This window comes from Vipera ursinii, assembly GCF_947247035.1.
Source record: "Vipera ursinii genome assembly, chromosome: 7".
Lineage (NCBI taxonomy): Eukaryota > Metazoa > Chordata > Lepidosauria > Squamata > Viperidae > Vipera > Vipera ursinii.
This window is the reverse complement of record NC_139521.1, coordinates 38,916,089-38,983,517: the sequence shown is the minus strand read 5'-3', so window position 1 is coordinate 38,983,517 and position 67,429 is coordinate 38,916,089. Positions and strand designations below refer to the sequence as shown.

The window sequence follows — 67,429 nt, the reverse complement described above, 5'->3', positions numbered from 1 at the left end:
AGAGAGAAGCAACCTAGAATTAAGGAGAAACTTCCTGACAATGAGGACAATCAAGCAGTGGAACAGCTTGTCTCCAGAAATCATGGGTGCTCCATCACTGGAGATTTTTAAGAAGAGACTAGTCACTTGTCTGAGACAGTATAGGTTCTCCCGCTTGAGCATATATATAATGCAATTAAATACATTATAGTCATTAACGTTTATATATATAAAGGTAAAGGTAAAGGTTCCCCCGCACATGTGTGCTAGTCATTTCCAACTCTAGGGGGCGGTGCTCATCTCCGTTTCAAAGCCGAAGAGCCAGCGCTTGTCTGAGGACGTCTCTGTGGTCATGTGGGCGGCATGACTAGACGCCAAAGGCGCACGGATCGCTGTTACCTTCCCACCGTAGTGGTCCCTATTTTTCTACTTGCATTTTTACGTGCTTTTAAACTGCTAGGTTGGCAGAAGCTGGGACGAGTAACAGGCACTCACTCTGTTATGCGGCACTTGGGATTCAACCTGCCAAACTGCCGACCTTCTGATCGACAAGCCCAGCATCCTAACCCACTGAGCCACCGCGTCCCTTTTATATATATACTTATGTCTAATTGACTTTGCGCTCTACCCATTGATCGTGTGATCAAAATGTGGGCAAGGAGATGCGGGACAACTAGAGCAGCTACAGTTAATTAGAATAGGCGGGCCTATCACACGATCAACGGGTAGAATGCGGAGTCAATTAGACTTATAAGTAAACTCCCCACCCCCTAATGCTTACTCTGATGATGCTGGCAGTGGACCAGTGAAAGCTAAGACAGTCGATTTTTAGGTTTTATAAATGGTTGCTTTTATTGTTTTTACTGCTTTTTATCAATAAAAATTATGTTTTTTAATTTTTATTGTTGTGAGCCGCCCTGAGTCCTCAGGGAGAAGGGTGGCATATAAATTTAATCAAATCAAATCAAATCAAATCAATAAACAGCTGTTTTATATTTATCCCAGAGTTCGAGGATTTTACACTATTACACACACACACACACACACACACACGTGTGTGTGTGAAATAAACTTTAATGACTATATTTAATTGCATAATGTTTCTGACATGTTGAATGAATTCAAAAGGGCTAAAACTGTTTTGCTCATGATTTTTATCTGTATTCAGTGTCCGATGTATCTCGCTACAGTGTCAACAATAATCAGCCAGCACTGATGAAATCCAGCTGCCCTGATTTACAAACCTCCCAGCATTAAGGCGACTAACCCATCCCTGCCAACCTGGGCCATCATGGAGTATATATATAGGTGATTTTAATAGTCATCATACTGACCGGGGATATAACAACAATAACAAGAATGGGGAAATAATAGCAAACTGGACAGAGCAGAATGAGCCTCACCTAGCTTCTGATGCCAAAGATTTGAAAACCTTCTGTTCTACAAGGTAGCAAAATGAAACAAACCCAGATCTTTGCCTAGTAACCAGTGGTAGAATTCAGCCAGTTTGCACCAGTTCGGCAGAACCGGTAGCTACTCTTTTGTTGCCCAGGCCCAGAATGGACTTCCGGAACTGGCATCCACACAGAGAACTAGTTGTTCACATATTTGAATACCACCACTGCTAGTAACCATAGTGTCATGGTTCTGATAGACAGAGACAAATAAAGCGGAACTCCGAGGCTTGCAAATTCCTCAAAGAACATGTTTATTGATACAAAGTATTGGCACTTCAAAAGTGAAACCAAGTCTGAAGAGATGCATAACAATTCCCCAATACAAAGTTAAAAAATCCCACCCCTAAGGCTATGCAAGCAACTACGTTTCCCCATTCAGCTTGTTGGAGGGCTTTTTATGATATGCCCAGCCTGCTGTCTCGGGAGCAGCCAATGACCATGGTTCCCATAAGAGAAAGTCCAAGAGAGAAAGTCTGTTTTGTCTAGCGCAACACCTGGCAACCCCCCTCTCTCCGTTCTATGTGTCAACTAGAAATGAGAAGGAAAAAAATGGCTGCAGCCATGCTCATTCTAAAGTTGACACATAGACAACTTGAAAATCCCCCTCCCCCACTGTGCAAGGAAAGTCCAACTGAGATTCTTGAATACTCAACATAGACCAACCATACTTAATTCTGGGACTACAATTACTTCTCATAAGATCAACTCAGATACTGAGGTGGAACTTCAGGAAAGCAAACTGGGAACAATACGCTAAAGAAGTGGACTCCTTCAGTAAAAAACTACCCACAATTTGTGGGAGTCATAATCGTATCAGCAAAACGTAATGTATGGGTACAGAAAAGAATACACTCATTTTTGGAACCACACCATAGAAAATGTATATAATGAATACTGAAGAACAGTCAACCCCAATCTTGGAGAAGAAATACAATACTCCATTAATAACAAGCATAAATATGGATAGAAATAACTGAAAAACTTCACCCATAGATGCTGGAAAGTATAGTCCCTATTATGAAAACTGGGAGCAGCTACTCCAATTCTTACTCAGTAAGCCCAAATGTCATCATCTCAGATAGCTTTATACATAAAGAATCGTGCAGAAAATATTTCTTTAGATCCACACTTTGAAAAAGAGATAAAACAACAAACAAGTAAATTAAATGAACCAACTATAGAAAACTCACTTCTTTCTTTGACATTCTCAGAAGATGAGAATAAAAACCCTCAAAGTATGGAAGGCTACGAGGCCTGATGGGATGTTCCCAGAGTTTATTAATCATTTAGGACCACATGCTAGAAGATGGCTACAATAATTTTATATAGATGTTTTGAACACTGGAAAAATCCTCAGTCAATTCAAGATATCCCAAAATCTTGCCATCATAAAACCCCCACATGATGATCCAGCAAGCTATCATCCTATAGCTTTATTCTAGCATTTGCTATAAACCTCTGGAACAATGACTTCATAACAGAATATATCAACTTGTTGATAGAGTTGTCTCTTCTTTCCAGGCTAGGTTCCACACCAAGAGAAGCTACTGCGAAAAATTTCTGGCTCTTACTTCATTTATCGAAGCTCTTTCCAAAAAGGACTAAAAGCTTCTGTGGTTTTTATTGATTTGACTGCAGTGTATGACACATTGTGGCTTGATGGTTTGATGCTCAAGCTGAAGAAAACTATTCCATGTCTTAAGATAACAAGACTTCTGGAGAACATGTTAAAAAAAACCAAATAATTTAAGATCACTGTAGGAGTCATCACTAATAAATTCTTTTCCATTAACAAAGGCATGCCACAAGGATCAGTTCTATCCCCACTCCTATTTAATCTATATATTAGAGATTTACCAGAAACCAACTATGAAATTTTTTGTTATGCTGATGACATGCATAGCTATCCAAACCAAATATTTTGAGGAAGGAAAGAGGAAGTAAGATTGTAAGCACAGTAGTTGTTTAACAAAAATGCCTGCCCCAATTGTGGTTACTAAATGAGGTCTACATTTACTACAGGACATGGTTTGATTTGCTATCTATTTTACCTACATTCTAAAGCTTTTTAAAAATTTAAAGATTTGTGTTAAAACATGCTGGCTGAGGAATTCTGGTTGTTGAAGTCCAAAAATATTAAAAATGCCAAGGTTGGAGACCCCTAAATTATTGCTTCCCTTTCATTCTATTGTCTGCATTTTATTCTCCAGGAGACTTTCTTAGTGCTCTAGAATGCTTTTAAGTGAATGGAGGACTGTTGGTTTGTTTGAACCAGTCATAGAATTACCTGTTGATATTATGCACAATTGCAAAATCGTTAAAAATTATTGATACTCTCCAGGGGTGGCATTGACAATTCTGGCCATGACGATAGTTGTATCAAGAGACTTTGCAGAAAAAAATGCCCTTCATTTATATCATGATCCCAAACCGTTTATCTAATATAGTTGATTGCTACATAGTGAAGACCTTATCACCTTATCTTATCTGTGATAATATAAGTTGTGAATTGTAACTGAAAGGTACCTAAGTCCAGTCTAACAATTTGAACAGACATCTGAACAGCCCAGGGCCATAAATTTATGTAGCCTAAATATACTCACCAGCATTCATCTCAGATTTGTGGAGTAATGTTAAATTTGCAACAACAAAAAGGGAATTAAGAGGAATTAGAGCCTCTATTCCCACTCTTCTCCAACTATCTACATAGATATTGTTGTTTGCATTTCTAGACTTAGGTTCTAACTCCAAAAATTCTTGAAATATGATTCTTTAAACATGATGCTCAGCTATTCCACTGCTGTTTAGATTAAAATATTAGATAGTAGATCTATGAAATAGGATTATTATGTTGTTATTATGAAATCAGTCTTAAGGTAGGAGGTGGATGGGCTTATGAAAACATGTGTTCATGCAAAGAGTACACTGTTTCTCAGCTCCGTTTGATTGGGTTTCTCCATTAAAATCACTTTTTGCCTTAGACCTATCTCCTACATTTCAGAACAGAAAAGTAAGCCTCACATGATTAGTTAAAGGAAATTATAATCAATTGTTCCCAGAGTATATTGTCTTCCATTTATATATATATATCTTTAGCTTACTCAATGGAGCACCTTCCAAAGAGAACAGATTCTCTTTGGATTAGTGGGGGAAAGTGGCAAGAAGGTGAAAAGCAACAGGGAGAAAGCAGAACTATTTAACTCGTTTTTTGCATCTGTCTTTACACAAAGGGAAAAAACAGTCCAACCTACCAAAAACAGTGCCATAAAAACAGAATAGAAATGCAAGTTAAGATAGGCAAGAAAATGGTAAGTGAGCACCTGTCCAGCCTAGACGAGTTCAAATCACCAGGACCAGATGGATTACACCCCAAGGTTCTCAAGGAACTGGCAGACGTGATCTCAGAACCACTGAACTATATCTTTCAAAGATCCTGGAGCACTAGGGAACTACCAGAGGACTGGAAGAGAGCTGATGTAGTTCCCATCTTCAAAAAAGGGAAAAAAATAGATCCAGGAAACTACAGACCTATCAGCCTGTCCTCAATACCTGGGAAGATTCTGGAAAAGATAATCAAACAACAAATCAGCGAACACCTTGATGCGAACAAAGTTATCACTAAAAGCCAACATGGGTTTGTCAAAAACAGATCATGCCAGACAAATCTTATTGCATTCTTTGACCAAGTGACAAAACTAGTGGACCAGGGGAATGCTGTAGATATAATTTACTTGGCCTTCAGTAAGGCATTTGATAAAGTAGATCACAACCTACTACTTGATAAGATAGAAAAATGTGGATTAGATAGCATCATCACCAGATGGGATTCGTAGCTGGCTGACAGGCCATACTCAGCGTGTGGACCTCAATGGAACCGCATCTACATGGAAGGAAGTGTGTAGTGGGGTGCCCCAGGGCTCTGTTCTGGGCCCAGTGCTCTTCAACATCTTCATCAACGATTTGGATGAGGAGATAGATGGGGAACTCATCAAATTTGCAGACGACACCAAGCTGGAAGGAATAGCCAATACTCCAGAAGATAGGCTTAAGATACAGGAGGATCTGGACAGACTCGAACACTGGGTGCTATCTAACAAAATGAAATTCAATTGTGAAAAAAGTAAGGTTCTACATTTAGGCAGGAAAAATCAAATGCACAGGTATAGTATAGGTGGTACCTTGCTCAATAGTAGCAACTGTGAGAGAGATCTCGGAGTCCTAATGGACAATCACTTCAGCTGCCAAAAAAGCCAACACAGTGCTTTGTTGTTGTTAGTTGCGAAGTTGTGTCCGACCCATCGCGACCCTATGGACAGTGTGCCTCCAGACCTTCCTGTCCTCTACCATCTTCTGGAGTCCATCTAAGCTCACGCCTACTGCTTCAGTGACTCCATCCAGCCACCACATTCTCTGTCGTCCCCTTCTTCTATTGCCCTCAATCTTTCCCAGCATTAGGCTCTTCTCCAGTGAGTGCTAGGCTGCATTAACAGAGGGATAGAATCAAGATCGCGTGAAGTACTAATACCACTTTACAATGCCTTGGTAAGGCCACACCTGGAATACTGCACCCACTTTTGGTCACCACGATGTAAAAGAGATGTTGAGACTCTAGAAAGAGTACAGAGAAGAGCAACAAAGATGATTGGGGGACTGGAGGCTAAAACATATAGGGAACGGTTGCTGGAATTGGGTATGTGTAGTTTAACAAAGAGAAGGGTGAGGGTGACATGATAGCAGTGTTCCAATATCTCAGGGGCTGCCACAAAGAAGAGGGAGTCAAGCTATTCTCCAAAGCACCTGAAAGCAAGACAAGAAGCAACGGATGGAAACTAGTCAAGGAGAGAAGCAACCTAGAACTAAGGATAAACTTCCTGACAGTTAGAACAACTAACCAGTGGAACAACCTGCCTCCGGAAGCGGTGAATGCTCCAACACTGGAAGTTTTTAAGAAGAAACTGGCCAGCCACTTGTCTGAAATGGTATAGGGTTTCCTGCCTGAGCAGGGGGTTGGACTAGATGACCTCCAAGGTCCCTTCCAACTTATTATTATTATTATTATTATTATTATTATTATTATTATTATTATTATTATTATTATTATTTTGTTTAAAAGGAAATGAAGTTGTCCTTGCTTGAGCATAAAAGGAGTAGATTATTATTCTGAAATGTCTAATGAATCTAAAGGTCTGTAGGAGAAGCCAACTGAAAGGCATAAACTCAGATAAGTTAACTACGGTATATACAAATAAGAAAAGCAGAAGTTGCTGGCTAACTGAAACCGCAAGCAGAGGAAATATAGAAATAACTATAGGAGCCAAGCTTTGTTAACAGAAAATTAGATGGTGATAGATAGGATGTGCACAAAGGGGCTTCCTGGACCATGGGAGGGATAATGGTTTTAGGCAGTCTGGATTAGTTATAGGATGATTGGGGAAGGGGCGTTGAGAGCAATAGGGGAGGGGGGAATCTGGCTCAGGGGTAGGATATAAAAATGTGTCAAACAGCTCTTTAAGGTGTGGCTGAACTCACGAAGCCTTTGCAAATACTTCTTTTTGAATAAAACTTTGTTGCTGGAATTCCAATTGAGTTTGTTTTTTTGGGGGGATCTTGAGCCACGTTCCAAACAAGCAGACATCAGGAATAAAAAGCATGAGAAAATGTAACAGTACAGTAGGGTTGCTGCTTAAAATAAGTGTTGCTTCATTTAAACAGAGTACCACTTTTATTTTCATTTCTTCTCCTTACCAGTAATCATCTAAGCTTTTGTTTCTGTTGTCCATCCTATTCAGAGGGGAAAAGAGAACTTAGTAATCACGACTCTACCAAAGAACAGAGGCAATATTTTTAAGAGATAGAATTAAATATAATAGATTTATTCTAATTATATTGAACTGAACACATTGTAGTGATTTAATTTGATAGGGTCACCTGACTATTTGTACTTTAGTCAGCCACATCAGTGTATGAATTGCTTTCAAGATAAGTAAAAATATAAATCACCCCTTCAGAAAGCTTTACTCTAGCCTGGATAGGAAACCTTCTTCAGTTCTACATTTTTTTTTATTGCAATAGCTAACAACCATGGCATTTGATGGCACCTGGAAAGTGGAGAAGAGTGAAAACTATGAAAAGTTCATGGAAGTAATGGGTAAGATCTGCATTTCCTTGATTCTTAAGAAAAATAAATTGCCGATGCAATTCAAGACACTTGCTGGAATTCTTCCTGGAATTCTTCTTTATTGTCCATTATTACCTAATCACTGGACTTTCATTCTAGCTTTTTTTTTTAATTTTCTTTCCCTCAACTGGTAAACCTACATACTTTCAGGTTTGTATATTTCTTTCTGTAATGAACAGAAATATTGACAAATGTTTGTTTCTTCATGACTACGGAAGGGCTTAAAACAAAGTCCACAAGGCATCCCCCTTGTCTTTTTCTGTGTTGACTCTTCAAATCTTGGGGACTTGATTTTCCTTCTTCCAAATACATCCAATTCCAATCCCTACTTTCTTGTACAAGTTGAGTCTATAAAAGTTTGCTTTCTCTCTTTCTTTTTTTCTATATTTAATTTATACGGTCATTCTGCTGTTATAGTCAGAAGTCATTGCTGACTTCTACTTTCTCAAAAACTAGCTTCCTCAGACTCTTAGGATCTGGCTTCCTGAGACTCTCAGAATCTAACCTCAGTGGCTTTGCTTTCTAGAAAATCTAATCTTAAAAAAATCTTGTGATTTCTTAAAGATCACCCAGGGATCGTTGTCAAAAGGTTTAGGATCCTGGCAACATTAGACCATAAAATCAAACAATGAAAGCATTAGTTTATTTACTGAGTTTCAATTATCAGTTCCTGATCACATACCATCTTGCTGGATGCAAGATTCTGGGTAGATTCTGCTCTGGTACCTGGGGAAGATGCTATGCAGCAGATGGAGATCAGAGTCCAAAGTCTTCCAGCAAGATTTTTTATTCCATCCTCTATTAGTAACATTCTCATTACTGTTGTCTCAAATATAATTTCACAGATTCTCCTCTAGGTCCATATTTCCTTTTTAATGGGATTAATTATTATTTATTTTCATATATGCTATTTCCCATTCTAGAAGACTCTAGAATGATTGGTTTTCTATTGTTACTAAATAGTATTTGTGTTCCCTGCAGTTGCACTAATTTCAAGTTTCCTTAGGCTTTTTATTACAAAAGTAGACTAAATACTGTATAACTATGCAGTTTTAATTCTGCATCCAGAGCTTCCTCTTCTTTTTTTGTAATAACATTATTTTCCAGTACAGAAGTATGAGGTCATGTACATTTAGCTGATCTGAGCAATTTGACCTTTGACAATATTCTGGCTTCTCTTTAGATAAAAAGGTTCTGACAATTGTTTAGTGGGGGTTGGACTTATGTGCTTACGCATATATTGCACATATATTATTTGACTTGGGGTTAGTCTGTTTTGTGAACTCAGCCACTGGGAGATATGGAAAAGAGAACATTAGTAGTCTGAGATGTACATCATGTATAATTCCACATTGACTAAACAACCCTAAGAAATCATAAGCAGATCCTGGTAAACTGGTTGTATTTGCCCTTAAAACCAAAGCCTAGACAAACAAGAATTACAGGGGACAGACTCAAATTGTCCAACTCTAGCCACTGTATTTAGACAATTTATCTAAAAATAAGTATTTAAAAATAAAAATCTGTCTGCTGTGCAACTGACTTACATTCATCTTAACTTTCATAGGTATTAATTTAGTGAAGAGGAAGCTTGGAGCCCATGACAACTTGAAGCTCACAATCAAACAAGAGGGAAATAAATTCACCATTCAAGAACACAGCAATTTCCGCAGCATAGAGATAGTGTTCACTTTGGGAGTGAATTTTGACTACAGTTTAGCTGATGGAACTGAACTCAATGTAAGAAAACGTGTTTTTTTCTTAGAATCATAGTTTTGCTGTTGATGTGGGCTTACCATAACCCACCTCAGTTACTGTTCTCAAGGACAAATATTCCCAGTTTCCTCAACCTTTTCTCACAGGAGGTACTTTCTCATCCTCACATCCACTTTAGTTATAACCAGCTACAAATATGGTCAAACACATCAAAAATCTTCCTTCCTCTCTCTTTCCCTTCCTTCCTTGTATGCATGCCGTGTACTGTAGGGGCACTGGGACTTGCAAGGAACCCAATTGATAGGCACATTCAACCGGAAAGATAACGGAAAGAAACTTGATGCACTGCGGGAAATTGTAGGAGATGAAATGATTCAGGTAAGTATATCATAAATATTTTTATATACAGTAATCAACACTGGAAAATCATATTTTCTTAATAGGGAACTGAAAAGATGTAGCAACAAAACAAAAAAGTATTAACTTGCAGTTATAATAGTTGAGAAGCCAGTTATGAGGCTGAAGCAAAAAAAAGAAAAGAAAATCAGATTACAACCTAAGAAAACAATCTCTTCTAAAATTCAAAACATGAAAAACCATTTTTAAAATGTTTGATAATATATTAATCATAAGCGGGGCCTTGCCGTGAACCCTGGCCAGATGTAGCGCTCTTTGCAGGATTCCATTCCACAATCTGGTTTTGCCTATGTTTGCTTATTCCAATAGTCTCATCTCTGCCTGCTTGCTAATATGTGCCCTGCTGCAATAAACAATTTCTAGATCCAGCCATATATGCTTCTTGGGTTTTATTGTAGCTCAGCTTAGGAATGAATTTCTTAACTTCTGACACAATTTAATTAACTATTCCAGGATTGATTTTAATCTATTTATGTCACCTTAAAAAGGGCTGGTTTCTGGAATATAGATTGAAACTATTTCTGGGAAAATAAGCACTGCAAATCCAGAAAAATATTGCAGATATTCTGATCTGTTTTATTTATTTTTTTAAAAAAATATTTTCAGACTTACACCTATGAAGGAGTAGCAGCCAAAAGATTCTTCAAGAAAGCATAAACAACTATTGCTGAAGACTGAACACCAATGGAAGACCGCTTGTGTATTCTTTACATTTTCTTAACCAAATACAAAGTAGCTAAGTACTAACATTCACTTAAAATGTATTTATCTTTTATGCAACATGACTATTTCGCTAAATGGTGTTGCTGAGTACGAATATAAAATTTGCTTTTTATAAATGGAAAAATAAACCTTATTTCTACTCTCTATTCTAGAAGACACTGTCTTTCATTGTTGTTGTGACTAAGTCTGGATAATTGCTTATTTAACTGAATAATTAACATAAATTATCACTCCTTTATAAAACACTTATAAAATTACTAGTCTGATCCAAATACCAAATATGTTAATTTTTTCAAATTCACCTAGTTCTACTTTTTTAATTTGACACATTCCCTCATTAGTTTTTATTTTTGTGATTTCTTAAAAATGTTAACATAACTATTTTTTATGTACATTTTGACAATAAATTTTGTACACACCTTCTCATACACTTTCTCAAAATGTCACCTAATGTAATGTATCCTAATTTCTGTCCTGTATTCTTTCTTCACTTTGATTTGGTACTGAAAAACTAACAAAACACAAATTTCTATTTAAGAAGAAATTCCTCTTTCAAGAAATCCAAATTTAAAAATTACAGAACACTTTAAAATTCACCTATAAGAAACTCTACATCATCTGTATTGAAATTAATTTGGCTGTTCATGAAGTGCTTTTAAAAATGATTCCTATTATGTGTCTGTGAACAATGAAAATTTCCTGGGCTCCAACAGTTGAACAAGCTTCATTTATTTTTCTAAAAAACCCCAAAACATTTTACTGGAACATCTATTAATACACAGATCTAACTCAACAGTATGTAACTAAGTCTATTGCCCCCACATCATTTAACAAATAATATCCAAATTAGAAAATAGAGATTCAATGTTGTATGATTTTCAGTATTTGCCAATGCAAATCCTAATACAAATGATTAGGGGAATTTCAGCTGGGGTCTTGTTGTTCAAGAACTCTTGATTATTTGCTATTATGTTAGTGTCAACTTTTAATGATCACATAGTTAGACCTTCTATAGGATTACAGGTAGTCCTCAACTCATTGGCGACTGTTCAAAGTCACCAGAATTGAAAATATTGACTTATGATCATTTTTCACAGTTAACAACAGTTGCATTGTCATGTGACCAAAATTCGGAAGCTTGGATTTATTTATAATGGTTCTAGCATCCAGGGGTTATGTGATCACAAGCAAAGTCAATGGAGAAGCCAGATACTCAACTTGGTCTTTCAGATCTTTTCACTCTATTGCTGCTATAGCTGAGTCTACCACCTTGCTACTCGCTATCCTGTTTTCTTCCACCTCAAAACATTTTTCATAAATGAGTTAAAATACTTTAATTCCAAAAAATACATGCAAATCTGCTCATATCAATAAAACACAAATCTTAAGGGAAATTGATTATTTTATCTTACTAAAAAGTATGCATCAATTATATTTAATATATTTTAAATATATATTAAAATATGTATTTTGTTTGGACAAACAAAAAATGAAAAGGAAAGCTGAAGGAGAAAGATGGAAGCTGTTTATTTTATTTTATTTTTATTTATTTATTTATTTTTATTACATTTATATCCCGCCCTTCTCCGAAGACTCAGGGTGGCTTACAAGCTTAGCAGTAGCCTTCATTCTATGTATATGCCTGCTTATTAGGGCTTTCACACACACCCCCAAGCGGCATTATTACAAAGTCAGCTTAATTGCCCCCAACAATCTGGGTCCTCATTTTACCTACCTCGGAAGGATGGAAGGCTGAGTCAACCTTGAGCCTGGTGGGATGTGAACCTGCACTAATTGCAGGCAGCTGGTGTTACTTAAGGAGGCATCAGCCCACTGCTCCACCAAGGCTCTTCATGAATATAAATGGGTTGAATGTTCTTCCAAAAATACTTCAATCAAATTTTCTTCCTCAGTCCAAACTATACAAAAACAGAGGAAGAATTACTTGATTCAAATGTACTGACTTGAAAAGTTATTTGGCAAAGGAAGACAGCTAGAGCAAGACTGGAGAAAATAGAGGTTTTGACCTATTAGATGGGATATTATACTATTGGTGGAACAGTGGTCTAATGTCTCCTTAAGTAACACCAGCTGCCTGCAATTAGTGCAGGTTCGAGTCCCACCAGGCTCAAGGTTGACTCAGCCTTCCATCCTTCCAAGGTAGGTAAAATGAGGACCCAGATTGTTGGGGGCAATAAGCTGACTTTGTAATAATGCCGCTTGGGGGGCCCTGAAAGCCCTAATAAGCAGGCATATACATAGAATGAAGGCTATTGCTAAGCACATTGATTTGTGCTTCTTAGATTGTAAGCCGCCCTGAGTCCTCGGAGAAGGGCGGAATATAAATGGGATTAAAAAAATAAATTAAAAAAAATTAAACAGAAGTTTGAATATGGCTAAGAAAATAGATAACCGTTAGAAATAAAAGTATTATTATAATTGGAAGGATAGGATTTGTAACTAGAATATTATATTGTTATGAGATGGAAAATATGAAAACTCTAAAAGGGTTTGAATAAAGGAAGCCTTTGGTTACCCAAATATAATTTATTATGAGAAGGACGCTGAGCTTGTCGATCAGAAGGTCGGCAGTTTGGCCGGTCAAATCCCGAGTGCCGCGTAACAGAGTGAGCACCTGTTACTCGTCCCAGCTTCTGCCAACCTAGCAGTTTGAAAGCACGTAAAAATGCAAGTAGAAAAATAGGGACCACTACGGTGGGAAGGTAACAGCGTTCCGTGCGCCTTTGGTGTCTAAAAATGCCAGCCACATGACCATGGAGATGTCCTCGGACAAACGCTGGCTCTTCGGCTTTGAAACGGAGATGAGCACCGGCCCCTAGAGTCAGAAATGACTAGCATGCATGTGCAGGGGACCTTTACCTTTACTTTACCTTTAAATTATCCTTTGGAACCAACTGTAAAATTCGGTAGGTGTCGTACTATGATTTATTTATTAGATTTTTATCCTGCCTTTACTACTTTATAAGATACTCAAGGCTCTGATTATACATAATACACCTTCTTCTCCCACAATAAACCTGTGAAGTGGGATGGGCTAAAAATGGAATACAGAATAAGAGTTGGAAGACCTTGGAGGTCTCATAGTCCCTGCTCAAGCAGGAGATCCTATACCATTCCAGACAGACAGACTGTCCAATCTTTTCCGAAAAACCTCCAGTGATGGAACTTTTATGTAGTGAGTTACTTCAATAGGAAAGGAGCAACACAGCGTCGTAGCATAGCTTTATTGCAACAGGAACAGAACTTTTTGGAACAACAGGTAATGGCCAGTACTTATACTCTTAAGCCCTCAGGTGTTCACCCAATTACCTGCCAGGAATCTCCCACCCAAATACAAATGTTCCCGTTGAAACGGTTAGGACTGCCTGTCAGGATCCCCTGAGGGCTAGCCTCCGCTTGGCAGGAAATACATGCTTAGCTTCTCCACACTAGGCGGGGGTCAATGGCTTAGCATATTTACAGTACAATACATAACAGGAACACCCACGACTTCTGGACATAAACCATTCCAAGTTTTGTCCTGCCTTCAGATGCTCTGAAGATACACCCGACAGTGATTCCAAGGCACACACACACACACACACACACACACACACACACACACCTGAAGGCTTCTGTAATTGGGGAAAAAAGAAATTGTTTATTGGTATGTTCGATTGTTTGCCACCCAACTGCTGTATTTGATCAATTAAAGCACTGTTTCCTCGAAGCCTCTGTTTGCGTTGCCTGATTAGACTTTTAACAGTATCTGGAACCTTACACAACTTTCATGACTAAGGAGGGACTAGAACTTAAGTGTTCTTGCAGTACCTTAACCATTACACCAAACTGATTCTCCTTCCTCTGTGGCTAGTGTGCCAATGGCCTTTTCCTTTGTCATCCGTTTGAAACCACTAGGTGAGGTCGTCCCTTAGCTGGGAGTCTTGCATCCGTAGTCAGCAGATGGTGGAAATGCTTGATCCCTCCAGCATTCTGTCTGGAGAGCTCTGCTAATTCCACACGTCTTAAAAGTCGCCAACTTTAAAAAAAAAACCTGTTATAAATTAACCTCCACCGCGAGAAAAACGATTGCTTCCGTTTAAGCTTAAATGAAAATAACACAACTCTGCAAGGCACGAAAGCTCCTTATTATCTCTATGCAACGCCATGGGCATCCAGCCCAGATTTCTATGTCAACCAGAGTTTCTTGTACTGTACAGAATCCGCCTTCACGTTGGATGAACCGCAAGCTTCTGCCTTCGCCTAAAACCAGGGGTAGGCAACCTCGGCTCTTTTATGAGTCATGGACTTCAACTCCCAGAATTCCTGAGTCAGCATAGCTGACTCAGGAATTCTGGGAGTTGAAGTCCATGACTCATAAAAGAGCTAAGGTTGCCTACCCCTGGCCTAAACAGACACATAAGAGCCCCACCTCACCGGAAGTCTCGACCGGAAACATCATTTTTTGTGCCTCTCCTTTTCTTTTTGTCTCTATGGTAGTAACTGTCCTGCCTGCGCCGGACGCCGTTCGCGGAACAAATCCTTGCCTTGTGAGGGACGATGGAGGCTGCGGAAGGCGTTGAGGTCCGAGAACGCCGAAAGACTGAGCCTGAACCGGACCGGTTGGCAGCCGAGGTGACCGGAACAACGGGGAACATCGCCTGCGGGCCCGCTCTCTCCGGGACCTCCTATTGGCTGGACCTCTGGCTGATGATCCTCTTCGACCTCGTACTCTTCGTCTTCGTTTATCTGCTACCTTAGCGGCAGTACCAAAAGGGTGAGCCGAAAGGGGCGGCGGCGCAGGGAGACCGGACACGGGGTAAACGACTGGGAAATGCCCAAGGCTAGCGGGGCCTTTTTTTTTAAAATCCCATTTATATCCCGCCCTTCTCCAAAGACTCAGGGCGGCTTACAATCTAAGCACAAATTAAATGTGCTTAGCATTAGCCTTCATTCTATGTACATGCCTGCTTATTAGGGCTTTCACACACACACCCCCAAGCGGCATTATTACAAAGTCAGCTTAATTGCCCCAACAATCTGGGTCCTCATTTTACCTACCTCGGAAGGATGGAAGGCTGAGTCAACCTTGAGCCTGGTGGGACGCGAACCTGCACTAATTGCAGGCAGCTGGTGTTACTTAAGGAGGCATTAGCCCACTGCTCCACCAAGGCTGTTTATTATGCCTAAAGCAGGGGTAGGCAACCTCGGCTCTTTTATGACTCATGGACTTCAACTCCCAGAATTCCTGAGTCAGCATAGCATAGCATAGCTGACTTATGAATTCTGGGAGTTGAAGTCCATGAGTCATAAAAGAGCCGAGGTTACCTACCCCTGGCCTAGAGTGATTACGGGTCCCAAGGGCGAATTCAAGATTTGAAGAGAGATCAGCAGGATTCTGTTTGATTGCTTCGAGTTTTGTAACAGTGTGAAGCCGGCGGTTGGGGATTGTGATGTGCGTTTCCACCCCCCCACCCCCCTTTTCGGTTGTGAGGACACGATTCGCTAGCTGCACTGGGACGCAGTGAGCCCTCTACTTCCGGGATCGCCTCAGGCCATAATGTAATAATGTCATCCTAGACGGGTTTCCACGATGGGTGATGCTCTGGGGTGCTTTGAGATAAAAGCCAAAGTTTCTTGGTCTGTGGCAGGTCACTGAGCAAAACAGAAATCACATCTTGTTCTGTAATTAGAAGAATTGACGTTAAGTCGATGAAGCCTAATAAGTCTTGGAACTGTCAAAACTGTACTGTGGGGTATGAGAAATTGTTATTCACCAAAAAGCTTTAATAAGAAAATAATCAAATGGGAAAATATGAGTTAGAGGAACACGTTGTGTAACACTTAGGCAAATGACTTGGTGGTATTTCTTTAGTTAAGTCCAGAAGGTTTGTATATAATGGGACAATGATATTTATTTTAGTATTTGGCCTCTGTACACCACCACATTGAATTTGAAATGAAACAGTCGAATGAGTGAAGACAGCCAAGTTTATTTCAAGAAGTTTGACAAAAGTGGCCTTAACATTGAGGAATTACAACCATTTTAATACACCCACACCCAGTTTTGGTGGCCCATTAAAGATGGAACAAACTAACATAATTACAAATATAAGCATTGGTTTTAATAGTTGGATGAAAATCCTTTGCAGTCAGTGACTGCCTAAAGTCTGTAATCCACAGACATGACTAAATACTGAGTTTCCTTATTTGAAATGCTTTGCCACACCTTTATTGCAGCTGCTTTTATCTGTTGCTTTTTTGTGGGTCTTGTCATGGTCCCAATGTATACAAACCTGATTATAATTCCCTTTTCCTCAGCTGGAGCAGGTAGTTCCCTTTCCTTTGATACAGATGTTTTCTCTTCTTCAAAATGTTATCCTTCAACACCAGAACCCAGTTTCCTTTCCCTTCCTGCTAAGAAGCAATTTAATTCTTAAGTATAAATATGCTATTAAATAGCTAGCCCTGTTTCTGCAGTATCTGTACCTCAGGGTTAAACTGTGGAGTTCTTGGTGCTCTGTAAGCTTTGTGTTTATTTGCACATTTATTTACATGATTAGGTAATTTCATTAGTGTCTCTGTGGAGCTTCCTTGGTGGTTTCTTGATTGATTGTCTGACGTTAATCCCTGTTTATCTAAAACTTGATTGCTGAAGAGAATGATTTTTAGCCTTTTTGTTTTTTTCTTAGGTTTTCATTGTCTTTTTTGAATAGTGTGTGATCATGATTTATCTCCTTGTGTCTCTCGTCCTTTTTGGAGCTCTAGCATTTTTTTTGGGGGGGGGGGCGGGAGGAATCTGACTTGGTCTAAGACTCTAAGATGCTAATAGTTTTCCAGTTGTGAATTATTCTGCAACTGAATCCAGTTGTGATTATTCTATCCAAGTGTTAGATTAAGGAACTAAAAGCCATATCCCCACATAGACAGCAAACACCACACGTAATCACACTGATGATGTTGCATAATTGGGTAAGGCAGGGGTGTCAAACTCAATTTCATTGAGGGCCGCATCAGCATTGCGGTTGCCCTCGGGGCCAGGTGGGTATTGCCAAGGTGGGCGTGGCCTACTTGGTGGGCGTGGCTAGAGTGCATATGGCCTACTGGGTGGGCGTGGCCAGCTCTACATTGTTCGCATCAAGGGTGCCTGTGGGGGCCTGGGCAAGAGTGGGACAGATCTGAGGGTCTCAGGCAGAAGGAGGGTCTCTGGGCCAGGGCCAAGGCAGTGGGGGCCGTTCCCTCACTGTTTCCAGGATGGCTTCGCGGGCCACATGAAACCACTTCGCGGGCCGGATCCGCCCCCCGGGCCTTGTGTTTGACATGTCTGGGGTAAGGAAATGTCTACAAACACGTTTTCAGTGTACCAAAAGCTCCACCTAAAATTTAAGCAATAGCATGTGGCTCAGGTCCAGCTATATAGTTAATTAAAATAAGGTTCACTGTATTACACAAACCCAGGGCACAGGGTTAAGGAGTAAGCATGTTATACAAATTCAGCTTTATTGTAATATAGGAAGTCAAAATGCTGTGAATTGTGGATTAGTCCAGTGTGGATTAATCCAGCATTGATAGTTTTATTCATGTTTGATTACAAGTAAATCTTGTGAGACTCTTTGGGGAATATTGGTGTCCTCCAAATGTATAGCATTATTACGCCTGTAAGACGACTACTGTAAGAATACTAGAGTCAGTTTGGTCTAGTGCACGCATGTCAAACTGCCGGCCCACGGGCCGGATGCATCGTACTAAAACCGTGCCTACCCCATTGCCGGCAGTGGGGAAAAAGTCATGATATGTTACATGATGTCACGAGTTTGACATGTCTGATCTAGTGGTTAAGGTACCAGACTAGAAACCTGGAGACTATGGATTCTAGTCCTGCTTTAGCCATGAAAGCCAGCTGGGTGATGCTGGGTCAATCACATACTCTCAATTCACATCCCAGGTTTGGATGTCTTAGATGGCATCTAAAATTGCTGAGGCAGACTGGATGAGTGATTTATTATGAAAGTTGGATCTCCAAATATTACTGCCATGCATTTCAGGAGGTTGTGTAGCAAGAAATAATAGTAAACACTGTAGAATAGGTGGGAGATAAATATGTCTAATTCTAAGGAAGTGATATGTTTAAAACTTTTGAACAACTCTATTTATGAAGTACCAAGTTTTCAGAATAGGGTTTTTTTGTGTGTGTTTGAAAAATTCAGTTTTAAATGATTCAAAAGCATGTATATGAAACTTATCTATACTGCATTAATGGCTAGTTTGTTAATCCAGAATTATGGTTTGTAATTCCTTTGAAGTAAGATTTTTAACTAATCAAGTAAATTGTCTTATTTCATTTACTAAAAAAATACAATTCCATTTTGGGGTTAGTGATTGAGACTGTTGGACTAATTCAGAAAACGAAATGATAGAACTCTTTGCAATTAAAAAAATTGAATGCCATTTATATCTTAATGGATATGATTGTTTTTTACCTGTTGCAATCAAGAAGGCTAAGCAAAAATGTAAATCACTTTATGCCACAACGGAAAAAATATTGGCTGTCTGGTTATGTCTTTATTATGGCTCCATAACATTATACAGGTAATCCCCAAGTTTTGAGCGTCCACTTAATGCTCGTTCAAAGTTATGTGATGAGCGCCCTCTAGTGCTTATGAGAAGTCCTGAAGTTACGAATATTGCAGCACCACGGCAGTCGTTCGCCCTTACGAGTGACTGCAGCGGCTCTGCAACATTCACCCTGGTTATTCCCTCCCTTCTCACCCGTGCCCCGGGTCTCCCTAGACACCAGGCCTTCAATACTCACCCTACGAAGATTGAGATCCTTTGCTTTCTTGGCTGCTTCAGGCCTTCGGTGCATTCGCAGAGAATAGAGACCTAAAGTAATGCAAGATCACACGAGATCAGTGGGGTGAGATCTCACACTACTGATTTTGCGTGATCTCATGGTACTTTAGGCCTCGGTTCTCTGCAACAGAGAATAGAACCAAAACTGCAGGATGCTTCCAGGTGCCTCTGGAGGCTGGACTGGGGCTCCGGAGGCCTTTTCCAGGTTGCTACAACCCAGATATGAGGCATGGGGATGCTTCTGCGCCTCCTGCGGCCCAATCCAGGCTCCAGAGGCATTTTCCAGGCCACTGCTGCCCAGATCTGAGGCCAGAGAACGCTTCTGCGTGCCTCCCATGGCCCGATCTGGGTTCTGGAGGCGTTTTCCAGGCCCAATTGGGCTGTGCAGGGGGGGGCGCAGAAGCGTTTGCTGGCCTCAGATGCAGGTGGGAGTGGCCTGGAAAAGCAGGAACCGTGGCAGAGAGGAGACGGATCTTTTACAGATTAGTCCGTGTCAGGAAGGGAAGGGGAAGTATGGGGTATCTTAGTGGGTTGGGGAGTCCTTGGGGGCCTGTTCCATCACTAGGCCCTCCATAGCCTTCCCCACCCTGAGATACTTCATGTTCGCTTAACGAGCCATGTGCATTTTAATAAGCAAGGGAATGATCTCGTTCAAGGTATGAGATTTACAAGTTTTCGAGTTACGAGTGGAATGGGCAGGCTCCACTGCACTCATAACTTGAGGACTACCTGTACAATGCTTGAAAACACAAAATGATGAATTAGTTTATAATTTATAATGTGGTTCAACCAGAAGTATCAGTGGCTATTAAAAATAGCTTTAAAAGTGGATCAACATTCGTGAAATATAGTTTTGCTGACTAACAACTGGAACAAATATATGACTAGAAGCAAAAAATAAATAAAAAGTATGAATAAACAGTTGGCAAGGAGCAACAGAATAAGTTATGTTCTATTTTTAGGTTTATCAGGCAACTGATGATGCTGTACTAGAAGTCTGATGTGACAGGATTATTTTGTGTACAGGTTTTTCCACTGATGGATCTAATTTTTGTTTTCTTTATCCAGCAGACAACCAGACTGCCTTCAAGAAAAACCGGCCAATATTACTCCTTTAGCTGGCTTTGCTTCAGAACCAAAAATAAAAGAACATTGGAAAACTGTTACTTTAGAATTTTTAATAACAACTACTTTTTCTATTTGAACTGTTGAGATATTTTTGCTGGTGAACTTGCTCTGTGAACTGTCATTTTTCACATTATTCTTCAGTAAGTTCAGATTGTGTTTTATGTTAAATATAACAACTGACATTGAAGTGACAGAACATTTTCAATTAAGTCGTTTATTTTCAGCAATCAACTCTGGACTGGAGACAGATATCTCTAACAATAATTTATTATGAACTCCTAGCATAAAATGAGAAAATGTAAACTGATCAATTCTGAGCACTGTTTTAGCTGCTTTTATATGTAAAGAAGTTGCATATATTCTTCTCTTTGGCAAGGAAAGTCATTTGCTGTGTTTGAAGTTTTAAAGTACTTTGTGCCTTCAGCTTTGTGCCTTGAGCAGCAACGTGTGCTTGGACTATGTCAATGGTATTTTTATGGTCGTTTTTATGGTATGTAAACAGACCAACCACCTGAACAAATTTTGCTGTGTCTAATGTGGTCCTGATCCCCATTATGCTTTGGATTTGCCCTTTTGGAGTTTCATGTTCTAAAAGAAGTTGAAAATTAAGTCTGTAGACATTCCTGTTAATTTTCATAATTGAAATAATGTTTTTCTTTCAATCAGTTTTGTGCTCCACTCTCAATAATATATGAATGGAACATTTATTTATATTTATATCCTAGAGGAAATGGATTCTCCCCATTTTTGTCAGGCTGGGACGAAGGGCTTTAAGCATTGAATTAATTACATTCTACTTGGGCTGTATAAATTTGTTGTGTTGAGCACAAGACCTGAAGCATTGGTAGAAGTAGGGTGAAGTTCATTTGATATTGAGATTGAACTTGGGCTTATTTTCATTCAGAAACTTTGGAGGGCCTATGACCGGCCCTGTTGGAATGTCAGGGACAACCCCTTTTTATAAACAATAGGCTGGAACTAATCCAACCAAATTTATTTGCAAAAGCTAAACGAAAAAGTTCAAACAAAAGTTAAACAAATACAGACCAAGACTTTATCAGAAGCTCTTCAAACGGGTGCCTTCAGCAACTAGCACCTCCCACACATTCCCCTTTTAAACAGCAGTCTCAAGGTGTGGCTTCTCATTGCCTTCTCCCGAGTTGCCTCATTGCTTTTCTTTGCTCAGTTCTGCTAGATTGCCTCCTGCTCCTAGCGTCCCTGAACAGAGCCAGCTGTGGATCTTCTTCCACTTTCATGTTCACACAGCTGGGTCTGAGGAGGAACAAGATGGGAGGGGCCTGGCTGAGAGTTCTGCGGTGCATCAGAACCTTCCTTTGACACCAAAGGCTCTCCAAACCCCTCCTCCTCTTCAGAATTGTCCGATTCAGCTGCTGCAACCACAGGCTGATGCTGAATCACAACAGGGGATTCTTGAACTAAAAATGTCAGAAACTTGAAGGCGAGGATTATTTTTAAAGAATTGCTGTTCAACCTATGTAAGTAGATGTGTCACTTCCTCCACAAGAATTTATTGTATAGCCAAGCAGTAAAGTCTGAAGTGATTGAATCAGACATATTAATAAATATTGTAACTTGCATTCTTTGTTCTAAGTTAATATTCTAAAATTGTTCTTCCCTCAACTAATGAAATAAACCTTATGTAAATGTGAATTCTTGTCTGCATTTACAAAATACAGTGATGACAGCAATAGTTTCTTCTCTGACAAACTGAATATTTTGAATGATTTTCTTCTCAAATTCTAAACAAGCAAAGAATAGGATTGTGCCCCAAAATATTAGGTTCTCTCTTAATTTTCTGAGTTAAGAGTCAACCTATTGTAATGCAATACATAGAGTATGAATCGAACTGAATTCACCGTCACTTGTTTCACCGTAGAGTCTAATACAATTCATCAGAATGAATTAACAGTCTTGAAGAAATGGCCGATTCATAGCCATACTCATGAGTAAGAAGACCATCACATATGAATTCAAGTAAAACAATCCATACCTCATGATTTACCGTACTTATATACACATATTAAATATGTGTAGTAAAGTTATTTAGAATCTTTTATTGTGTCAGTATGTCCACCCCTACCCATTTAAAAAATTGGGAGTCTTGGCAAACTTACATAGTGAAATGAAAACTGGCTTATTTAAATGAGTAAGGGTTTAACAAATATTCATTTGGTAGAATCGAACATTTCATCTGCTTTTACAGATCAACTGTAGTTCAGAGTGATACTATGACATGGAGCTGAATGCAAGGGTTACATTTTTTACCAGATGTTTAGTCACTGTATTTGCTAGCAAATATTTACACTCAAACTGAGAACTGTATTCTTAAAACTAACAAATAATGATTTGCTCCTGTTTCACAGAAAAATTATACATCTGTAAACTAAGCAAAGAGATATTGGATATCTTATTTTTGTTTTATCAGCAGGTAAATGCAGGACAATTTTTAAAAGTTTAACAGATATTTCTCTATAACACGTTAAATGTATTTAACATTACAAAAGCCATATAGTCTAAAGGGAACAATTTTAAAAACAAAGTAAAAAAATCAAATATTGTAAGCATATATTAAGACTGTACAGCCAGCTATAAAAAGTTGTCAAAATTCCCATTATTTAATAGCAATAAATTTGTGCAAAAAATGTCTATTAAGACTTATATTTCTTTAAAGCACATATACTCACAAATCCAACATTTCTCATTTATACAGGAAATGAAAATTTGGTTTACATTTTTAAAATACAGTAATATTCTTAACAGAGGTAATTCACATTAGTGTATACATATATTACAAATTCAAATTCAGAAACAGTTTTCAATTGTACACTTTGATTCCAGTACTTATTCTATTTTTACCTATAAAGGTGTTACATTATTACATATTACCTGCATATCAGGAATGAAATGAGACTTTTTTAATTTAAAAAAACTTAAAATATCAAAAATTAATTTGTTACTTTGAGTTCAAGTTACTTCTCTCGGTTTTATTTGTAATCATGAATATGTTAACTATACATGCTTTAAAAAAACCAGTAACTTCTGAAAAAGCACTCAAGTATGATAGATATCAACAAGATTAAAAGCTAAGTCAGCTCCATAAAAAGAAACCAACAATGTGGAGTTACATTCATAGTTAAGATGGAGAGTCAGTCTGATGTGCTGGTTAAAGCACCAGAACAGAAAACGGAACTCTTGTGTTCCAGTTCCATCTTAGGTACAGAACCAGCTGGGTGACTTGGACCAGCTTACTCACTTTTACTCCTAGGAAGGTAATGGCAAACTACTTTCAAATATGTTAAGACAGCAAAGGACTTGTCCAGGCACTTGTCAGGAGTCAAGACTAACTTGAAGATATGGAGAAGAAAATAGGTAAGATATTGTCAATGAAAAAAGATATTCCATCTTTGTTTGTGCCTTCAACTCAATCTTGACTGCAACTTTTGGGGAACAGTTTATGAAATAATTTTGCTAGTGCATTCTTTCTAGGGCTGAGGGAGTAATTGCCTCAGTCACTCAGTTGGTTTTGTATCTTAAGACAGGACAAAAACTCCAGTCTTCTGCCTCTAATCTTACATCTTAGTCACTAGACCTACTGGTAGTCTTCAACTTATAACCATAAATGGGGCTGGGAAATTTGTTAAGCAGGGCAGTTGCTAAGTGAGGCATGTGACCCAGTTTTTATGAGCTTTTTGCTGCTCAGCAAATCACTGCGGTTAAGGGAAATATCATGTGACTGATATTTGTAACTTTCCAGCCGGCTGGAAAGGTCACAAATGGTGATTACAGGATTGCAGGACACTTCAACTGCTGCGTGAGGCAGGGGTCAAACACTCAGATCGCAATCATATGACAGATTTATGTCAGGTTTAAGTGCAAGGAGTGGTCATAAGCCACTTTTTTCAGTGCTGTTGTGACTTCAAAGGCGCATTGAACGAATGGTCGTAAGTCAAGGACTGCCCATATTTTTCAGACATTTGTTCTCTGAAAGTTTAGAGAGCAGGAAGACTCCTTCATTAACATAAATGTGGAACTTTAATGTAATCATTCCTTATTGTAGGGAAGCATGCAAGCATCTCTATTTTTACACTGCTAATAATGTTCTGAGTAGGCTCAACCACCAATTTTAATAGCATTTTCCCCATTTGGACAAAATCACAAATTTGTATTTGCATTTACTCTAATTATAGTGCAAACTTACAATGGAGTGTTCCAAAACACACAGCAGCTATCATGCTGAAAACTAAAACATTTGTTCAGCATCATTTTGTAGCCATTATTTTAATAAAAAATGCTTATACAAAGAATTTTAAAAGGTACTGTGTCATACATTTTTACCTAAAAACTGCTTGTGTATTCCATTTCAATCTTTAAAAAGGAATAATCTTCAAGCTGAACTGGTCAGAATCAGTTTGTGCCTCTTGTTGGTAGTATCAAATAAGACTAAGAAAACCAGAGTACTTTCTATACATGCAATGATATTCTCCACAGCAGCTTTAATATAAAAATATATTTATACAATTTATCACATTTTTGCAGCCCAACAATATACTTAAATATTTTTATTACAAACAACTGCTATGCATAATTTTTGTATTTAAAATACTGCACGATGCAAGAAACTTGCTATTTAAAACTCTAGCTACCATAAAATATACTGTATATTAAAATAAAATCTAAGACTTCATTAAGGCATTATTTCAAATATTTAAAAGATAATAATGCGATCCTGGATAACTGATTCAAGAAAATAGATAAATGGTTAATATTTGTCTACTACAAAAGGTAAATTTTTAATGCTTATGCCATTCTGTGCATATTTCTAATATCAGCATATGCTTCCAGCATTTAATACATTTTTATTAGTCTAACAAGGAGTTTTAAAATAATTCTGTCATAAAATTTCTTATGCTGCTTGTTTCATTTGGCAAAACAGTAGTGTTGACTATTAAATTTCTAATTAAGAGTACCTGATTATAAGGGGAAATGAAAACCCATTTAATGCACTTTTTCACTTTCTTGCAAAAGTTCTAAATATCTCACAAACAGAATTTCTAAGTGTTTCAGAAATACTTTCCAAAACTCTGGCTACTCAGGTCATAAACAAGTACCATGCTCCTCGGGAAGCAAATTTAATACACTTGTAACTGTGTAGAAAATGCAGTATTTCACACTGTGAAAGTTTTGTCCTGGAGCTAATCAGTTCACAGGGAAGTCATAACTACAAAATGACATCAAACACAAAAGCCTGGAAAATTGCTACAACATGCAGCCCATCCATATCAATCCATAAAGCTCTCTATATTTCACTTGAAAGGGAGCATTTCAAAACTGAAGTGTTTGGCACACTTCTGATACACACACACACATTATATATATATATATATATATATATATATATATATATATATATATATATATATATATATATATATATATATATATATATATATATATATATATGTGTGTGTGTGTGTGTGTGTGTGTGTGTGTGTGTGTGTGTGTGTGTGTATACATACACTAAGTATAGTAGATACAGCATGTGTGTGTGTATAAATATATACTGTACACATACTAAAATAATCCCATGTTGTCATACTGAGGTAGTACAGTGTATGTAGACTATATTCAATTTTTACATAGCAAGCTTGAAAGTGCCTTTACATGAAAAAAATGAAGTGCATGTAAACAATTCATATCTCTAAAAATTTCATTTTGTGACAAACTTTACATAAAATTTTCATAAGACGACAAAAACTCTCAAGGCCATTATAAAGATTGTACTACCTTGTTATTGCATTGTATCCTTTGGTGCATAAGAATAATCCTTATATTTAAATCTTGTTTCTTTAATCTAAAGCAGTACAAATTACTGTCTATACTTGTGAAGGTCAACTTATCTGTAAAAGGGCTTATCTGAGAATATATATCATACTCCCCATTTCAAATTCTGTGAAAGATTTTTTTCATGAGAATTCAACATTCAAAATAAGTTTAAACAGTTATGCTTTAAAATGTTCTGTCTTAAATAATATGGAAATTGCAAATGGATACATAATTGAGGTTTTATAACCTACAAAGTGCTATAATTAGTAAGAAATTTAACCGTGTAATCAGATCCAAAACCTATTTTCAAATATAAATATGGGCTTTTGAACTGTTCTAAATCAGGGTTGTCAATCATGCGGAGGCTGTGCCCACCCCAGCTCCGGCAATGTGAAAAAAGTTGCAATATGTTGTGACACATCACATGATGCGGCAAGTTTGACACCCATGTTCTAAATCAAGTCATTTTTAAAAGAAATTGTATTTTTTTTTTAAAAAAAGCTGTGTCTATTTATCATATGAAAGCAAGTGTAAATATTTTATAAATTACTCATTTAAAAGAATAGCCACTTTGATTGAACTTATGCAAAATTGGCATTTCCACAAGCATAAAACCATCTTTGATATTTCTTGATCACACATGCACATGCAAGGAACAATTCATTAATGTATACTTTCCAAATGAAATGTAGCTAAAGTATGTAAACTTAAACATCACATTGGGTTGAAGTTCTAAGGATTTATATTCATTTCCAAATTATTCATATTACACTATACTTTTCCAATATTAGATTTATGCTTCTGCTGAGATGTGGCATGATTTGATTCAGAAGTGTGGTGGTATGTAGTGTCCAACTGCATTCCAGTGGATAACAAAGATCTTTCTTTGTTTGACCCACTAGTATCTGCAAAATACAGTTTTGGTCTCTGGTGGTATTTAATTCTGTAAGTATCGGTCATACAGTTATCAACTGAAAAATAAGTAGTAAGCGATATAACATCATTTGCATTTGCATCCAGGGAACTAGAATTTGGTTCTGTAAAACAAGTCTGTTTCTTTAAAGGATTATTGGATGCAGTGCATAAATCCTTTCCTAATAAGCTCGGTGAAAAACTCATCTTAGAGGACTCATTGTAATGAAGTGCTTTCAATCTTTCTTCATTTGCAAATGAACTTGTTTCTGGTATACTTTTTGAAGTAGCAATAACAACATGCTTTTCAATTTTTGGATGATCTGTATAGTTCAACTCCACAGTGGATTCTTGTTCTATATCGTGCAAATGGGCCAGAGTGTATTTCTTTGGTGGTAAAGGTGGTGGAAGATTTTGGTAAACTGTTTCTGTTGCATCATCATGCTTATTACTGTACATGCTGGTTTTATGTCCAGTAGAAGGAGCAGATTCAGTACAGCAAGGCTTGGGTTTATTCTGTTGTAAGAAAAATGCAAGGGTAGGAGTGGAATTAACAGTCTTGGTATGAGATACCGGGCAAGGGGCTTGCAAATGGGTAGATGAAGATTCACAGTTGTTTTGAACTTTTTCAGACATGATTCCATTCTCACCAATATAAGAAAAAACCGAACTATCAGCACTATAGATATTTGTCTCAATAGGTACATTTTCACCAGACCATGGTAAAGAGCTTTGCTCATTGATTGTACTGGTTTTTATTTCTTGTTCAATGTGATCTTTTATAGCTGTCTGCACTGTTAATGTAGGTAAAGACTTCTTATTGCAATCTGGTACGTCAGTCCTAGAAAGCAAAGTATTTAAGGATGTAAGTATTAATATAACTATTGCAAAACAGTAAATATAATCCAATTCTATTTGAAATCATTAAAATAAAATAATCTTTGTTATTTCATGGTGGGATGGGGGAAGCCTATAAGTTTTTAAGAATCTAGTAGAAATCAGAATTTTGTGAACAAGTATACAGGTATGAGCAGGCTTTATATTCATGACTGAAATCAGTAAAGGCAGCAAATGCTCTTGGGAAAGAAAAGAATCAGCCAGAAAATATGGACAGTAAACTGGTACAGGGAAGTTATGGAAGAAACACTCCGATTGTCTGTCTTCATTAGTTAGGCATTAAATGTCTAGTTGCCAGATGAAGCCAATGCTTCAGGCTCAGTGAAAAGATAATATTTACAAAAAATACAAAAATTCCAATGATAACTGGTATAAAGACAGAAAGTCATCAAAAGATGGGAATGCTTCTGCATTTTATTGCATAGTGTCAAATATATGTCTATATGACATTTGCCATGAACAATGCATACTGTTTGATACAATAAACCAATGTTTTTCAAATTATTCCATAGAACTCTAGAGTTTTGTGAGATCCTAAGAGCAAAAGAATAAGGGGGAAAAAGTTTGCTGAAACAGTCAATTTTCTATCACAAGAGCTTTAATTTTTGATCAGTAGATCCAGGTTTAGTTTTTTAGCTAACAGTTTCCATGGCCTGAAAAGGTTTAAAACCCCCTGCAAAATACTACTGACTTTAAATCCCCTGAATGAACTGAAAATTCTTACACAGCCAGAGGTTTCTAGAAAAGATGTTTTAGGATACAATACCTGATTCCTATTCCCAAAATAATAGATTCTTTGCTGGTTTATTTCATGCCTCATATTTATGTGTATGTCTAGGCATCAGATATAATCTGCATTGTCCAATGGCCAAGTTCTAATCTGCTTAAATAACAAGGTTTGCGAGTGATCTCACTCTTACAAATTAACTGTGGGACAATATAAGAGCACTGATTGGTAGATTTCCATGTGTTTGTATTCCATCCATTCAAGATCATCAGCCAGCAGGACAAAAATTATCAATTGTTCGATTTACTGTGAGGTGGCATAGACTTGGGTAATCTCAGGCAAGAGTCACCTAAGTGAAAAGTTGCTGCTGGTACATTTTCAGTTCCAGCAATCTGTCACTTGTGTTATTTCTGAAAGTGTGAAGGCTGATAATGGGGGAATTTCTGCGAAAGCTATAGTCAAGCAGTCTGAAACCACACTAGTTTGGTTTCAAAAAAACAAGATAGGTGTTATGCCAAAAATAGAGTAGCTTCAGCCCATTATACTGCACAGACAAGAGAAAAGGTCCAAGAACATGAACACTGCTTTTATTATAAGCATTTGATAAATAGCTGTTGATGGAATTCTTTTACAATGGCTTCATTAATTTACCAATGCTCAAATCAAACTCAGTCCCAGAGGAGTAGAAGCCAGCCATTTTAAAAAAGGAATTATAAGCCAGTTATATTAACAGTTGTCTCAGAGAAAGTGGTAGGAGAAATCAAATTAAAAGGAACTAAGAACAAAGAGAAAGATTTGCTGAAGAAAAATTGGCATGAATTTTGCAGATAAATCTTGCCTCACCTACTTTTAGTGTTTTCTGATAGCACCAATAATCAGAAAGCCCTAAGAAAGCCTTTTTAAAAGTTTCTAATTAAAGGCTTTTGAGTAAATGTACTGGCCATGGGCTGTGAATATCTGTGCTTTTGTCAACAGCTAACTGGCTAAAATACAGAAAGCAAAGTAAAAGTGAATAGGCAGTTTCTCAATGGATGGAAGCAAGAAAGGAATTCAAATTTAGGAAGTATGAAGTGATGCACCCTCAGGCAAAAACCCCTAATTTCACTAACACCTTGATGCATCTGACTAGTCCAGGGGTCTTCAAACGCCTTGCCCACTGCTTGTGTGGCCCAGTTCCAAATGGATCACGGCCCGGTACCAGGCCACGTCTGAGGGATTGGGAACCCCTCCTCTAAAACATAATTAATTTGTGGAATTCATTTCTACAGGACATGATGATGGCCACTGATTTTGATAGTTCCTAAAAGGGTAAATTCATGGAAATTTATCAAAGTGTCTTAAAGAGTAAATATTATCTCTAAGATGGGGGTAGCGTGTCCCCAAATACTAAATGCAAAACAACAAAAGCAGTAAAGGGATATGTCTCCATTTCGTTTGTGAGCATGGACACAGTTTGGTCATTGTGAAAAACAAAATGCTGGATTAATATAAATCTGTTCCAAAGGAAATGTTTGTACACAGATATAAATCCCATCCTAATAAAGCGCTTTAGTATGACCCTTTTGTCTGAACAAAAAAAAATAGTTTATATTTATGGAGGAAAGCAATAGAATGCAATCTTAAAACACTTATGAACATAGGCTGCCCCCTATCTGTGATACTGAATGGCCTGGATAGTAACAGAGAGTGCAGCATGTGAGCATTAGTTAACCTACATGACTATAAAAACTTACTTTTCCACATTGATTTTTTCCATGGTTGAAGAAAAGATGATATAGATAACACATTCCTTTTTATATGTATTTAACATCTCTAAAATGGTAGGTTACAATACATCATCTTTTTCTTTTGTTCAAATATTCACATGTGCAACATTGATTTTATGTGGTATTGAAAAAATTGAAGACTCTACATTTCACAAGTAGTCCTTGACCTATGACAGTAATGGAGCCTGCTCAGGTTGGTTGTTAAGCACCCAAATGGGGTATTGTGATGGGGGAGCAACCCTCAGAACTTTGGAACTAGGTCATAAGTATCTTTTTGGGGAGGGAGTCCATAGCAATTTTGACTGGTCGTAAGTTGAGGATTGCCTATATGTATTTATAGAACTCATTGAAACTTAAGCATCCTCAATGTAAAAACTTGCTACCAATCTAAATTGAAAGCAAGGCATTTGCCATTAGTCACAGTTACTAATGCAGTTACAACAGAATGTACATTCTGTTTAGAATTATAAAGAGTAACTTCAGAACTTCAAGGAATGTCTGGAGACCTATATAGCCATACACAGTTACATATCCCTGCTACACATTACAAGATGCATAGTTAAAATTTACCTTTGTATCTGCTGATAAGAAGTTGATGATAAGTTAGGTGGCTTGTTGTTAATATGCGTATTAACTTCACCTTTCTTCAGTGCTGAAAAACAGTGTTTGTTATTTACTTTCAACCTATTTCTTTATAGTTAAGATTTACTCAAGTTAAACTGGTACAAAGCCTTCCAGCATAACACTCATAATTTTAAAATCCAAGGAGAAAGTATCAACATTTGTTCACATGTTTTCTAAATTTATCATTTGAAATTCCATAATTAATAGTGAATAACAAGCAAGATATTCAAAAGATCCTTTTAGACCTAAGGAAATCAACCTAACATAAACTCCTTCAAACCCAGTGTTTCAACAGGAAAAACATATATGCATTTGATGCAGATATAGGCCGACAATAATATTTAGCTCACTGAACATTTTCAGTTCCATGCTCTATGGAACTTTTCAAAATAAACAAACTTTTCAAAATAAACAAATAAAAATTTATTTGTCACTGGTCGCTGGTTTTTCTGCTGCAGTGGAGAATCCCCAGAAAAGATCTTGCCAAACTACAATATTAGCATTCCTTATTATTTACCATGTTGGCTGGAATTGCTGAAAGTTTTAAGTCGGCAACACCTGCAAGGCTATGGGTTCAACATTCTTAGATTATTACTATAAACACAGCTAGATTTGAAGGAAGTAAGGAAATTGAAAGACTAAAGAAAGAATGAAAAGCTGGAGCTCTCAATTTCAAATGTGTACTGCAATGTGTATCTTAGATTTAAAAATAAAGAAAAGACAGTTACAAGTAATCCTCAACTTACAACAGTTCATTTTGTGATCGAAGTTACAAACAGCAATGAAAAAAGTGACTTACGACCGTTTTTCATACTTATGACCATTGTAGCATTCCCATGGTCATGTGATTTACATTCAGATGCTTGACAACTGACTCTCTTTTATGATGGTTACAGTGTCCTGGAGTCATGTTATCCCCTTTTGGGAGCTTCTGACAAGCAATCTTAATGGGGAAACCAGATTCACTTAACAAGCGTGTTTCTAATTGAACAATTGCAATGGTTCACTTAACAAATGTGGCAAGAAAAGTCATAAAATGGGACAAAACTCACTTAAATTTCTCACTTAACAACATAAATTTTGGGTTCAATTGTGGTCGTAAGTTGAAGACTACCTGTATTAAATTTCTATTTTGGCTCAGTCTTTACCAATAAGAATTACTAGACTACTGAAATAGAGACAATATTGCCCTAAACTCCAAGGAAAAGAAAAAGGAACTATAGGAGAATAAGACTGACATCAATACTGGAAAGATTCTATAGTGGATTGATAGAAAAAATTAATAAGCCCTTTTGGAACAATGTGATCATTACTAAAAGAATACATCTTACCCAACTAACCTTTTTAATTCGTCAGTAGATTGTAGCAATTTTATAAATTTAAGCAACACATCTGATTAAGTCTCCCATGACATTATCACTTAGTAAGCAAGTTAACTGTGGAGTTGATTGCATAATCATTAAATAGATACTTAGCTGATTTGAAAAATGTGCCAAGAGCTCATCAGTGACTTTCATTTAACTGGACTAAAGTTATCAAAGGGGAAACCACACATTTAAATCCTGATCCCTTTGCTTTTCAACAATTTTATTAATCAATTAGATGAAGAGGAGGGCAAAGTACTTATCAAATTTAAGATGGATGGAGTTTAAGATAAATATTTTTAAAAAATATTTTGATAGTTAAGGGAAACCAACTGAAAATAATAGAATGAATTCAAAGTTGTGTCCATTGAATACAAAATACAGTATAAATGCTCAGATAAATGGTAGGGGATATTTGTATACCTAACGTGATAACAGTACTTACGAAAAAGATATTGAACAGTGAACCGTACAGAAGTTAGCAGTAGAATGTGATTGCAAAAAAAAGCCACATGCAATTTAAGGTTGTATTAAAAGTGTGTTGAATTTAGTATGCATTTTAAGAAGGTTTCAGGAAAACTGGAACAGTTCTAAGCACTACAAGAATGTTAAGAAAACTGGAAATTAAACAAGTGAGAGATATAAAGATATTGGGAATGTTAAATCTTTAGAAGAGGGACAGTCTCTAAAACAGCTTTATTATATGCTCAAATGAAGACTAGACACTTATCTATTGTGATATTGTAATTTGGTTTCTTAAATTAAGCAGGGATTATACTACAGAACCTAATGGTCTTTTCCAACTGTAGCTACAGGTAATCTTGTTTAGTTGTGGTTACAACAATAATGAAAAAGTAGCTTTATGATCAAGTCTCACATTTATGATTTTGTAGATCCATAAAACAAAGGAAAACTGAAGTAAGATCATCAGCAAAGTCTTGGTTTTACTTAGCAATCACTTTACTTAATGACCGAGTTGGCGGTCCCAATTGTGGTTGCTAAGTGAGGACTCTCTGTATAACCATCAACATAAACATACTATGACAAACATGTAAAATTAATCTTAAATGAAAAAGCCGTGATAGCTTAATCCTAAAATCTGCTACATTTACAGATGTGTGATCTGAAAGGGTATTTCTACTATTTGTTTTCCCTGGTAATTAAACAAACACGAGTAAATATTTAAAGTTAAAGTACCAAATATAATTAAATCATCCTGTGAGATATTGTTTTGAAAATATTTTCTAAATACATTTTCAAGCCAACGTACATTTTTTTTACTGTACTGGTACTAATTTAAATTAGATAAAAGTGTAACTGCCTAGGTCAGGGGTAGGCAACCTCGGCTCTTTTATGACTGACTCAGGAATTCTGGGAGTTGAAGTCCATGAGTCATAAAAGAGCTGAGGTTGCCTACCCCTGGCCTAGGTTCTCTAATAAAGTATCTTGAAACACCATGAAAGTACTATTAATTATTACTATTTATCTTGAACAGGAGGTGGCGGTACAAGCTTGCAACCAAATACTCCCAGTATAGTAACATTGTGGCAAACATTCAATGAGAATAGCTGGCTGATGTGCCTTCAGAATTCCAACTAATGTAAAAATAGATGTGTTATTTTTCTCTTCTGCTGACATGACGATCCATGCATGGCTAAAATCAGACACACTTGAAAGTAATTTTGACTCTACGTTCTAGTCATATTAATATGTCTGATGTTAGGACTGCACTTTTATTGCTACTATTAATGAAACAATGTTTTAGAAATTGAGAATAAATTTCATTTATATTATTTTTTTAATGTTTTATTATTTGCACATTATAAATTTCCACAAATTGGGTACTAATGATTTTTTTTCACAAGAATTGGAAAGCAACAAACAATTTGCACAGAAAACCTACCAAAAGTATCAAGAAAGAATTTGTAGATAGGAAGTTGTAATAACTCTAACATTTAAACAGTACATTGTTCACAGTCAAATACCAATTAACAATTCAATAAGCTGATGTAACACATATATTATCCTTACCTTCAAAAGAGTTTTTGTTCGGCTGGGAGAAAGACTGCAAGACATTTCCAGAATATCTGACTGATAGATTTTGGTCACTATGAAACAGGATACACTAATTATCAACAGCCTGTACAAATAGTATAACAGAGTTCACCAATCCTGAAACATTCTACTGAAACTTTTACAAAACACCTAAATGTTTCTACACAGGAATTTAGAAATTCAACAAAGAAATATATTTTATAGAAAAAAGTCAAACCTCGTTCCTCTTTTCTCTAACCCCCCCCCCATCCACTATTATAACTGGCAACACAAAGCAGAAACATCAAGAGAACACATCCAATTAAAGGTAAATGGAATAAAGAGAAGCAACAATATTTTACATGATTATAATCTTAGTACTTTTACAAAACCCAGCTTCATTATTCAAATACTGCCATTTAAATATAAGTAATGTTACACATGGCTCTTAATAAAATGTGTTAAGTTTCCCCCTCCCTCAAATACAGGAAATCTACACAGATAATGTCCGTAATAAAGATTAATAAGCAAATATTTTCATTTGACAATTTATATCTTGATAATCAAATATAAATAAAATATCAATGCAAGCAATTCTACATACTAGACCAGGGGTGTCAAACTGCCAGCCCATGGGCCAGATGCATCATGCGGAAGCCGTCCCCACCCCATTGCCGGCAATGGCAAAACTGTCCCAATACGTTGCGCGAAGTCACTTGACATCGCGGGTTTGACATGTCTGTACTAGACAATTAGTTTTGTATTTCTCTTCTCCCAAGATTTAAATTACCAATAGAACTGGAATACCACAAAATCTATTATGTTAAAAAATGTATTTTATTTTAAAGGATAAAATTTCTGGGAGAGAGTTTTGTGCTATGGTATAACAATACATAACAATACAACATGTATACAATACAACATATAACAATACATATGTATTTTGTATAATCACAAATATATTTTTAACATCATTACCTGCACAAAATGTTTTCTTTCAGAGTGTTTGGGTCAACTGGGCTATTTCCTTCAGTAACTGGTGAATCCAAATTAGCAGATGCATTGCAGATATGATCACTGCTGTCATAGCCACATTCAGTCCTTTGTGTCTGCCGATTATCAGGATGAACCTTTCTCTCTATAAATCCTGTTGTTTTTCCTCTATTTCCTTTCTTTCCCAAATCCAGTGAATTCTGGCTTCCTCCTTGTTTTGCTTCATCTTCATAGATAGTCATCAGACCCTTCTGACTCTGATTTTCTTTCGGGTAGTTTACTGAACTCTGCTCCTTTTCATGTTTTGGTTTATTGATTGCATTTAGCTTGCATTTTGAGCTATGCTCTCTTTTCTCTGAATCAGTAAAGATGCTATCAACATTCAGTGTTTCTCGCATGGGTTTCCAGCCTCTGCTTCGACTTCTGCTGCTACTGATACTTCCTTTGTCTTTGGAATCTTGGCTACTATCTGTTTCATAACCAGCTGTGTTGTCAGTTTTCATATGGTTCATCTTCTCCCCGTCTTCTGTTTTATTTGAGCTGAATGTCTGTACAGTGGGTCTAATTTGATTGTGCACCTTCTCATGTCGATAAGATCCTCTCCCTTGACTACCATACAAACGTTCACTGAAATGATGCCTAAATCCAGTTCCAGAAGGTGGTGATCCTGGCTTAAGATTAGTATGTATTTCTCCTGATAGATCTTAAACAAAGTACCAAAACAAATTATTTATAGTATTCAACTTTATTCTTTGTATAAAATATCTTTTAGTTCCTTAGAATTTCAAGGCAAACTTAGGTAGGTTTGGTGTATTTGGGAGGAATTAGCCAGAGGAAAATTCTGTTACCTTTTTGTTTTCCAGATTCTTTCCTTGATCCTCTGTCAGGGTTTTTTCTTAATGATGACGGGTAATTTTTCATCTCAGCTGCCTTTTGAGCACATTCTCTGGAAAGATCTTTTGCTTTTTCTCTATGATCATTATGTCCCAATTTACCTGCAGCAATAAATGCAATTATGCTGTACACATTCATGGTAATGGAACAGACAAAAAGATAATCTGATTCAGCTTTCCCTAATTTTTTTGGATAGACCAACAAAAGAAAATAACTTCAGCAAATATAAAAAAGTTTATCTCCTGCAACATATAATGCTTAGCAGATTACAATTAAATTATTAAAAAAGCAGTGGGTTACTATCCTGTATTTGGGGGGAATTCTCTACTTTTTCTTCAGTGGTATTAGAAAAAAGTTGGATCTCTGAGGTTTCTTTTTTTTCTGAAGAAGGTGCTGAAAATGATAAATCTTAAGAAGCAGCATATATAGGTTCATTTTCATACCTTCCCTTTTCCAAAGCTTAATCAGAACAGGAATGAGGAAAGAAACAAGACTGCTTCCAGGAGAAAGTAGAAACTATATTCTAGATTCTGTGGTAAGAACTCAATAATTCTAAAACAAGCCCATTCATTTGTAAATATACTATCCCTCCATACTCAACCAGATTTGGAATAACCAGACTATTTTTTATTTATTTATTTTAATTCCATTTATATCCCGCCCTTCTCCGAAGACTCAGGGCGGCTTACAAGCTTAGCAGTAGCCTTCATTCTATGTATATGCCTGCTTATTAGGGCTTTCACACACCCCCTAAGCGGCATTATTACAAAGTCAGCTTAATTGCCCCCAACAATCTGGGTCCTCATTTTACCTACCTCGGAAGGATGGAAGGCTGAGTCAACCTTGAGCATGGTGGGATGCGAACCTGCACTAATTGCAGGCAGCTGGTGTTACTTAAGGAGGCATTAGCCCACTGCTCCACCAAGGCTCTTGAAACTACAGGTAGTCCTCAACTTACAACCATAATTGGGACCAGAATTTCCACTGCTATGCAAGGTGGTTAATTAAATGAGTAACACACAATTTTTTGACCTTTTTTTGTCATGGTTGTTAATCAGCACAGTTGATAAAGAGAATCATTCATTCATTAAGCGAATCTGGCTTCCCCCACTGACTTTGCTTGTTGGAAGCCAGATGGGAAGGTCGCAAATGGTGATCATATGACCTCAAGATGCTGCAACTACTGTAGATACATGTTGATTGTCAAGTGCCCAAATTTTGATCACATAACTATGGGGATGCAGCAATGGTCATAAAGTGAGGACCAGTTCTAAGTCATTTTTTCAGTGCCATTGTAACGCTGAATGGTCACTAAATGAATGATTGTAAGTCAGCGACTACCTGTACTGTAATTTCAAATATTGTTTTTTATTCATTTGTTTCACTGGGTTCTCTTTATCTAGTTTGAGGGTTTATGTGGAGAACATATTATGTTTTAGGTCATATTTATGTAGAAATATAGAAACTTCAAAAGATATTTGATTCACAAAATTTAAGCACCACTGTAACGTGGTAGTTTGCTAAACATTTTATATAATTAGCTTATATAATGCTTAATTACTTGTAGGTAACATTTTTAAGAGCAAAACAAAATTATATATAATTAACCTTGCAATTAACCTAATTACAATTCAACCCAGTAATTTAAAAAAAGTGTATGATACATACTTGACCCTCTGACATTAGTAGGTTGAGAAAAGTTCCTAGTAAAGGCAGAGTTTTCTAGCTGCACTTTTTTACTCTTCTGGTTAGAGGTTTCTTCAAATCCATTCTCCTTTACATAATCTGATTTAAGAAAAGTATATTTCTCAAATCCTAGAAAAAAGAAATGTTAAAAAACCCTACTTTTAAGAAGAAGACATTTACTCATTTTATCTCTGAAATTGGTTTTCCGATGAATAACCTGTCTAAAAAATTAAAAAATAAATGCCTGAATAAAAGATATAGTGGGCACACTACAGTTTAAATTTATTAGGAAAAATATTTGAAGAATGTTCAAACTTCACCCTTTACTAATAAATACATAGTAAAATTCCATTTCAGACTAAAAAATCCACATTTTAAAAATATTTAGTTATTGAACAAAACAAAAAAACAACCAAGCAAGAAAACAACTAAGTTCAGTAAGAAGGACGCCACAATTCAGCAATGAGCTACATGTATTCTGATAGAAAGGTCTAGTATCTGATTCTTGGTAAAAAAAAAAAACAACAACAACAAATCCTGTATCTATTTTGTATGCAATATATTACTCCATCCAATGTGAAAAATTAAATAAGTCTCAGACTCAATTTATTAATTTCCTAATAACTAAAGATCCCACAACTTTCCTATATCTAGCATTGACCTCAAAAATTGAGCATTAATACAAGCTTATTAGCCTTTCAAAAAGTTCTTAAAACATTTTTTTAGCACCTTAGGGATCCCATGGGAACAGGGATGCTCCAAAGTGGTTATATTGTATTTAGGATGTTGGTCTATTCTTAGTTGTATTTATGGTGATTTTTTAAAAAAATGGCTGTATAGTTGTTTTAAAGGGCCACCAAAAGTCATGTTTGTGAGATGGGTCGCTATATAAATTTGCCAAATAAAATAAAAATAAACATGTCCACTGGAAAATTTTGAGTGAGTTACCGTCTCTACCCCAACTTGCCACACAGTCTGAGAATAAAAACTAGGACAGACTTTCATGTATAATGAGTGGGAAAAAAGGTGGATTACGAATATATTGGCAGGCCAACTTTCAGGTTATGTGCACCATATTAAGCATCTCCTCATCTTACTAAATAAATATGAAGTTGTAAATATTCAAATTTCTATTACCAAATTCTTCACCGTTTCCTGTAGAGGCTTTATAATGTGACCAATGAATTATATGCTGCAGTGCATCTTCTGTTGATACTGGTGTACCATCTGGGTTTGCATAAAATAGTAGCAATGGTTGAAAGTGACACCGGATGCACTTGGATACCACATCTTTCCATTTTGTTCCAACCTAAAAGACAAAAGTAAACATTTAATTCAGTTAAAAAAATGGCAATCTAATTAAAACTAAACTGGTATACCTTCAAACAAATCAAAACTTCTTTAAATAATTTAGACATGTGAAAAATAACTCTACAGCCCTTTTGTGTAATGCATGCTAGTAAAGCAGCAAATTCCCTGCATGACTTAGAACAAAAACTAAATCTTTCATCTTACGTCATATGCATGATTAGAAAATATTCTGACAGCCTTAATTTTGATATCAATACATTAGTTCATGTCTTGTTATCAAAATTAAAGATGGCAGAATGTTGTATAAAGTATCTTTAATTATTTTTAGGAGCTATCTGGATGCCTCTATATAAAATGCAATATCATAACTTACCTCTTTAACATTAGCATCATCAAATAACACCCATTTACAACTCTTGGTATGAAAGGCGAAGGCACAATAATGTCTGCTTGCATAGCATATCATCCCCACAAGGAAAAGCTCGCTGTTTTTGGCATGTTCATCAGTAACCCTATAGAACAACTGTAAAAACAATAGGTAAACTAGTAAGAAATAGAGCTGAAGATAAATTACAATTTTACATAGCCAGATTGAAAGAGTTCGTGCAGTTTATTTACTAAAGCATATAAAATAAAGCATCTGAATTCTTTTACATCAACATACTGTAATCTTAGAGACGCCTTTTTCAGAATAAATCGTTATACAACTGATTCCCTCATTAAAAGTTTTATGTTTTACTTGAGTCATTTATTATCACTTAGATCAATGGCCTAAGACTTCCAGGCTGTAAGTAGGAATCACCAAATTAAAAAAGTACATTGACTTTTCAGAATGTACCTTTGGATTATATTAACTATTTTACTGAATTTTAAGTTATCTTTTAAATTTCTGTTTCTGCTGTTTTAAAACTGAAATACTTTATACATTATATAATAAATAAATGTGTACATTATTGTGTATTCAGTTATACATTTGTACTATTTTGTTCTAGGACACCTGAGAAATTTTATTAGCTGGAGCACATATTTTAAAGGTTGTATTTTGATTTGTTTTACACATCCAAGACTAGCTGCATTGTATCTTTTTTAAAAAAATAAAGAAATCTAGGCCTATTAAAATAGTGGTAAATGATGAAGAATAATATTTCATGTGCAATCTAGTCATAAAGTTTAAAAAATCCTTTTAGCACGGAATTCTATGTAAGCTTTTCAGGGAGAAATTCCAACTTCATTTGATTGAATTTCTTCTGAGAATAGAACTCTAGTATTAGACAAAACAGAGAACTCTGTTCTTAGTAATTTCATTTAATATGTTGAGAGACACAGAAAATTAAATATATTAATATGTTCAATACCCCTGGAAGATAAAGTTGTGTTGCCAGATTTCGGATGACATCTTCTGTTAGGTCAGAGTGTTCAGAATCCCAAACTAATCCAATAGTAACTATTTCTGGAGAATTCATTAGAACACGACGGATTTTAATTTTTTGGCCACAGTTGCTCTACCGAAAAAAAAGAGGGGACAAACAGTATGATCTAGATGCTTTTGAATGTCAAGATCTTTATATAAACCACATAAAATTCACTTAGATGGCTATGTTTTATAATAGACAATATCTCCAATTTACTCACATCCCAAATTCCATTATTTCTGAACTAAATGGTCAGATATAAACTTAAATATCAATATGCAGCAATTCATCTGAGTTTCTTACCACGTTTTTTTAAAAGTAGGTTTCTTTAGAGACTAAAACAAATTGTAATTTTATTTTTTGGTCACTGAAGTGTTTAATTGCAATTAATTGTTTTGTGTATCAATAAGCTATATGATTTTTACTAAAAATGTGCACATCACCACTGCCATTTTAAATTCTCCAAAATGACAATTTTTATGCTTGATAATATAAAGACTTTCTGTATAATAAATTTTGATATATTGTTTTAAACACAATTAACCTTTTTCAAATAGCTATTATTTTATCTGAGAGCCAAAACCAAATAATTGTTTAAGGGGTTACTTTTCCTGGGATCTTGTCTTAATTTTGTATGCCAACATGTACTAATTTGATTTATGATTTAAGTATTTGAAGGCTACATTGACCTGCCAAGACAAATTTTAAAAACTAACTTTTCACTTAATGTTAAAAGTTTGGATTTATCACTACAAGGGACCATCCCCCACCAAAATAGAAGAGCAATATTTCTTTGGTAAACTTACAGGACAGTTCCTGAAGTCATCTGTAGTATTTGCAGCCTGAAGGAGTTGAGCAAACATTTCTGGCTTGAGTCTTTCATTCCTTTCTACCATTCTATCAATTTCATTGCTGTAAATGAAGTAATTTGATTTAGTCCATTTTATTATTGCAATTAACAGAATGTTCTTATATTTGTTCCATTTATATTCTGATTTTTACTAAGGAGTACAAGATAGCACAAATGCACTAATTTGTCCCATTCTTCCACACAATAACCCTGTTTGGTAGACTGAGATGAGATCATAACTGGCATTTGCCTAGTGAGTTTCCATGTTTGAAGGTGAGCATTTTATTGTTTACATTAAAGCTGGTGAGAAAGTTTAGAAAAAAAACCCCAGTTATTTCTTTTACAGATTTAGATCTATTTAGGGCTATGCAAATCTTACAGGATATTAAAAATACAGAAAGGTACATGAAAAGAAAATGTATTATATAAATATGAATGTAAATATTTTCAAGGATGGAAAAAAACAACAGATGCTTGGACCTTAAAACCACACAGGGCACCTCAACAGCCTATGAACTGAGCTCTGGTCAAAACTTCAGCACTTTGCTATTGTTCTTATGACTGGAATTTCTTAAAAAACACTTTGGAAAAAATTATTTGACCATTTCTGATCATATGAGGCGAATATATCTCACTAAACTTCTCCATTGCAATTAAAAATATCAGGCTATAAAGACAAAGTAAAACAATTTGCTATAATTTCAACATTCCCTAAACATTTCATTTGTAGAAAGCATTATTTATGGGCTTAAAATTTGGCAAATGTAGTGATATCTAAAAATTATGTTAGCTATTCCATTCCATCACAATAACTTGTTAAATGGATACATCTAGCTTACCTATAAATGTCCATTCTACTTGGAAGCAGGATTACAGCTTGGACTGATGGGAAATCGTTCCATGTAGGAGAATAGGATAATTTCCTCTGCTGTGCCTTGTGAAATACTTTAGTTAAATTCTGATTTCCATCATCTGGGAGGAAGCAACTTCCTATTAGTTCAAGCTGTTATTTTAGTTCCTAAAGAAGTAAAATAATGGCTGATCTAGAAACCTTAAGAAAGATTTGATCAGTCAGAAGTTGCCAATTGACACAACTTCTGAACTTTAAAACCTTTATATCTGTTGTTTTTATCTGGTTGTTGTGCACCGCCCAGAGTTCTTTTTGCAAAATGGGTGGCTAAAAGGTTTGATTAATAAATAGTAAATAAAAACCTAAGCAGTCTCAGACTTAGAGTGAGGGAAAAAAGTATTTGATCCCCTGCTGATTTTGTATGTTTGCCCACTGACAAAGAAATGATCAGCCTATAATTTTAATGAGTTTTATTTTAATAGTGAGAGACAGAATCATTGACAAGATCCTCCCATGTAGTTCTGGTCTGATTCCTCACTGTTCTCATGATTATTGCAACTCCATGAGGTGAGATCTTGCATGGAGCCCCAGACTGAGGGAGATTGAATTATTTTTGTGTTTCTTCTATTTGCAAATAATCACAACAACTATTGTTGTCTTCTAACCAAGCTGCTTGGCAATAATCTAGTAGCCCATTCCAGCCTTGTCCCTTGTCCCTGACATCCTTTGACAGCTCTTTGGTCTTGGCCATGGTGGAGAGTTTGGAATCTGATTGTTTCTGTGGACAGGTGTCTTTTATACAGGTAACAAGCTGAGATTTAAGAAAGTGCTCCTAATTTTAACTTGTTATCCGTATAAAAGACACATGGGAGCCAGAAATCTTGCTGATTGATAGGGGATCAAATACTTATTCACTCATTAAAATGCAAATCTATGTTTAACTTTTCTGAAATGCGTTTTTCTGGATTTCCTTTGTTGTTATTCTGTCTCTGTTAAAATAAACCTACCATTAAAATTATAGACTGATCATTTCTTTGTCAGTGGGCAAACATACAAAATCAGCAGGGGATCAAATACTTTTTTCCCTCACTATAATTACTATTTCAATGAAGGACTATCAGAAAATACTAATGCTGTAATGCATTTGAAAAACATCCAAGAAAGCAATTAGAAACCATTTCTGCACAGTTGTGAAAAAAAATATGTAGACTTGTCCATCAAGTCACCAGAAGTTGAGCATGTAATATATGTTATTGTGTTCAATTCATCAGTGTTTTTATCAATAGAATATCATCTTACAATAGATATTTCATTCTCATTTGACAACAAATACAATGGAATTTTTAGAACATAAATATCTCTCTCTCCTAGGAACTGATTACACTTTCGGATGTGAATATTCTTCAGTTTTAACTTGATAAAGAGGTAATTGGATCATTAATCAAAGCTAGAATCTTTGCTTTAACCCATGTCTCACTATTTACAACTTGAATTTAAAATTGTTAACTTATGAGAATGGAGGAAAAAATACAAATCACAACAAAAATACATTTCCTTACCATAATGCTGTTGTTGAAATGTAACGTACAAATTCTGTAAAAGGCAAAGGGTCCGAGGATGCCCCACAACTCAGACATACACACTATAAATAAAAGAAAGTTTTTAAAAATTTTTAGAAGTAATGTTAAATGTTAAAGAAGTAAAATCAATATGAATAAATATCTTACCTGTTCATATAATGTCATAGCAAACTTTTGATGTGTTATGCAGGATTTAGAAGTGCACATATCTGTTCCACTGCTTGGTACTATGTGATAGTGAATTCTCTCAAGGATATTTTCCTAAACAAGTAATGGTTTTATTTTAATCATGATAATGATATGCCATCAAGTTGGTATTGACTATAAGAGGCCTCATATGCAAACATTATCTGTCCCCAACCTGCTCTTCACACAATACATTTCACCAACTGAACCTTCAAAATGGCTTGTATATATGTTTCAATATGGTCATTTTTATCTCACAAGAACAATTTCTCTTTCATTCTGAAATAAACCAGGCTCCTTTGCTCTATGTTCCTATGCGCAGAATAAAGGGACAATAGTGACTGGATAAAAAAATCCCCATTGTATTCAGAATTATAATCTTTGTAGCAAATGAAATGATTACCAAACTCTATATAACTGGGTATATACAATAGCTCAAATAAATATTTTTGTATTACAAATTACCTTTATTCTCAGTCTTTTACATAATAATAATAATAATAAATCATTGTTATAGTCCTTTTCAGAATCCCAAAGCATACTTCCCTAAAGTGATTTTTCTGACTTTTCACTGAAATATTGAATATGGCTCTTCGGCAAGAAGAAGCCAAGAATCAAAACAATACTTAAAATAAATGTTATATCATACTTACAAAACATTCTGCTGCATCATCCATAAAACCAAGCTGAAATCGATGTTCATCTTTAAAACTTTCAGCCAAGGCATGCCTCATGTTATTTGATGGGAGAGCCTTTTCTCGACTGTGTTGGAATTGGGAAAATAATGTCTGGAAACCAATATTAATATTTCATCTATTAAATGATTGGGAGCAGTATAGTGTACTTGAATACATTAAAACAAAGTCTAGCATTTGGTAGCATTGAGAACTTGTGATTCTCCAGATGCTACTGAACTAGAATGAAGATTTTTCACTATTAGCTGGCTAAGACTTCTGGAAGTTGACCTTCAGCAACTAAAAGTCAAATTGTTCCCTATACAGTATAGAACACTGTTCTGTAACAATGGCCATTTTGAACACAATGCAGGTATCCAATAGTAAAGATAAAGGTTCCCCCACATGTGCGTGCTAGTCGTTTCCAACTCTAGGGACCGGTGCTCATCTCAGTTTCAAAGCCGAAGAGCCAGCGCTTATCCGAGGACATCTCCGTGGTCATGTGGCCGGCATGACTAGATGCCAAAGGCGCATGGAACGCTGTTAACTTTCCACCATAGTGGTCCCTATTTTTCTACTTGCATTTTTACGTGCTTTCGGACTGCTAGGTTGGCAGAAGCTGGGACGAGTAACAGGCGCTCACTCTGCTACGCGGCACTCGGGATTCAACCCGCCAAACTGCCGACCTTCTGATCGACAAGCTCAGCGTCCTAATCCACTGAGCCACCGCATCCCTAGGTATCCAATACACAATACCATTTACTCACCATACACCATAATTCACTTTTGCTTTGTTCCTCCTACAAGTTGATAGGCTAAAAAGAACCGAAAATCTAAATCCTTGGCAGTTTACAATATGCTTGAATTGGAATCCTGCTGTTTTCTCTTCTAACCAATCTCATTAATAAATAAATTAGTAAGCCAGGAATCTGGAATCTTGGCACAATGTGTATGAAATACACAATCATGAGCCATGGTGGGTCAGTGGTTAGAATGCAGTATTGCAGGCTAACTCTGTCCATTTCCTTCCATCCTTCTGAGGTCAGTAAAACGAGGACCCAGATTGTTGGAGGCAAAAAGCTGATTTGTAAACTGCTAAGAAAGTGCTGTAAAGCACTATGAAGCAGTATATAAGTCTATGTGCTATTGCTATATTTGTGCTTATTCCTTTCAAATAAGAGAGAATTATATGTGAAGTGGACTATCATGTTGTTATCATCATTAGAAATATATATATATATATATATAAAATTTCCACCAAGAGAATTTTTTTGACACTTGAACTCATTGAAAATCCGAAACGTTGAGCCAGAATGACACAGTTTGGTTCTGCTATAATTATGAGGAAATCATAAAAGGCTAAAAGATCAACACTCAGTATACTTTAACAATTCCCACAATGGCTAACCATGGCATGAAAGCTGTATCTTTACCCTCTCTTTAGTAACTGGTGCTTTTGTTCTGAGCATGGGTTCTACATAAGAATAGCAACAAAATAAATCAATATAATATTCCTAGTAGTAAATGAAAAACCGGTATCCAACAATTACACTTGTTTTTCTTATCTAATTCTTTTCCTTTACTAAGCTACATCTGTTTTAGACAAAGAGGACACAATTTGTATCCCTTAAGTCAATTCATACAGTTCTCAACCCAATTTCAAAACACCCATACAAAGAATCAATACAGACATCTGCCACTGATTATCTTTTAGTTGGGGAAATAAAGAGTATCATAAAAAATGTAGATGTTCTAATCAATTTCACAATGCTACCATTATTATATGGTAATCAACAAATTATAACAGAAAGAACAAGTCCTTTCAAAGAAAAAAATGCCCATTACTGCTTTATGTACAGAATATTGATCCAAACCAATTAAAACAATTAACAAATCCTACTTTTAAGGTTTTTTTCCTACAATTTAACTTATTAGATATGTGTCAATGAACCAGAGATTTTCATGAATATTTGCCAAAATTAATTTTCATTTATACAAGGTAAATAAGAAAATGATAAGGTTACCTTCAAAGCACAAAATATGCAGGCATCACCTTGACAAACGTGTCCTGTAAGACCTCTTAAACTTCTACGGAATATATCAAGTTGCCATAAAACCTACAAAGAAGAAAAATACTAACATCCATTTTTGCCAAAGATTTATTTTTATTCAAAGGTCAATGTCTACAATTAATTGCTATTTTTTTGCTACAGATACACCAAGATAACATGAATCACTACATGTACATTGCTTCTGTGTGGATGCTCTTAACTTTAGTGGAACCTGCAATAATTTTGAATAGGTATTAAATGAAAAGCAATTGTTTCCTATCCAACTTGTTTTCTTTCATTCAGTCTATTACTGTTTAAACCAATGTATAATTTTACAAAATATTTTACCTAGTAATTTTCTTGGATTATGGTTATACAGGATATAGTTAATGTATATATTATATATGTATGTGTGTATATATAATTTTATATATCATAGTAACCATACATTTAATTAATCATAATCATTTCATCGAACATAAAAAATAATGAACACAAACACTGTAATAGTTATTGTTATATTCATATATCATATTGAAGCAACATCCTTCAGAACTGTGATTTAAAAAAGAATGGGCAATATTTGATCACTTCATATTTCAAAATAATTAAACCCATAGTTCCATACAGTATTTTGTACTGTTCGGAAGTAGAAACAGTAATTAAGCAGTTTTTTAACCTAAGAACATATTATAGATTTGGCTTGGTAGGGCAAAAATAAACCAGAGATTCCATTTAACAAAAAAACTTGGCATTACTCTCTACTAGGAACAAATATGTAGTACATGAGGATATATTAATTCTAAATTATGATTCATATCAAATAACCATATATGCAGTCACTTCATATATACAGTCATGGCTGAAATTGTTGGCACCCCAGAAATTTTTCCAGAAAATCAAGTATTTCTCACAGAAAAGTATTGCAGGAACACGGTTTGCTATACACAGGTTTATTCCCTTTGTGTGTATTGGAACACAACAAAAAAGGGAGGAAAAATGCTAATTGGACATAATGTCAAACAGTATTTATCCTCCTTGTGATCAGTTTGTGTCAGAAACAGATACTTAGAATGGTCTTTATTAAAAGAGATAAAATGCCACAATTATAGCAAAAAAACATGTTTGGAGAAGCAGTAAAATGCCCAAACATGGATTCTTCTGTTGGAAGAATTTAAACACAAAGCTTTTAAAAACAATCTCGCTTCTTCCTTGATCAGTCACTATCAAGTCACAGAAACCTTTCACATAAGTTAAAGTTTACCTTGAATGTTTATGTTATGAAATACTTTGCAAATGTTGTTTATAGAATTGGGAAATATTATTATGGTATAAAACAGGCTTGCAGAAATTGTAGAGGGGAAAGGACTGCATTGATAAATTAAAAATCATGCATCACCTGGAGTGCCAATCAGCTGTCTGCAAGATAGTGGAGCAGCAGCAGTGTTGGAGGTGGCAATGACCACAAGGCATAGAAGTGCTTGACAGTCCACTTTCAAGGCAGTGGTGAATTTATTACTTTTTCAAAAAATACTAGCAGGCTGCTTGGCATCCTGAGAGCTGTATGTTGCACAGGCCTGGTATAAAGTATTTTATATTATAAATTTCATTTCAATTTGATAGAAGTATCGAATACAGTCTTGATTTCAATTACTATAATTTTAGCAGCTTTTATATATGCATTTTTATTTTGTTTTAAAGAGCATTTGGCTATATTTTGAATTTTATGTGATCTTTCTCTATACATGAGAGCCAGTTCAGTCTGGTGGTTAAAGCATCCAGCTAGAGGCTAGGAGATTGTGAGTTCTAGTCCTGCCTTAGGCATGAAAAACCAGAGACAGTCACTCTCTCTTAGTCCAACTCACCTCACAGGGTTGTGGTTGTGAAGAAAATAAGAGGAGGAAGGAGAATTGCATGTGTTTACCACCTTGTTATTTATAAAAATAATAAAAGTAGGACAGAAATAAAATTAAACATTGCACTGATGAAGACCTTTGAAATCCATTGTACTTTTTAAAAAAATATATCTTTTTAGCATCCTATAAAATTAGTTCTTTCATTTTGATTTCATTCATTCTGCTTTGATTTCTTTGGTCTGGTCTATAATTTTTCCCTTGATTATCTCGTCTTAAATAGACAACCAAATAAAAATTACACTGTACTGGAGTTTATGACTAGTCAGAGTAATAATTTACTCTCTGTTGTCACTAGAAAGTCTTTTTTCTTACAAAGGTTATCAAAACAATCAAAAGTATGAAGTGGAAAACACTTGACATATAGTTACAGGAATATAGATTAATGTATCTTTCAGTGCTTTCACAACTCATGGAGCTCTTTGGGATTGATGTGTAGCTATTCCTTACCTGTACAGCACTGTTAAGAAAGCAGCTGTTTTGTCCTGGTTCATTTAACAAGCCTTTGGTCGGAGCCAAGGACATCACACTTCCAGGCTGATATACTTTTCCAAGATTTCCTCCAGGTTTTTTCAAGAATTTTACCCATGCCATTATTTACGAAACAAATATAGATTTATATAAAGGAAGATGTAATTTGAGCTAAACAAGGCAATTCAGACAGTAGCCTTTAAAAAATTATGGCACTGTGATCATGCTCCAAGTCTTCGGCTTGTACTTCAATAGCGTGGTTATGCTCTATTTGGTTTATGAAAATAGTTTTTAAAATCTGGTCAAAATAGAGCATAAGAATATCAGAAATTCCAGTGAATAAAGTTGATGTAATCTGATGTAAACTGTAAAAGATACTTATTGATAATAGTCTTCTTTATTTACATTCTAATGTAGTATCACTTTGTCAAAAGTTTTAAAAAATACAATAGCAACTATCAAAAATCAGACGTTCTTAGCTCGTATTGTACGCAGGGATTTTATGCTGATTCTTTTCTCTCAATATTGGAAATATATCACATTTCTTCTTTTGTGTCGCTGAAATAATTCTATGTATACTTCATATCATCTTTCAAAGTCTGAAAAAAACGGGAGTGGGAATTATGATTATACACTTTTTCACCATTTATAATCTTCTCTGCCTCCACCCAGAGAAAAAACTACCCAAGACCGAAACAGTATCAAAGAGGCCTGCACCAAAGTCACAAAGCACATGAGCATCGCTTCCAGTTACAGCCCCTGGGACAGACACTTTGCTTGATACCGCCTACTTAGTGAGCAAAAGAAGAAAGGGAGTGGCCAGTAAGCATATAAATAAATGGGCTGCTGGCAACAAAATGTCGAAAACATGCTTCAGGTTTTGTGTTGCTGTTTGCTTCAGATATTACCTAAACACAAGTAGATTTTTTTTTAAAATTCAGTATTTATTTACTTCTCATACTTTCCTATCACAAACTGTGGTTTAGATATGAAAACTCTCTCTCTCTCTCTCTCTCTCTCTCTCTCTCTCTCTCTCTCTCTCTCTCTCTCTCCCTCTCCCTCTCCCTCTCTCTCTCTCTCTCTCTCTCTCTCACACACACACACACACACACACACACACACTTTTACCTTGGGGAGTCTTTTGATTTCAAACCTTGTTTACTCAGACTTGTGATTTGCTAGGAATGCTGTTTTATTAGGACAGATACTTTTAATTTATTATCACACTGATTTAAGTAACGCTATGATTTCATATGAAATATGAAATAGTAAATGTTGTTTTAGTAACAGAGCTTGGATTTCATTGTTAATTCTGTTTCAGAGAAAAATATTAAACATTATTTCATAGGCATAGGTAACCACTATTTTTTAAAAGCACCACTGCAGCTAGAGTTTAATTTTATACAGTACTTTGAGTGCTTCAGAGAAGAAAGCTGTTAGCCTTTAATAAAGTTACTGTAGGTTCATCAGAAAGAGCCTTGTGTTTTCATGACACTGACTTAATAAACAGAGATATGAATTCATACAAGAAACACTAACTAAATTGCCAGACATGTGATTTCGTATCACATAGACTGATTTAATTGGCAAAGATGCATAACTCTCTCTCTCTGTGTCTCTGTCTCTCTCATTTAACAAACACTGGTTTATTGGGAATGAGTTTTGCAATTTTGGAAAAGTTCTTGTTTGTCACTTAAATTTTTTTCTTCAGAGAACTTTAAGTAACACTAGAAACAAATCAATTAGGATTAGTTTATTGGGGTGGGGAACTAGTATCTTAGTTAGAAACATTGGTTTACCAAGCTACAGACTTATATGTTTATATCATATGAAGAATATTATAGTATTATTGGACTTTTTGCCATAAACAGTAGCATAGCAAGGCAGAAATCAAATTGTGATTTCAATTTCTGCCAATTTGTCACAAAGAAAGAGAAAAAATGTGTGTAAGAGAAATTATGTAGCAAGAGATTATTTAACAAGCAGATATACCTTATTAGGGGAAGAAATGTCAGGAGGTGAACTTTCATTGTTTGACAAATTTAATATTTGAATTTTATTCTATTACGATGATGAAAAATCTCAGCTGATGTGGTTGAAGAAAATAGAAAGCTGCATGCTTGGTTTATAGAACATCTAATCAATAAATGAGTACCGTATATACTTGAGTATAAGCCGAATTTTTCAGCCCACTTTTTGGGCTGAAAAATTCCACTTCGGCTTATACTCCAGTCAACAAAAAAAACTTACCGAGGACTTGTGCGCGGCCGAGGCTTTGGTGCTTCCGGGATCGCCCGCACCTCTCCCAAGCCACCGCCGTCCGAGACCTGCCGAAGTTTGGGGAGGTTTGGGGAGGTGCGCGCGCACCTCCCCAAACTCCGCGCCTTGCCTGCCTGCTTCTTTCCGCAGCGGAAAGAAGCAGGCAGGCAGGGCGCGGAGGAACGGAGACTTGCCGACGTTTGGGGAGGTTTGGGCGCCTCCCCAAACCTCGGCAGGTCTCCGTTCCTCCGCGCAGACCTGCCGACGTTTGGGGAGGTTTGGGCGCCTCCCCAAACCTCCCCAAACCTCGGCAGGTCTCCGTTCCTCCTGCCGACCTTTGGGGAGGTTTGGGCGCCTCCCCAAACCTCCCCAAACCTCGGCAGGTCTCCGTTCCTCCTGCCGACCTTTGGGGAGGTTTGGGCGCCTCCCCAAACCTCGGCAGGTCTCCGTTCCTCCGCGCAGACCTGCCGACGTTTGGGAAGGTTTGGGCGCCTCCCCAAACCTCCCCAGGTCTCCGTTCCTGTTTGGGGAGGTTTGGGCGCCTCCCCAAACCTCCCCAAACCTCGGCAGGTCTCCGTTCCTGTTTGGGGAGGTTTGGGCGCCTCCCCAAACGTCCCCAAACCTCGGCAGGTCTCCGTTCCTGTTTGGGGAGCTTTGGGCGCCTCCCCAAACCTCGGCAGGTCTCCGTTCCTCCGCGCAGACCTGCCGACCTTTGGGGAGGTTTGGGCGCCTCCCCAAACGTCCCCAAACCTCGGCAGGTCTCCGTTCCTCCGCGCAGACCTGCCGACCTTTGGGGAGGTTTGGGCGCCTCCCCAAACGTCCCCAAACCTCGGCAGGTCTCCGTTCCTGTTTGGGGAGGTTTGGGCGCCTCCCCAAACCTCCCCAAACCTCGGCAGGTCTCCGTTCCTCCGCGCAGACCTGCCGACCTTTGGGGAGGTTTGGGCGCCTCCCCAAACGTCCCCAAACCTCGGCAGGTCTCCGTTCCTGTTTGGGGAGGTTTGGGCGCCTCCCCAAACGTCCCCAAACCTCGGCAGGTCTCCGTTCTTCCTGCCGACCTTTGGGGAGGTTTGGGCGCCTCTCCAAACCTCCCCAAACCTCGGCAGGTCTGCGCGGAGGAACGGAGACCTGCCGAGGTTTGGGGAGGTTTGGGGAGGTTTGGGGAGGCGCCCAAACCTCCCCAAACAGGAACGGAGACCTGCCGAGGTTTGGGGAGGTTTGGGGAGGCGCCCAAACCTCCCCAAACAGGAACGGAGACCTGCCGAGGTTTGGGGACGTTTGGGGAGGCGCCCAAACCTCCCCAAAGGTCGGCAGGTCTGCGCGGAGGAACGGAGACCTGCCGAGGTTTGGGGACGTTTGGGGAGGCGCCCAAACCTCCCCAAACAGGAACGGAGACCTGCCGAGGTTTGGGGACGTTTGGGGAGGCGCCCAAACCTCCCCAAAGGTCGGCAGGTCTGCGCGGAGGAACGGAGACCTGCCGAGGTTTGGGGACGTTTGGGGAGGCGCCCAAACCTCCCCAAACAGGAACGGAGACCTGCCGAGGTTTGGGGACGTTTGGGGAGGCGCCCAAACCTCCCCAAAGGTCGGCAGGTCTGCGCGGAGGAACGGAGACCTGCCGAGGTTTGGGGAGGTTTGGGGAGGCGCCCAAACCTCCCCAAACAGGAACGGAGACCTGCCGAGGTTTGGGGACGTTTGGGGAGGCGCCCAAACCTCCCCAAAGGTCGGCAGGTCTGCGCGGAGGAACGGAGACCTGCCGAGGTTTGGGGACGTTTGGGGAGGCGCCCAAACCTCCCCAAACAGGAACGGAGACCTGCCGAGGTTTGGGGAGGTTTGGGGAGGCGCCCAAACCTCCCCAAAGGTCGGCAGGTCTGCGCGGAGGAACGGAGACCTGCCGAGGTTTGGGGAGGTTTGGGGAGGCGCCCAAAGCTCCCCAAACAGGAACGGAGACCTGCCGAGGTTTGGGGACGTTTGGGGAGGCGCCCAAACCTCCCCAAAGGTCGGCAGGTCTGCGCGGAGGAACGGAGACCTGCCGAGGTTTGGGGACGTTTGGGGAGGCGCCCAAACCTCCCCAAAGGTCGGCAGGTCTGCGCGGAGGAACGGAGACCTGCCGAGGTTTGGGGAGGTTTGGGGAGGCGCCCAAACCTCCCCAAACAGGAACGGAGACCTGCCGAGGTTTGGGGAGGTTTGGGGAGGCGCCCAAACCTCCCCAAACAGGAACGGAGACCTGCCAAGGTTTGGGGACGTTTGGGGAGGCGCCCAAACCTCCCCAAAGGTCGGCAGGTCTGCGCGGAGGAACGGAGACCTGCCGAGGTTTGGGGAGGTTTGGGGAGGCGCCCAAACCTCCCCAAACAGGAACGGAGACCTGCCCAGGTTTGGGGAGGTTTGGGGAGGCGCCCAAACCTCCCCAAACAGGAACGGAGACCTGCCGAGGTTTGGGGACGTTTGGGGAGGCGCCCAAACCTCCCCAAAGGTCGGCAGGTCTGCGCGGAGGAACGGAGACCTGCCGAGGTTTGGGGACGTTTGGGGAGGCGCCCAAACCTCCCCAAACAGGAACGGAGACCTGCCGAGGTTTGGGGAGGTTTGGGGAGGCGCCCAAACCTCCCCAAAGGTCGGCAGGTCTGCGCGGAGGAACGGAGACCTGCCGAGGTTTGGGGAGGTTTGGGGAGGCGCCCAAAGCTCCCCAAACAGGAACGGAGACCTGCCGAGGTTTGAGGACGTTTGGGGAGGCGCCCAAACCTCCCCAAAGGTCGGCAGGTCTGCGCGGAGGAACGGAGACCTGCCGAGGTTTGGGGAGGTTTGGGGAGGCGCCCAAACCTCCCCAAACAGGAACGGAGACCTGCCCAGGTTTGGGGAGGTTTGGGGAGGCGCCCAAACCTCCCCAAACAGGAACGGAGACCTGCCGAGGTTTGGGGACGTTTGGGGAGGCGCCCAAACCTCCCCAAAGGTCGGCAGGTCTGCGCGGAGGAACGGAGACCTGCCGAGGTTTGGGGACGTTTGGGGAGGCGCCCAAACCTCCCCAAACAGGAACGGAGACCTGGGGAGGTTTGGGGAGGCGCCCAAACCTTCCCAAACGTCGGCAGGTCTGCGCGGAGGAACGGAGACCTGCCGAGGTTTGGGGAGGCGCCCAAACCTCCCCAAAGGTCGGCAGGAGGAACGGAGACCTGCCGAGGTTTGGGGAGGTTTGGGGAGGCGCCCAAACCTCCCCAAAGGTCGGCAGGAGGAACGGAGACCTGCCGAGGTTTGGGGAGGTTTGGGGAGGCGCCCAAACCTCCCCAAAGGTCGGCAGGTCTGCGCGGAGGAACGGAGACCTGCAGAGGTTTGGGGAGGTTTGGGGAGGCGCCCAAACCTCCCCAAAGGTCGGCAGGAGGAACGGAGACCTGCCGAGGTTTGGGGAGGTTTGGGGAGGCGCCCAAACCTCCCCAAAGGTCGGCAGGAGGAACGGAGACCTGCCGAGGTTTGGGGAGGCGCCCAAACCTCCCCAAAGGTCGGCAGGTCTGCGCGGAGGAACGGAGACCTGCCGAGGTTTGGGGAGGTTTGGGGAGGCGCCCAAACCTCCCCAAAGGTCGGCAGGAGGAACGGAGACCTGCCGAGGTTTGGGGAGGCGCCCAAACCTCCCCAAAGGTCGGCAGGAGGAACGGAGACCTGCCGACGAGCCGACGAGCCGCGGCCACACAGGGTATTCCTGTGTATTCAGGCTTGCAAAATGGCGGATCGAGCCTCTGCTGGCGGCAGAGGCTTGCAGAACGGCGGATCGGCTTATACTCGAGTCAATAACTTTTTCCAGTTTTTGGGGGTGAAATTGGGGGTCTCGGCTTATACTCGAGTCGGCTTATACTCAAGTATATACGGTAATTTGCAAAATCAGTGGAATATCACTATTTTAATTCTTGAGATTAAGGCAGGACCAGATATTAAGAAAAGATGCTAGCAATCTGCAATCAATTAAGATACATTTTCAATGTCAGTAAAATTGTGAGTGTGGTTTGACCTGAATGACAGAATTGTTTCCAGAGGTAGGAAACTTTGAATCCAAAAACACTGGTTGACAAGTGGCAGAGACTTCTGATTTTGTTTTACAAGTAATGGCATAAGAAGAATTATAACAGAAAGTGGTTTATAAAGAGCAATAAAGAGCAAAGGATATTGATTTTGAAACATTCCTCAGGTTCAGTCAACCCTATTGATAGTGACTAAAGAAACTGACATATGTGCAGTACATATTTTAAAGGAATGAAAAATAAATAAATTCAGGAAAGTACAGTTCATTATACTGTATTATTTCAATAGTTTATGGGTTTGTATATTATCTTTATAATTATTGTTCATCACCCATAGATATGCATTTAAGATGGATGGCTGAATAGTCTAAATAAATAAAACAGTATGGTTTAATTACATAATAATCCCATCCATGGGCTTCAAAAGTGAAAATATGGAAACTTAATATAAAGCAAATGTGCAAGGCTAAATATAGCAGACACAAAATGTAGAAGAGAATGAATAAAAATGATTTTTTTGAAAATGGTTTTAACATGGTATAATTTAGGATTCAGTGAAGTAACTGAACTATATATATTTTTACCTATATACAGTTGTACCAATATTTATTCATAGCATTTGTTTACTGTCTATAAAATGATTAAGAATTGGCTCAGCTTCCTCTTTTCTCTGGATAACGTACTACAAAGATAATTCTGCAACAATGCCTTAATAACGAAGAAATTTAGAAAAAATATGCAGAATACTAAGTATCTTTTTTATAATCAGCAAACTAAAAATGCTGGTCAGCTTTTAGAACTGAATTATGTGAATTGTTCTGATTCAAAGAGGCTTGTAAGTTTACACAAAATCAATAAAAGCAATTTGTAACCTATCTAAACAGAAGAAATTGGGAGAAGACTGTTCCATAACATATAAAGATAATGATGTATTATTATACTCTTTTATCAAAGCATGCTGTAAAAGAAACAGTAAGAAAATCATAATAATTAAAAATCAGTCCAATGAAATTGCTCAGAATCAAATAAAATTGAGACAGATCCAGTCCGATATACATATTTTGGATAAAAATGTTAATGATGGCAGACAGTGGGAAAAAGGCAAGGCTGTTTGAGTAGCGTAATAGTCAAAAGATAAAGGAAAGCAAGCCATGGGAGAAGTGAGTAAATTGGTCAGCTGTGATAAATGAAAGCACAAGAAAGATGAGAGGAATGAACAAATGGTCAGTATAGAGCAGGGGTCTTCAAGCTTGGCCCTTTTATGACTTGTGGACCTCATCTCCCAGAATTTCTCAGCCAAGCACACTGGCTGAGGAATTCTGGGAGTTGAAGTCCACAAGTCATAAAAGGGCCAAGTTTGAAGACCCCTAGTATAGAGGATTATAAAGAAGGAATTCAACAATTGTTAAGTAAACATCAGCTTAGACTGGATACATAAGAAGAGTCAAGGATAAAACTCCAGATTGTCCCACCACCTTGACTATATTTAGTATAAAACAGGTAGAATGTGTGTGTGTAATATCTTGTAACCATAGAGTTCTAATAGTGCATATCATCTACGAGTATTCTATCTCAAAGGGCTGACAGTCAGGTAGGCTATACTTAATTCAAATTAAGAACTAATGGGAAATGAAGGGAAGGGAGGTTTGTGTGTGCTTATTGCATGTAATTAATTACAAAAGTAATAAAAAAAATTAAGACATTCTAGTCATTAAGTTCTTATTCGGCGAGAATGTATTCTTTTGTTCATAAGTTATATCTTTCATTTTTTAAAATACTGCTGAATTAATTCCTAGAACAAAGTCAGTGATTTAGTCATCTAGTTAGTTACTTGTTAAGAATCCATATGCAAGAAGCTTATTCTTAAATATCAATATTTCAAGTTATTTCAGGATTCAGTTATAATTCCTATGGTAATCTCATAAATATTTTATATTATTATGACTGATGTACAGTCAGAGCAGTGTTTTTCTACATACTATATTAAAACAAAAAACAAAACCTAAATCCTTACCAGGTTCTATTTGGTTCTGCTACGTTTTTTAAAAAAATTAACTGATTCTAAACTGTGGGGTATAGTGTTTTTTTTAACATCAGCTGATCTAAACAGCAAAGAATTATTTTAGATTGCAAAGAACAGCTATAATTACATCATGATGGTGCTGGAAAAAAGCTTAAGACCTCTTGAGTCTTTGGTTGTAGTTTCATCCATTCTTTCATTCCGTGGAAGACAAGAAAGAGAAAGAATACCGTAACTCAAGGAATGAAGGAACTAACTACACAAATGAAGTGAGTGGAGAGATTTGGGTCTCCCCAAATTATGATTGAAATTATTCAGATGGTATATTATTGGTATTAAACAGACTATTCCTCAGAAGGAAGAAATATTTTGTATCACAGCATGGTAATTTTCATTAGGGAGGCTTGAAAAGTCAAAAGAAAATTTCTCAAATAAGGATCTTGGATAAAGAGCTGTTTACTGTAGAAAGAGAAGGTGTTGAAGTAGAGGTTTCTAAACCATTCAGTAAAAAATACATATACTGTATGATTATTGATACATAAAACTGTCTATACACTTAATGTTTAAAGGTAAATGTTTCCCCATTCCAGTCATGTCTGACTCTAGGGGGCAGTGTTCGTTTCCCAGCCAAAGGATGCAGCTGTTGTCTGAAGATGCTTCAGTGGTCATGTAGCCAGCATGATTATACGCCAAGGTGCACAGAACACTGTTACCTTCCCACCAAAGACATACCTATTTATCTACTTGCATTTGCGTGCTTTCAAATTGCTAGTTTAGCAGGAGATGAGGCAAGAATGGGGCAAGCTTACCCTGTCACACAGTATTTGTGTTTTGAACTACAAATCTTTCAGTTGAGAAGCCCAGCTTCTCAACCACTAGGCCAGTGTGTCCCCCTACACTAATGTTTACAATATGAGAAATATGATGACTTTAGGTTTTGCTATAGAACATAAAATATAATAATTGAAACTTGGCAGAATGCTTTTCATGACTAGATTAGAGCAACAAAAAGACACAGTTTGTTCAGAAGAAACAGAAACAATAGAAATAGAGAAGGAATTGCACTATATGTTAAAAATATCTTGGGAGTTAAAAATAAACTTAATAAAACTGTAAAATCATCTGAATGATATAAAAAAGTACTGTTGGTATCTACTATTACTTGTCAAGAAGATATAGTTGAAATCTTCATAATGCAAAGTGTAGACCTTTCAAACAAACAAAACTGTACGTATAAGAAGCTTTAACTACCCTATCATCTGTTGGAAGACTAAGTATCAGCTCACCGCTTCTAGGAATTTGTGAAATTTGTTTCTGATAACTTTTTCCTTCAGAGGGAAGAAGGCACAAGAGAATCAGCTAGCCTTAACATAATACTAAGAAATGCTTAATTAAGTAGAAATGCATGACCAAAAGTGTATCTTATACATCAAGAAAGCAGTTTTTAATAAACTCAGAGCATTGCTAAGTAGGGGACTTTGACAAAAGAAACTAATGGAAATCAGGCTTAAGAGATACTAAAACTTTAACTGCAAACAATATGGAAAAAGTGAAGATTAGCAGAAACAGATAAACACTGAGAATGTTTTAAAAATATGAAACAAAAAGATCATAGGAAACAAATACAATAATAGGTCAACAAGAAAAAATAGGTAACCTGGAATTTCCTGGTCCTGGAGCCTCTACTTTTCAGTATTTTCATGGAGTTATATGAAGACTTAAAAGGAAGCTTATGAGATTTGGAAATGATATAACACGGAATGGGATGCAGTATTTAATAATGTAGAAGACAGAAATAAACTTCAAAATTATCTTGATGAGCTATCAGCTGAAAGTAATAGTGATGTCTGATAGGGACAAATGCAGAAGTTTAAAAAACAAAACTCAAAATATAGAATACTTCTCCTTCATTGATAGAATACTTAACCTGACAGCAGTGAAAAAGATATTGAATAATAGTTGAGTGCACACTGTTACATGAGTATGAGCTAGCTGCTAGCAGAATGACATGCTAGAAAAAAAGCAATTGTGGTATGAAGCTACATTAGCAGAAGTATAATTTCCAAATCAGACATTTTTTCTCCTTTGGTCAGACTTGGTTGCAGTTATGAACATCAGAAAAAATGGAACTGATTCAGAGCAGTGGGGAAAGAGGATGTTCAGGGCACGACCCAAAAAATCTTATGAAGAGAGATTGAAGAGGTGGGTATACTTAGCCTTCAGAAAATGAGTGAAGACATTACAGCACATTTACAGACACTACAGCACAGCTGTAAACAGGAGCAGAACAATGTAGAAAGGCTATTGCCTATACCAGGGGTAGGCAACCTTGGCTGGCTAAGGAATTCTGGGAGTTGAAGTCCACGAGTCATAAAAGAGCCAAGGATGCCTACCCCTGGCCTATACCCTTTTACTGTTTCAGACTTCCAGGAAACACCTGATAATTATGTTTGAAAACAGCATGCCAATAAAGAACCCTTTCTATGATTAATGTAACTTTTATGTTCCTAGATAGTATTAACAAGCCATTTGAGCAAGCCATCCCTAATGTAATCTCTGCCATGTCAATCATTATTCCATTATCAATAATAAAAGCAGTCCTAATGGAGGCATCCCATTCTGGAGATGGCTAATAGAAAAGGAAAAGATCCCACCTCTACTGTTTACACATTAGTATTTTTAATCCATTTTGTTGTTAATTTTAATATGTTTTCAACTTTTAATTGTTTTATACTGTTATTTATGGCATTTTAAACCATCCAGAGTCATTTGATAGTAAGATGGGCAGTATATAAATTTAATAAATATTGAGAGCAATTATCTTGTCTGGTATGAAATGTATCAGCACTATCATAACAATTTCCACTAAAAGAACAATGAAATAATATTCAACTCATGTTTACTTTTTCAATCTGGTTTTAAATTTTATGTCCTGCCCTTTGGCTATCTTCAATCAATATTTTAATTGCTACATTGTAGTAAAATATCTATAATCATTCATTATTATATTCATTATTTTAAGAAAAGTCTTGGTTATTTTACTATCATTTTGAAAGTGCATTTTTATTTCAAGATTTTTTTAGATGCACATGAAACACTGATGCTGTGAAAGCACGCGCACACGCGCACACACGCACACACACGATTTTGCAGATAAATCTTAATGTTCTCCAAATAAAGAGAATGAAAATGAGCACTTTTGTTTACTGCTAAAATAATGTGTATCTGTACATTATACAGCATATGAATGTATTCAATAAGGGATTATGCATCCATTTTTCAAATAATAATTTAATTTAACCCCCCAAAAAAGACTCCAATTTCAACTCACATGTTTCTAGTGGAAACTGATCCATAACTGAGAAGCAGCTGAATAGTTTTATTTAATAATTTGTATTTTTTAAATAATTGGATAGAGAAGGTTATAAGAATGGAAACAAGCACAGATAACCTATGTGTTAAATTTAAATTTACAATGTGGCAACCCTACATCAAACACAAATTTCATCAGGCATCAACATAATTAGCAAGTAACAATCTCAGCTAACTATTCTTAAGAGAAAAATGTATTTTGTTAAAATATTTCTAACATATAATGAAATTAAAACACGTATGTTAATTAAATTTTTGTTAAGTTCTAGGCTTAAAAATATATTCATAGTTCTAAAATTACTAAAACATGTTTAAACTTCATTAAAGTCTGTTCCTGACTCCTATGTTATAAGCAACAGCATTTTAAGAATTTGATATCTGACACATCTATGCCTACTTGTAGTAATATGTACCATTTTCAAGAAATACAAAGAACAGGTTTCATACACTTTCCTTGAACCTGAATATAGACATCTATGGTTAAAACGCAACCCAGTTATATAACTTTCCAAAATTATCATTCATTTTGAAATTGAATCTTTTTATCCCTTCAATGTGAATATTGATAGATACCCCAATTAGTCTTTATACAAGCCAAGTTTATTATTTTTGACTGCACATCCAATTTCAAAAGTGCCCAAGTGTCCATCCAACCTGAAAACTTTCATAGGCTTAACTTGTCTCGACTATTCTAATCTACAGGATTTCTGCTTTGGCTTAAAGCTCTGCAAATACAAGCGAATCACAAATAATAGAACACCCGATCGTTTTAACAATCCTACATTTGACGGACCTCACTTCTTACTGTAAATAAATTAAAAAAACAACAACAACAAGACCTTCCGGTACTTTCCCTCCTCTTTTTCCCTACCGAGTTAGCCAGCCACTTGGAACTGCGGAGGGTTGGAGATGGGCTTTGGGAGGGATACTCCTGTGCTGTTATTTATTTTATTTGATTTTATTTTATTTTAATCCCATTTATATCCCGCCCTTCTCCGAAGACTCAGGGCGGCTTACAATCCAAGCACAAATCAGTGTGCTTAGCAATATTATTCCTCAGTCTACACCAGGGGTCGGCAACCTTGGCTCTTTTATGACTCGCGGACTTCAACTCCCAGAATTCCCGAGCCAGCATAGCTGGCTCGGGAATTCTGGGAGTTGAAGTCCGCGAGTCATAAAAGAGCCAAGGTTGCCGACCCCTGGTCTACACACTCACAAAAGCCTCCAGGTTAAAGAGCAAGGAGGCAGAAGGGGAGGGAGGAGTGTCATTTTCCACGTTGCTAAGAGTTAACACACTAATTGTGGAGCCTTACGGAAGAAGCCGCGCACGTAGGTAAACAAGAAGGAGCAGAGTTAACGAAGGCAGCTGGACGGCGCAGCAACCAGAACGGAGAAGGGAGGGAGGGGGGTTTGTAAAGCAAAGGAAAGGCTTTTTAGTCGCCGTTCCTCTTTTCCTAGCAGACTCAGCAAGGGATGCCCTACTAAAAGATAGGAAGCCGACTCTCTTGGCACGACCCTCGTCATTCACCCAGCTTGCCCATGCACCCCGCGGAAACTTCCAGGAGGCTGCGTCCAAGCGAGCCAGAAGGAAAAGGAAGGAAAAGCCGCCGCACCTAGACCGGGCACCCTCGGACTCTTTCCCAGCCCGCCCAACGGAGGTTTCCCCACCTTGCCGCCCCAAGGAAAGCCTTTTAGCTCCGGGTCGGTGTGAGCACGACCCGAGGCCCTTCCTCCTTCCCTCGCTCCCACTTGGCGACTCGGAGGGAGCAGCAGCAGCAGCGCCGGGGCCCTCTGGGCTGGCCGGGCTCTGCCCTTCTCGCTTTTCGTCTGGGCGTCAGAAGAAGCCGCCCGAGTCTCGCGGGGCAATAGAACTCAGCCGGGTCGCCTGGAGATAAACGCTCAATCCCTGCTTTTCCCCGCGGAGGGCTTACCGCCGGCCGCCTCGACGACCGCTCTTCCCCATCCCGACCGCGACTCCCGCCGACGATCCGGCTGCGCCTGAAGCGACCGAGCTCCTTCCCCCGCCCCCATCGCCCTGCTCCCGCCCCCCTCGACTCTCAGTTAACTTTCTTCCTCCTGCCTCCAGCCAAGCACGCGCGGCCGCCGCTGGGAAGGGGCGGGGCGGAGAAACCACCGTCCCGGAGCGCTCGGAAGGCGGGCGTGCGTGCGTGCGTGCGCGCGCGCGCTGGTGGGGGGGGGGGAGCGGAGGAGCTGCTGACTCTGGCGGGAGGGGTCAGGCCTCCTTCAGACGCCAGCGAGAGAGGCCGGCTTCCGATTGGAGGGAGAGGAAAACCACGAAGAAGGTACGCGGGAAGCGATTGGAAGTGCGGGGTTGGGAGGACGCTGCCGGAAGAGCCCATTCGGATCTCTTGACACCTGCTCTCCCCCTCCCCCGACTTCTCTGTCTCGCCCGGCGGGGAATTGCGGAAGTGGACGCTGGGCGGCTAGGCTAGGTTGGTGCGCTAGGTTGGTTTGCGTGTTGGAAGGAGAACATGCAAGATGGGGAGAATCAGATTGGGAATGTGTTCGTATATGAATGTGGTTGCTCTGCTTAAAATTGGTGTACCGAATGACTCAACGAGGGTTTAGATTCCCGTAGTGTGCCTAAGCATCATGATTTATACACAACCCACAACCTGGGATAATGCAACATGCAAGCCCATGAACAAGCAAACTTCTGGTTGGCTTTGGTGATGCATAAGCTTAACCTAAACTATCTTTTCCTTCCGTCCCTGATTTAGATGTATGCTTGTAGGCTATCTGCACAATGTGCTTAATGGAGCTGGAAAGCATTAAAAACAGATGCTTCACTGATGCTAACGTATTTTGTGAAGTTTTTTTTAAATTTTTTTATTTTTTTTTATTCCCATTTATATCCCGCCCTTCTCCGAAGACTCAGGGCGGCTTACAATTTAAAGCACAAATCAATGTACTTAGCAACAGTGGCGTAGCGTGGGTTGTCAGCACCCGGGGCAAGGCAAGTAATTTGCGCCCCCTAACCCGTGGATTTTAGCACTCGAGTCTGCCGCAGGGAGCCCCGCATCCTGGGTGTCCGCCGCACCCCCCACCCATGCCTCCCCCGGGAAAAGGGGGAAGGTCCGGCATCCCCTCCCTCACGTGCGGCAGAAGCGCCGGGACCCGAGGCCGTGCCAGGAGGCGGGCGGCGCAGCGGAGGATATACAGAACATTCAAATAGAAGGAAAATATGTGCATCAATAAGACAAAACCAGATTTACATACATTATTCCCCTCCACTTGAATATTCATAAATATATTGGAGCAATATTACTTTCCTTCCCTTACGAAGTAGGCCCAAAATTTATGAAGTTCTACTTCTATTTACAACCAATTTGACCTTAATCTACTTGGTAGATAGAGAGGCAAAGTAGTTAACAGGTGAACCAACAGCAAAGTTAAAATGTCAAAGCACTTTGTTAATAATCTATATTCTATTTTATTTCTATAAAGCCTCAAACAGCTTCTTATTTACAGTAAGTTACACAGTGCCTGCTCATTTCTGTATCTGTCAACTGCCCCACTCTGATAGTCAACAAGAGAAACTCCTGGGTTTATTTTTTCCTCCAAGAGAATACGGTACTGAAAAGCCATGTGGGTACAGAAGTGGGAAATCCAGTTCTAACATTTTGCTTGTAAAAGTCATAAAACAAATTCCTCCTTTCTTCCCTGGATCTCCAACTGTCCTTTCAACATCAATCAGTTGCATTTGAGTTGTTTTGAGAACGATCTCAGAGAAGTGGAGGCAATTAGAGCTCCCAGACCTGTCACTTGACCTAAAATTATTTTATTTCCTCCGAACATGGGAACGGGGGTGCCCAACCTTCCGGGAAACACCAGGATCTCCCAGGCGGGGAGCCGGGCTGCACCAAGAGGTGGGGCTGCGGGGCAGGAGGGGGTCTTGGGGGAAGGATCTGAAGGGGATCGGAGAGCCGTTCGTGGAAGCCGCAACCCAGGAGGAGGAGAAGCGAAGGCGCAGCGCTTCCCACGGAGCAGAAAAACTCGCGAGGAAAGGCGGAGACTCGGAAGGGGAGGGGGCGCAACTGGGGGAAACCCACCTGGCTCTCCCAGGAATCCCTCTTCCCCTTCCCGCCCCTCCTATTCCCTCCCCCTCTCGCGGCGTCCTTGCCCACCTGGCGCCCCTCCCCCGCCACAAAATTTGATTGAAGTATTTTTGGAAGAACATTCAACCCATTTATATTCATGAAGAGCCTTGGTGGAGCAGTGGGCTGATGCCTCCTTAAGTAACACCAGCTGCCTGCAATTAGTGCAGGTTCGAGTCCCACCAGGCTCAAGGTTGACTCAGCCTTCCATCCTTCCGAGGTAGGTAAAATGAGGACCCAGATTGTTGGGGGCAATAAGCTGACTTTGTAATAATGCCGCTTGGGGTTTGTGTGAAAGCCCTAATAAGCAGGCATATACATAGAATGAAGGCTACTGCTAAGCTTGTAAGCCGCCCTGAGTCTTCGGAGAAGGGCGGGATATAAATGGAATTAAAAAAATAAAAATAAATACCCAGAAAAAACTTCCATGGGAATCTCTAGTGAAAGACCTTTAGAATTCACTTCATGAATTTCCAAACCATGTAACTGCTTTAACTATGCCATCATTTTTTGTAACTGAGCCAAAAATGAGTATGTAAATAAAGCTAATAGTTTTCCTTTACATTTCACAAGGTTTTGCTCTAGCACAGTGGTGGTGAACCTATGGCACGGGTGCCAGAGTTGGCACTCAGAGCCCTCTTTCTGGGCACGCACGCCATTGCCCTAGACCCGCCTCCCCCCATGGCCCCCTCCTCACTAGCAGCCTTCCCCGGAGGAGAGTTGCCCCCGAGCGCAGCCCACGTGGAGCAGCACAGCCAAGGAAGGACATGGCAGCCGAGCAGCGGGGATAAGACTTTGCCCTCGTACCCATTGCACCAGCTGCTGCTGCAGGGCGTGGGCAGAGGGGGTGGCTGCCATGGCGCTGCTGGGCCGCATGGCTGATCCGCGGTGGGCCGTGGAGGCGGTGGGTGGCTCCACAGGCAGGTGGGGTGGCAGTTTTGGGGCATTCGGTCTCTAAAAGGTTCGCCATCACTGCTCTAGCATCTCCACCATTTCCTATACTTAGGAAGCTTCAGCAGAACCATTCCATTTGGAACAGTGTTGGAAAAGTCAATAAATATCAATTTCTATTTCACTGTTACAAAATAACAGGAGCTGTCTTTGACTAGTCAGAGAATCTGAGTCCATGTATCATCAAGGTGAACTACAGCGCATGTATAACTAGCTGAATGTATGGCTGGAATTCAGAACAAGTGCCAGTTTAAAATTGCAGTTATGATGGCCTTGTCAGCTGGTACAAGATGGGGATAGGAGCCCCACATTGTTTCCAAAAGTGGACCTGTACATTATGGTGAGGGATAGAACACATGGCCTTCACTATTGTTTTCTGGGAAGTATTTGGATTTGGTTCTGCCCTCTTCTCCACCATTAGGTGATACAAATACATATCTGCAGCAGCATTAGAAATTAGCTGTTTCCCTGAAAGATACAGCAGACAGAATGTGAGTCATAACTATGCCATCCAAAATGCTGAGATGGATGCTGCTCCTCCTGGTGCTACATTATCTGTTGCTTGTTAGTGAGTAAGTTCTGGAGGCAGTTGATAATCCTTTCTCTTTGGACAGTGAAATAATTTGATCCTCTGGAAGGCTCATTTTCCTGTGTGCCTCAATGCTAGTCTTTTCTTTTTCAAAATGTGGAATAAAACTCAGGAAACTTGCTCTTCTCATTTGTAAATACAGGCTCAAGTCTACATGTGTGTACTTGTGAAGTAAATACAGATTTCATCATGGAAATTTGATGAACATTCCAATGGCTCCGTAAATCAATCTGAGATTTTAAAAAATTAAGCCACTGTGAAGAAAACAAAAGACTGGCTTAGCAGTCTAGACCTCAGGCAGGAAGAACTGTGGAAAGAATGCCGAATTGGAAAAAGGCCAAGGAGATAAGTCAAGATACAGAGAGCCCAGATGTACACTGTGTTATAGTAGAAGAAACAGTATCCATGTAGTTATGGAGCAGAACCCTGAAGAAAGGCATGTGTAGAAGATAGCAGCCATTTGGAACAAGGCACATAAATAAATAAGGTACCGTATTTAAATGTGGGATATCTAAAAAAGGAAAATAGAGGAAGCTCATAATGCTGAAGGCCATATTTAACCTATGACTTGGCATGCCATGGTGTCCATTCCAAAAAATGGGGAAGACAAAAGATGCAAGCGGGGCACATACTAT

General features: G+C 38.4%; 2 protein-coding genes and 1 long non-coding RNA gene across 3 annotated transcripts; 2 read left to right on the top strand and 1 right to left on the bottom strand.

Moving 5' to 3' along the window:
* Window positions 1-7,409: 7,409 nt before the first annotated feature.
* Window positions 7,410-10,527, top strand: FABP2 (fatty acid binding protein 2). The gene is made up of 4 exons (XM_083368003.1): window positions 7,410-7,584; window positions 9,182-9,354; window positions 9,601-9,708; window positions 10,354-10,527. Exons 1-4 carry the CDS (start codon window positions 7,518-7,520, stop codon window positions 10,402-10,404), a joined length of 399 nt encoding a protein of 132 aa, XP_083224129.1. The 5' UTR covers window positions 7,410-7,517; the 3' UTR covers window positions 10,405-10,527.
* Window positions 10,528-14,948: 4,421 nt separating this feature from the next.
* LOC310643451 lies at window positions 14,949-23,118 on the top strand. The gene is made up of 2 exons (XR_014493080.1): window positions 14,949-15,247; window positions 20,392-23,118. It is a non-coding gene; the product is annotated as an uncharacterized lncRNA (long non-coding RNA).
* Window positions 23,119-25,943: 2,825 nt separating this feature from the next.
* USP53 (ubiquitin specific peptidase 53) lies at window positions 25,944-63,129 on the bottom strand. Its single transcript, XM_083367601.1, has 15 exons — window positions 63,068-63,129; window positions 49,470-50,089; window positions 47,080-47,172; window positions 45,035-45,169; window positions 44,343-44,456; window positions 44,175-44,257; window positions 41,722-41,827; window positions 40,859-41,005; window positions 39,877-40,026; window positions 39,330-39,501; window positions 36,461-36,607; window positions 35,598-36,315; window positions 34,617-34,693; window positions 31,168-31,249; window positions 25,944-28,048 (listed from the first exon to the last, which is right to left on the bottom strand). Exons 2-15 carry the CDS (start codon window positions 49,611-49,613, stop codon window positions 27,067-27,069), a joined length of 3,150 nt encoding a protein of 1,049 aa, XP_083223727.1. The 5' UTR covers window positions 49,614-50,089; window positions 63,068-63,129; the 3' UTR covers window positions 25,944-27,066.
* Between the last annotated feature and the right edge of the window lie 4,300 nt (window positions 63,130-67,429).

Excerpts from the sequence above, each read along its gene's own strand:
- FABP2 (XM_083368003.1), top strand. The coding sequence starts at position 7,518 with ATGGCATTTGATGGCACCTGGAAAGTGGAGAAGAGTGAAAACTATGAA. Across the intron at positions 9,355-9,600 it reads CTGATGGAACTGAACTCAAT|GGGCACTGGGACTTGCAAGG; the intron begins GTAAGAAAACGT and ends CGTGTACTGTAG. Across the intron at positions 9,709-10,353 it reads TAGGAGATGAAATGATTCAG|ACTTACACCTATGAAGGAGT; the intron begins GTAAGTATATCA and ends AAATATTTTCAG.
- USP53 (XM_083367601.1), bottom strand. The coding sequence starts at position 49,613 with ATGGCATGGGTAAAATTCTTGAAAAAACCTGGAGGAAATCTTGGAAAA. Across the intron at positions 47,173-49,469 it reads TTCTTAACAGTGCTGTACAG|GTTTTATGGCAACTTGATAT; the intron begins GTAAGGAATAGC and ends TCTTCTTTGTAG. Across the intron at positions 41,828-44,174 it reads ATTTCAACAACAGCATTATG|CAATGAAATTGATAGAATGG; the intron begins GTAAGGAAATGT and ends CTTCATTTACAG.